Here is a 72,089-nt window from a genome sequence, read left to right as displayed (position 1 = left end):
CTTGTTAGAGATATAATCGGTATTGCATATTAGATTTTTAGACTGGATGTAAGAAATGGGCCGTGAGCCCATAAGGATGTGAAAGTGTAGAAATTTTCAATCATTGCACTCCAGGCCCCTTAATTTCAAAAGCCTGACAAAAGCCCGACAGAATGAGTTTTCTTTTCCTTCCCTTCCCCAGCTACTAGCTGGTTAGCGCGCTGTTGTTGGGGTCTAAAGCTAGATAGTATGCTTTAGAATTTAGATTTTCATTCTGTTTCACAACAATCAAAATCTTGTTATCTCTTTTTTGAAGAAAAGGCAAAATGATATACATCAAAGAAGATAATAAAGTTCTTGAGAAGTTAAGACGCGTCACTGAAACATAGAATTTTTCCTCTCGTCCTATTTACCCAATGAACGCCAGCTATATGTAATTTTAAACATACTCCTCCGGTCCTAATTATAAGACCCAATTGACTTATTTGAGGAGATTAAGGAAGTAAGTTAGTTGGTTATTTATAATAAATAAGTGTTGTCATTCCTAAATATCATTGCTAATAAGTATATTGGCTAAAACTATCATTATTAGAAGGATTGTCTTGGAAAAAAATGCATAAATATAAGAGACAAAATGGATTGGGTCTTATAATTAGGACCAAATAAAAAGTCAAATTGGGTCTTATAATAAGGACCGGAGGAGTACTTCGAAGCAGTGTTACTAATAAAAGTTGATACAGTTAGTAAGAAGTCGGTTCATAATCTATAATATTATGAATTCAGATCCCTATGCTAACGTGAGAATTTTATTGATGAACGTTTTTAAAATACCTCCACAAATACTGAGTGTGGAGATAGATCCTGACCTGGATAAGCTCCAATATCCAGTTCACTTAAATTTTTTTGTACCACAAAAAATAAAGCAATATGATGAGGATGGGTCTGTAGTAAAATTATTTCAGACTTCAACAGAGTACGGATAACGTGTTGACTCAGTCCCTCCCGGAGTCGTGCGGAAACCGCTCTGCGTCTAATATCATCGTTATCATACACTACATGTATCTATCACGAGATGGAGACTGTTCATGATCTAGAGTTCATTCTTATACTACTTTCAATCTTTAAATACTCCTCCTGTCTTTATTATAAGACCCCATTGACTTTTTATTTGGTCCTAATTATAAGACCCCAATCCATTTTGTCTCTTATATTTATGCATTTTTTTCCAAGATAATCCTTCTAATAATGATAGTTTTACCAATATACTTATTAGCAAGGATATTTTAGGAATGACAACACTTATTTATTAAAATAACCAACTTAACTTACTTTCTTAATCTCCTCAAATAAGTCAATTGGTCTTATAATTAGGACCGGAGGAGTACCAATCTATTTTATTTCTTATATTTGTATTTTTTATGTAATATTTCTAATAGTGATAGTTCTAACTAATACAATTGATTAGTAAAGATATCTCAGAAAAATGATATTTATTTATTACAAATAACTAATTTAACTTATTTCTTAATATCTTCAATTAATCAACTAGCTCTTACCATTAGAATAAGAGGTTAATATATATTTTTTGGCGAACATTCATTCTAATATTCTAAGTGAACATTAATAACGAGTTGTATTGATTGTGATCGCACGGCATTACGACACTGAGAAATGCCCAAAAGCTAGTTATTTTAATTATCACAATATATTATATTATAGTTACGTAAAATATCCTCTCTTTTCTTCTTCCTTTTTTGTGAGTAGAGGAATGGAAATTAACATTTTTTCCTGATAATTTTTAAATTTTTTGTGGATAATTATTCAAGAATAGACGTGGTGAGATTTAGAAATTATTAAAGTCAATTTTTATGAATGAGCCCTATAATCACGATAATTTTTAAATTATCATCAAAATAAACATTAATTATTCATAATAAATATATATAAGCAGAATATTCAAATTTCGAGGATATCAATGATACTTACTTGATAATTTGAGGACGAAGACAAGTGGAATCCGCATGGCGTGCTCATAACCCCCCCTCTCAAATTTTATAATATCTATTAATTTTTTTATTTGGGTTAACTTTTATTTACCATTCTAAAATATTTTTTCTAGTAGCACTCAATATTTTAAATTAATTAATTTTTAATAAATTTTGCATTCTAAAATATTTTTTCAGTAACACTTAGTATTCTAAATTATTTTTAATGAATCTGTCTTCCTAAAATACTTTTTTAGCAGCAGTCACCTATTATCGTAAATTAGTTAATTTTTAGTACATTCAGTATTTTAAAATATTTTTGTAGTAACATCTAGTATCCTAAATTAATTTTTTTAGTGACTCAAGCATTCAAAAATAATTTTTTAGTAGGAATTAATTAATTTTAGAGCATTCAGTATCCTGAAATATTTGCCAATAACACTGAGTATCTGAAGAAAAAAAAATACTAAGTGATAGTAGAAAAATATTTTAAAATAATGGATATAAGTTAACATAAATAAATAAAAAATTAATAAAAAATTATTTATAAAAAGGAAAAAGAAAGGCTATCTCATCTCCGAATGACAACGCTTGGGGGATGTGAGCATGCCATATTCATAGATTCTCTGAACACGGCATGCGGACCCAAGACAAGTGACAACCCGAGGGAAAAAAAAAACAATAAATCTGAACCCAGCAGAAAAACTGGAAATTGAAAAAGACCGTACCAAGTGAAGTGAAAAAGACAAAATTAACGATCGAAGTTACATCACATCCATTTGGAGCCCGGCATAAATACTAACCACACTTATTTAGTGACAAAGTATTACTGAAACGCATTTATAATCCATTTTTAACATGTTTTTATGAAATTTAAAAAAAGGTTTTATTTTACTTTACTCCAGTTGCATATGAAAAAACTGATAATAAAATGCTAATTTTTTCCTTTTTGCATGACGAAATGGGGCAGAGTACAATTAACGAGGCTCACACACAATAATTCAGCATATCAAACCAAAGGCTCTCCAAGCACCACGGCGTAGGAGAGCTGTGAATACCAGACTAAGGGTCCCGTCCCTTCTGTCTACAATCTATTGGCTTTGTCCTGAACTAGCAAACAGTCATTTTCAAGACCAAGCAATGCAGATTGGATTCAGTGGACTGGTGCGATTGAATTTATGAACCGTCGATGCGTATCGATTATGACCCATATAATAACACCCGTGCATTATTTCACAAAAAATTGCCAAATTTTTATTTTTTGTTATAAAATAATATAGTCTGTATCCCTTCCATACGCACATGCATTCCTCGTCACTGGATCATCATCATATCCTTTCCGAGTTATTAACTTGAGATATCTAATCTAAGCAAAGCAGAGCGATCTCCATGGAGCTTGTTTGTGCACAAGTGACTATTGCAGCTTTTGTGGGACTTATCTTCTTCCTGTTTTATTATCATCATAGACGATGTTGCAGAGATCCTCTCTTAACCAATTGGCCTCTTTTGGGGATGCTACCGCCGCTTGTCACTAATTATGGCAGATTCATGATTTTGCAACTCAGGTTCTCCAAAGACAAGCAGGCACTGGGAGCTTCATCGGACCTTGGTTTACTGGAATGAACTACCTCGTCACCTGTGACCCCATGAATGTGCATCACATGATGAGCAAGAACTTCGTCAACTACGTAAAGGGGCCTGAGTTTCGTGAAATCTTTGAAGCTTTCGGGGAGGGGATTTTCACTGTTGATTCTGACACGTGGAAATACCATAGGACGCTTCTCCATTCACTGTTTAAGAATAAGAGCTTTGAAATGTTTCTTGACAAGATTGTGCGAAAGAAGGTGGAAAGTTGTCTCCTTCCTCTTTTGGCTCATGTAGAAAGGAAAGGGATTGAACTGGACTTGCAAGATGTGTTTAATCGCTTCAACTTCGACACTATTTGCTCCACAGTCTTAGGAGCAGACCCCAAATGCCTGGCCGTTGACTTCCCAGACGTTGCATGTGAGAGAGCTTTCAATGAAGCAGAGGAGTTTATATTCTACAGACACACGGTGCCCAAAAGCATCTGGAAGCTTCAGAGATGGCTAGGAATTGGACCAGAGAAGAAGATGGCCAAAGCTTGTGAAGTTTTTGACAGGTTCCTCCATGAAAGTATAAAATCAAAAAGGGAAGAGCTGAGCAAAAACAACGAAAAGGAGAAAGAAAACGATGACTTGCTAACATGTTTGATGAGGGAGGAAGAAGGAAAAGATCACGTGGACGACAAATTTCTGAGAGACACAGCTTTTAATCTTTTTGTTGCAGGCAGAGACGCCATTACTTCAGCTCTCACATGGTTCTTTTGGCTTGTTGCTAAACACCCTTCTGTAGAAGCCAAGATTCTGGAAGAGATCAAAGAAGAAAAGGAATCCAAAAATCAAGTATATCTCCATGGTGCTCTCTGTGAAGCTCTGAGACTGTACCCTCCCATACCTTTGAGCGCAAGGAGCAGCATCAAACCCGACATGCTTCCAAGCGGACATGAGGTTGGTCCTCGTACTTACATATTGTTATCTTTGTATGCAATGGGAAGATCTGTAGAGACATGGGGAAAAGATTGCTTGGAATTCAAGCCTGAGAGATGGGTCTCTGAAAGAGGGGGAATCGTTCACATACCATCGTACAAGTTCATTAGTTTCAATGCGGGACCAAGAACTTGCTTGGGTAAGGACTTGTCCTTCATTCAAATGAAGATAATGGCTACTGCTATCTTAAAGAACTATCATATCCAAACGGTGGAAGATTATCCTATTTTTCCCACACTTTCAATAGTGCTTCTAATGAAGTATGGTCTAAAAGTCCGAGTCTCGAAAAGAGAGTGACTGTTAAATTTGTTGGACGAATAATTAAATAATTTCTAATGTTGAATGTTTGAAGTCGCGGAAACTATTATATTTGCCTTAGATGTGTCTGATGTCGTGGAAACTATCATGCTTGTATTACATGGATGAATAAAGTGTAATTTGGAGGAAAGGAAGCTCTAGCAAAATTCATAAGATGTAAAATTTTGTGGGATCTCAATTGTTGAATCTGTGTGTGTGTGTGTGTGTGTGGTATAGGTTTTGCCACTATGAAAAGTTTGAAAGGAAAATTTCGAAGCCTCCCTAAAAGGTGATCTGAGTTTTTTTGGCTAAATATTATTCCATTCTGCTGTGAAATATTTTTTTTATGTACATGTACTATCCTACTCCTCCGGTCCTTGAATAGCACCCAATTATTGAGTTGGTTTTGGTCCTAAATATAAGACCCATTTCTTATATTTATCATTTTTCTCTAATTACCCCTATGGATACTCCCTCAACCATAATCAAGTAAAAGAAGGAGAGAGGGGTATTAAGAAAGATGATTATGGTATTTTAAGGAAAAATGTGTCACTTTTCTTATAATTAACTAACTTACCTAACTTCCTTAATCTAATCAAATTAGTTAAATGGATCTTATATTAAGGACCGGAGGAGTAAATTATTTTGTGATTTATTTAACACTTTAAAATATTTTTTTAACTTGTTTAGCATCTTAAATTATTACGGTCCAATTGGTCCTTAAAGTAATAATTTTTGTTTCAAGATCAATTTTGCTCTGCAAGTGTTCTTTCAGGAACAATTTTAACCTCAACGTTGTCTAGTCAGAAAGTCCACTGATTGAAGGTGTGTCAACAATTTTAATATTTTTTATCAGTTTTTTTAGGGTACTTGATACACTTAAAAAAATAGTTAAAAGTGCTTGATGAATGAGCAATATACTTTAGGATATTACCTTAATAAATACTTCCTCCAATCCTATTTATAAATTTTAAGTTTGAAGAGGGGTGTACTCTATTTTATAAGCTTTAATTTAGAGTTTATCTAAACATTTAATGTAATTTTTTTAATTTTACCCTTACTTATTTATTCTTCTTCTTTACCATACTCTCTCATCACATTTTCTCATATATTCTTTTTCACTATTTTTTTTTCATTTATTATAAGGGCATATTTGAAAACAAAACTATATTGCTAACTTATTTATTACTTTTAACTAATTTCAACTAATTATTTATTATTCGTAAATTAGTTATCTGCAAAGTAATCAACATATACCTTATAAAAAGATATTTCGCATGGTAGGGGATCAACTTTAAGCCAAGCTTGTTTTCCTCTATATATGTATGTAGCTTTGGTTTTATGAAATGAAATTCACATTGTCATTAAAAAAAAAAAAACGTTGTACCCAAAAAGGCGAATGATGTGCACCCACCTAGAATTGGACGACAATCCACATGGTACGGTTAATTGGACGCCTGCTTGTCATAAAAGTTATTTGCAAGGTGCGGGACCGAGGAAAGGGAGGTGCCAATTGCAATTTTTTCATAATTGTAAATTCATTTGACATTTCTTTTTAGGTCCTCCCCCAAAAAAAAAAAGAGAAGAACAAGATATTTCTCTTAAAATTTAAAAAGTATTTTGTTTTTATCATGTATATCAAAGAAAATTTGTAAAATTTACTACTACCTCCGGTCCTAATTATAAGACCCAGTTGACTAATTTGAGGAGATTAAGGAAGTAAGTTAAGTTAGTTATTTGTAACAAATAAGTGTTGTCATTCCTAAAATATCCTTACTAATTAAGTGTGTTGATTAGAACTATCATTATTAGAAGAACTATCTTGGAAAAAAATGCATAAATATGAAAGACAAAATGGATTGGGGTCTTATAATTAGGACTAAACTAAAAGTCAAACGGGGTTTTATATTAAGGACCGGAGGTAGTATATGCTTATCATTAAGAAAGAAGACTTAGCTACTTAAATACAAGCAGAAGTTTGTTATTTCATTTATCACAATAAATTATAATTAGGGTACAGTAACCTTAATTTCCAGTAGATTGTTTGTATATGAGTCATAAACATTATAGCTATTTTGTATGCAATTCCATATACTCTTCTGGTCCTATTTATAGAGTAGAGAGAGAAGGTAATTTTTAATCATATTTATAGGATACTGAGAGAAATTTGTTGTATAGATGTACAATTTTACCTCTCATTTATTATTGTGTTGATTTTGTTTATATGAAGTATAATATATATTAAATAGGGATAAAGTTCAAAAATCTTTAAATTTTAAATGAGAGTTAATTAATGAAGTTTAATGTTTTTCTTTATTTGTGTGAAACATGCTGGAAGTGTCTTATAAATAGGATTATGGGAGTAATATACAAACTCCACTGTCTGATCTTGTTATTATAAAACTTTTAAGTACCCCTCATTTAAAACTGACCCCTCGATCACACTTTCTCTCTTAGTTAAATTATAAAGGATATTTTGAGATATGGTTCATTTATATATTATCATTTTTTTTTTGGAAAAAAAACTTATAAGAAATAAAATTACTCCATAAAACCACCTTATAAAACGTAACAAGGGAAGTAATGTATATATACGCACAAGTACGGCGAGGCTGGCAATAATTGAGCCGAGCTAACCAAAAGGTACTTAGAATATTAAAGGGAAAATGACATTAAGGTCCCACACAAGCAAATATACAGCAAAAAAGTCCCCTGAAATGTGATAATTCTTCTGAAGTCCCAAAGGAACTTGGCTGCCATTTTCAGAAAGTTAAAATGACTTCCTTGCCCTAGCATATGAGAGACAAAAGGAGCTGAGGTGAGCTTCCCGCATAGTGTGGCTCTGTTACAACTGGAAGAGAGGATATAGAGAAAGAAGAAAGGAGCCATTGATAATAAAGCATCTTCCCCATTACTATTAGTGAAATCCAAAGAGGTTCCATTTGAATCTTCACAAATCTTCAGTCTGGAAATTTATTTCCTCTCCTCTCCTCTCCTCTCCTCTCCTAGAATATTTTTCTTGATAGATTGATTGTGTTATGAATGAGAAATCAGAAATCATTTTTACCTTTGGCACTGTAAAGTTTTTGTTTTTGGTCTAAGATGAACAAATAAATCAATGGAAAAACTATTTTTAATTGGTGTGTGTTGGTGATTTAAATTGGATGTGTAAGATGACCATGGATGCGTAAGATGACCATGGATGCTCTGTTTTTGGATTGTTTGTGGGTGGTTTTGCTCTGTTCTGATGTTGGTTTAGGGGCAAAGGAAGAAAAATATGAAGGTTAGTCTAGGTAGAAACCCTTAGCATGAAATGGGATATTGTGTTGTCAATCAGGCTGCGATAGTTGTCAATGTGTGCCACGATAGTTGTCAACGTAGCTCCTTGACTTATCAATGACAGTTGCGTGATTCTTGATGCAGGTTTAAATTACTGATGGCGAGTACATCTGGAAAGCATCTATTTTGCTTTGTTCACATAGGGGAAAAGTTTATAAATGATGGAGAAGATGATATAAGATGTGTAGGAGGTAGTGTAAGAACAACAAATATAAAGGAGGGCACAAGTTATGAAGAATTGAAGAAAATTATATCATCAATTGCTGGAAAAGAAAGTAACTCATTTCTTTTCAAATTCTCAGTTGTGTATAGCTCAACAGCACTCAGTGTAGAAATTAACAACCTGAGTTATCCAAAATAACAATTAATATAACAGGAGTTAATGACAAGTGATATAACAATTTCATAACAAATGAATGTGTGGATATTAACAATTGATATTCAAAATTTTTACAATAGAGTGTCATTTATTTATAATGTTAAGTAATATTTGCATTAAAATATAATTATTAAGAAGAAGGTGTTACTCAAATTTATGTTCAATTGATAAGGGACAGTGCCTTCATTAACAAGTCACAGTGTTCCATTGGCAAGTCACAGTGCCACCATTGACATGTCCTTATGCCACCATTGACAAGTCAGTGTGTCACTATTGACAAACTAATAATTCGCTGCAGCGTCTGACCATATCAGCCGCGGCTCCCCCATTTGTCCCAAGGAGCTGTCATTCTGTGTAAGGCGTCGCGGCTCCTGATCATATCCACTGCAGCACCCAACTCTTTTAAGAAGTTATTCGGCGAACAACAAGTCACAGTGCTACCATTGAAAAGTCAGTGTGCCACTATTGATAAGTTGTAGTGTCACCATTGATAAGTCATAGTGTTACCATTAACACATCAGTGTGTCACCATTGACAAGTCATAGTGCCACTATTGACAAGTCATAGTGCCACCATTGACAAGTCAGTGTGTCACTATTGACAACTGATAATTCATCGCGGCATATCCGCCACGGCTCCCCCATTTGTCCCAAGAATTGTCATTCTGTGTAAGGTGCCGCGGCCCTTGATCATATCCGCCACGACACCCAACCCTTTTAAGAAGTTATTCAGTGAACAACAAGTCATAGTGCTACCATTGACAAGTCAGTGTGCCACCATTGATAAGTCATAGTGCCACCATTGACAAGTCATAGTGCTATCATTAACAAGTCACAATGTGACCATTGACAAGTCATAGTGTCACCATTGACACTTCATTAATAATGATTACACATGACAATATAATCAAAATATAATATAATAAAGTGATTGAAAATATTATATGATACTAAAACAGGTTAAATAACTTGAATTTATATTGTGTTAAACTTATATCAGCAAATTAATTGACAAGTTACAATGCTCCATTGACAAGTCATAACAGGTCTAATGACAATACAGGGTGCAGGTAATAACAACTGAAATGATAGCAGAATCTAACATGCCAATTCATAGCCAACTTTCATCTACACCTTCATATACATGAAACTACACCTATTTCACAACCCATCCCAAAAAAAATAGGGGTTGCATATAATTACGAAACTAACTATTGGTGGGTATCCATTTACAAAAAATTCCCTTCACACTCATTTACAAAATATTCCCTTCATATCTGTATAATGTTTTTCGGAGGGCAGTGGCATTTGGAAATATTTGTCCTTCTCCAATAATCAAATCCTTCCATTTTGTGGAATTCATTTGTGGTGTAGGTGTTGGGATCATTTCAACAGCACAAAGAATTGATGGTGGCTCTCCAATCTTATCAAATGAGGTGGGTAGAGACATAGACAATCCATTGATACCTCTAAATGATTGATCAATCCTGCAAGAAATGACAAGTCAGGGTGCATGCATTGACAAGTTGGTAGCAAGACAGTAACAACTGATATTGATAATAACAATTTTGTTAAACTAAACTTACACATCTTGCTTCTCCATTACATTATCCCTTGTTGCTTCTATGTGATCCTTATTTCCATTCTCTTCTATATATACATGACCACTTTCTTCATTGAATTTTGTCAAATTTTCTACCCTATCATCATCTACCAACTCCATAAATATTTTTTTATCAAACACAACTGAGAATTTCAAGAGAAATGAGTTACTTTTTTTTCCTAACAATTGATGATATAATTTCCTTCAATTCTTCATAACTTGTTCCCTCCTTTATAGTTGTCGTTCTTACACTACCTCCCACATATATCATCTTCTCCATCATTTATAAACTTTCCTCCTATATGAACAAAGCACAATAGATGCTTTCCAGGCATACTCACCATCAGTAATTTAAACATACATCAAGAATCACGCAGCTGTCATTGACAAGTCAAGGAGCTATGTTGACAACTGTCACGGCATACATTGACAACTATCGCGGCCTGATTGACAACATAATATTCCATTTCATGCTAAGGGTTTCTACCCAGACTAACCTTTATCTTTTTCTTACTTTGCCCCTAAACTAACATCAAAACAGAGCAAAACCACCTACAAGCAACCCAAAAATAGAGCACCATGGTCATCCTACACACCGAACTTAAATTACCAACACACACCAACCAAAAACACAGTTTTTCCATTGATTTACTTGTTCATCTTAGACCAAAAACAAAAGCTTTACAGTACCAAAGGCAAAAATGATTTTCTGATTTCTCATTCCCAAACACAATCAATTTGTTAAGAAAAATATTCCTGGAGAGGAGAGGAAAGAAATTTCCAGACTTGAAGATTTGTGAAGATTCAAATAGAACCTCTTTGGACTTTACTAATTGTAATGGGGAAGATGCTTCATTATCAATGGCTCCTTTCTTCTTTCTCTATGTCCTCTCTCCCAGCCGTAACAGAGCCACACTATGTGGGAAACTCACCTCAATGCCTCCTGTCTCTGATATGCTAGGGCAAAGAAGTCATTTTAACTTTTTGAAAATGGCAGCCAAGTCCCTTTAGGACTTCAGAAGAATTATCACATTTCAAGGGACTTTTTTGCTATATATTTGCTTGTGTGAGACCTTAATGTCATTTTCCCAATATTAAACCCTGTCCTTTCTAAGGACAACTGGATGAGAGTTGTGAGAGTAGCTTTGAGGGCCCATCCCCTTCGTCTGCAACTCTATTGGCTCGACTAGGAACAGAAGAAAGCAACTTCTCCAGAAATAGCAAATAATTGAACTTCAGGTTTAATCGATTTTAGCCCATAGCCCCCATACTGATTCTAATTTATTTATCTTTGATGAATCAAACTCACTTGCAATAAAAGTCACCAAATTTTTATTTGAGGTTTTCTTTTTCTGCGGATTACAAGAGTTAGCATGCGAAATCAAAGCCACAATAATCTAGCACACTACTAAATTAGCGTTAACTACAATGATCGATATGCTGTTAGGTTACAAAGTGATTGGCTTTTTTAAAATTAAAGTTTCTTGGATGCAGAATATATATATATATATATATATATATATGCATGTCTCTTTCTTGTTACATCGTGCTCATCACATGCTGCTTATCCTTGTTTTCTTTCTTTGGGAGTTAAGTGAAGGTACCTAATCTGCAATTATATCAGGCACCTAATTTATTGACTTAGGAACACAACTTGAACTTCCTATTCGCCATATAAAGTGAACATATCACAAGAGATTGAGTTCATCATTCACATCTCCAACAGTACATAGTACGACCATGATGCTTGTTTGTGCACAAGTAGTGGCAGCTTTGGTGGGACTTATCTTGTTCCTTTTTTATTATCATCAGAGACGATGTTGCAGAGACCCTCTGTTAACAAATTGGCCCGTGTTGGGGATGTTACCGCCACTTCTCACTAATCTATGGCAGATTCATGATTATATAACTCAGGCTCTCCAAAGACAAGCTGGCACTGGGAGCTTCATGGGACCTTGGTTTACTGGAATGAACTACCTGATCACCTGTGACCCCATGGATGTCCACCACATGATGAGCAAGAACTTCGTCAACTACGTAAAGGGGCCTGAGTTTCGTGAAATCTTTGAAGCTTTCGGAGATGGGATTTTCACTGTTGATTCAGACACGTGGAAATACCATAGGGCTCTTCTCCATTCATTGTTTAAGAACAAGAGCTTTGAAAAGTTTCTAGAGAAGATCGTTCGAAACAAGGTGGAGAGTTGTCTCCTTCCTCTTCTGGATCATGTAGAAAGGGAAGGGATTGAAGTTGATTTCCAAGACGTGTTTAATCGCTTCAACTTCGACACTATTTGCTCCACGGTCTTAGGATCCGATCCTAAATGCCTCGCCCTTGACTTCCCAGAAATTGCATCTGAGAGAGCTTTTAATGAAGCAGAGGAGTTTATATTCTACAGACACACGGTGCCTCAAAGCTTCTGGAAGCTTCAGAGATGGCTAGAAATTGGACCAGAGAAGAAGATGGCCAAAGCTTGTGAAGTTTTTGACTGGTTCCTCCATGAAAGTATAAAATCGAAAAGGGAGGAGCTTAGCAAAAACAACGGAAAGGAGAAAGAAAACGATGACTTGCTAACATGTTTGATGAGGGAGGAAGAAGGAAAAGATCACGTGGACGACAAGTTTCTGAGAGACACAGCTTTCAATCTTTTTGTTGCAGGCAGAGACACCTTAACTTCAGCTCTCGCATGGTTCTTTTGGCTTGTTTCTCGACACCCTTCAGTAGAAGCGAAGATTCTGGAAGAGATCAAAGAAGAAAAGGAAGCAAAATGTCAAGTATATCTCCATGGTGCTCTCTGTGAAGCTCTGAGACTGTATCCTCCCATACCTTTTGAGCGCAAGCAAGCAATCAAAGCCGACATACTTCCAAGCGGACATGAGGTTGATCCTCGTACTGCGATACTGTTATCTTTATATGCCATGGGAAGATCCGAAGAGATATGGGGAAAAGATTGCTTGGAATTCAAGCCAGAAAGATGGATCTCAGAGAGAGGAGGTATCGTTCATGTGCCGTCATACAAGTTCATTAGTTTCAACGCAGGACCAAGAACTTGCTTGGGTAAGGACCTCTCCTTCATTCAAATGAAGATTATGACTACTGCTATCTTAAAGAATTATCATATTCAAGTAGTGGAAGAGCATCCTATTTCTCCCACACTTTCAATAGTGCTTCTAATGAAGTATGGTCTCAAAGTTCGGGTCACAAAAAGAGAGTGATTCTTGATTCGTTGGAAGAATAAATTAAATTATCTCTGATGTATGTGTGAAGTTGTGGAAACTATTATATATGCATGTATTGCATAAGTTTGAGGTGGTGGGGAAGTATTATGCATATATTATATTACATGGATGAATAAAAGTATCATAACTTGGTGTAAAGAAAGCTCAAAAAAGTTGCTGTGCTTATAAAGTTTGATGAGGAATTTCTTGATCTGGACGACCAATAGCTTGAATATACATACAGAGAATAGTTAGATTAGCTAGAGAATTAATTTGGCTAATCTTGGGACTGAATGGGTCAAAAGCGTCTAACTAGTATGATTGACTGATTGGTCTAACTACTAACAAATTCCTCTTATAAAATTAAGTGGTACTTAATTTTATCAGTTGGGGCTAACCTAGCACTGACGTTGAATTGCAAGTATAATGAATATAAGAAATAGAGCAGCCAATTTTGTGTTGGAACTTCCATTTTTCTCGGTTCCTTTTCTCTTTTCTTTGTTTTTTCCCCCTTTCTCTTGATTCTCTAAGTTATTCTTCTTAGTTGCGGACTGTTGCATCGCTCCAAATTAAACGTGTTCACTTAGATCGGTCATGAACATTCAATGGCTGAAAACCATTCAAAGCACGTGGCCGAATTGGCTTCCCTCAACTCTAAATCTAGACCACACACACCCGCACCCCCTTACGCCTTTAATTAGTTCCCATGTACTCCTTTGGTCCTATTTATAGGGCAAAGAGAGAATATATTTTTTTTGTCCTATTTATATGGTATTGAGATAAATTTTTTGTATGGATGTATAATTTTATCCTTCATTTATTATTGTGTTGACTTTGTTTACATGAGATATAATATATACTAAATAGGGATAAAGTTGAAAACTTGTTGAATTTTAAATAAGAGTTAATAAAGTTTAAAGTTTTTCTTAGTCTATGTGAAATATATTTGAAGTGACTTATAAATAGGACCAGAAAAGTATATCCTACTGCATTTTATCGGATGCAGATTCTGTAAAAAGAGTACTTTTCATATTGGACTTGAATTTTTGTCTTGAGAATTGAGATTCACCAAAATTGAGAATTCTTCAATTCAAGTGGAAGCAAATTAATCACCAAATCCCTGTTGACCCTCAACGTGATTGGGCAGTGTTGAATACTGCTTCCATATGTATTTCCTCTTTTCTTTTGGGTGAAATCTGGACAAGGTTGAAGGATCACTACTAAAAAAAAAAACTTTAGACGACGACTTTTGGAGGTGACAAAAAAAGTCACTACTGAAAGTTGTCGCTAAAAGCACTTTTTGGCAGGGATGAAAACGTTGTTGCTGAAACTTATAAAAGTCACCACCGAGAGACACCTTTAGTGGCAATTTTTTTTATCGCTGCTGAAAGCTTTCAGCCACGGTTACTACGGCAACGAATTTTTAGCGACGACTTTTATATTTTCAGGGGCGATTTTTTGTTGTTGTTGAAAATCAATTTTTTTTGGTAGTGGATCCATTAAACCATAATCCTACAAGTGATACTCATGTTCTTAGCATCCTCTTAAAAAATACTATAAAAATCCCTTACAACATGACAAACTAATATTGGAATCTTTGTTGAAAGTATACTCACGTTTAGTGTCCAACAGTATCTTGAATAAATTACCTCTAATAAAAGATACATGTATATAACAATTACATGTATACCATCAATTAAGTTGATGGTATACATGTAATTAAGTTGTTGACCCCATCAATTAAGTTGCGAATTAATTTCGTTTAAGAAACTTTCTCCTGGATCCATTACACTTGTATGCCACAATAATAAGTGGTGAGAAATTAAAGGAAAGGAAGTTTTCATGAAGAGGACGATTAGTATCAGATTGTAAACTGTGTATGATAATTTGAAGCAAACACAAGCACACCCCACAATAGATGGATCACCTACCCATATTGCGTGTACTATGAGATGGTCCCCATTCAAGTGCACAGCGGGAATCTTCTAGCAGTTACTGTCTATTTATATTTGCATAGCCACATCATATATCTATAGAAGCAAGGGAAAATTTCATTTAAGGACCGCAGAAGAGAATTTATATCAGTCAACCCCCAAAACATTCTGAAATATCATTACAGGACTAAGGGACCAAACTGAAATTAAAACTAAGAGTAAGATTACAATAATACCCCTCACTTTTATTTTTTTAAAAAAATAAATATTAATGGACGTAACTGTTCCGACCACCGGCGCTCAGGTGGTCACTGCCAGAGGTTGGACCTTCGGTGGCTGTTACTGTAGCTCCAGTGGCCAAAATTTTTTTTTCTTAAAACAAGGTGGCCAAGGGAAAGTTTGAACCCATGACCCTTTGGCACACCAAAAGTGATATAACTACCAAACCAAACAAGCCATTCAATCATGTGATGCAAATAAAAATATATATAACAAAACAAATGCAACTCTCCAAGTATAAGTGAACAAGTGAAATTAGAGGATTTACAAGTGAAATTCAGCAATTTACAATAAAAATTAGGTAATTTACAAATAACATAATAAAATTCACGACCCTCGATGCAAGTGTTTAAGTGCAAATGAGCAAGTGAAATTTGAAGATTTACAACAAAAGTTTATGAATTTACATCCCAAATCTAGCTATTCACGACAAACACGAGAATTCACAACCCAAAATGTAAGTGTTTAAGTGAAAGTGAACAAGTAAAATTCGACAATTTACAAGTAAAATTCAGTAATTTACAACAAAAATTTGACAATTTACAAATAACATAATGTAATTCACAACCCTAAATGTAAGTATTTAAATGTAAATGAGCAAGTGAAATTTGAAGATTTGCAACAAAAGTTTATGGATTTACAAGTGAAATTTATTTTACTTGCTCATTTACATCTAAACACTTGCATTTGGGGTTGTGAATTCCATTATGTTATTTGTAAATTGCCTAATTTTTGTTATAAATTGCTAAATTTCACTTGTAAATCATCGAATTTCACTTGTAAATTCATAAACTTTTGTTGTAAATCTTCAAATTTCACTTGCTTATTTACACTTAAACACTCATTTAGGGTTGTGAATTCCATTATGTTATTTGTAAATTGTCAAATTTTTGTTGTAAATTGCTAAATTTCACTTGTTCACTTATACTCAAATACGTACATTTTGGGCTATGAATTCTCTTGTATTTCTTGTGGATAGTCAAATTTGGGTTATAAATCCATAAACTTTTGTTATAAATCTTTAAATTTCACTTGCTCATTTGCACTTAAACACTTACATCTGGGGTTGTGAATTTTGTTATATTATTTGTAAATTGCCTAATTTTTGTTGTAAATTGCTGAATTTCACTTGTAAATCGTCTAATTTCACTTGTTCACTTATACTTGGATAGTTGCGTTTGTTTTGTTTTATATATTTTTATTTGCATTAAATGATTGAATGGCTTGTTTGGCTTAGTGGCTACATCACTTTTGGTGTGCTAGGGGGTCATGGGTTCAAACCTTCCCTTGGCCGTCTTGTTTAAAAAAAAAAAAAAATTCTGGCCACCGGAGGTCCAACCTTTGACGGAGGCTACCTGAGCGTCGATGGCCGAACCTCCAACCTTCAATGGCCGGAACAGTTACGTCCATTAATATTTATTTTTAAAAAAATAAAAGTGAGGGGTATTATTGTAATCTTACTTTTAGTTTTAATTTCAGTTTGGTCCCTTGATCCTGTAGTGATATTTCAGAATGTTTTGGGGGTTGACTGATATAAATTCTCTTCTGTGGTCCTTAAATGAAATTTTCCCTAGAAGCAAAGCCCTCCGTTTGAGTCCGTACCAGAAATGCTGGGTTGTGTGCAAGTAATTGCTGGTTTTGCAGCATTTATCTTCCTCCCTTTTCATTTCCATCGAAGCCGATGTTGCAAATCCCCTCTTAGTAGATTGGCCTCTATGAGGGATGTTGCCGCCAGTTCTCATAAATTCGTGGCAGATTCATGACTACGCAACTCAAGTTCTGCAAAGAAATGGAGGTACTGGTAATTTCCTCGGATCTTGGTTTACATCCCAAGAACGTACATCACATGATGAGCAAGAATTTCGCCAACTACATTAAACGGCCCGAGCTTCGTGAGGATTTTGAAGCTTTTGGAGATGGGATTCTCACTACGGATTCAGATGCATGGAAATACCACAGGACACTCCTTCATTCGCTGCTTAAAACCAAGAGTTTTGGGATGCTTCTGGAGAAGAATGCTCGAAAGAAGGTGGAAATAGGTCTTTTTCCTCTTCTGGATCATGTAGAAAGGAAAGGGATTGAATTAGATTTGCAAGATGCGTTCAGTCGCTTCAACTTTGACATTGTTTGCTCCAATGTCTTCGGATATGACCCAGAAAGCCTTGCCATTGGTTTCCCGCTAGTTGCATGCGAGAGAGCTTTTACCGAAGTAGAGGAGCTTATAATCTACAGACACACAGTGCCTAAAAGCATTTGGAAGCTTCAGAGATGGCTTAAAATTGGACCAGAGAAGAAAATGGCCCGAGCATGTGAAGTGCTTGACCGGTTCCTCTATGAAAGCATAGCATCAAAGAGAGAAAAGATCAACAAAGACAAGGAAAAAAGTTAAAGAAAATGATGGCTTGCTAACATGTATGATGAGGAAGGAAGAAGGAAAAGAACATGCAAATGACAAGTTTCTGAGAGACGTGGCTTTTAATCTTTTTGTTGCAGGTAGAAATGCCAAAACTTCAGCTCTCACTTGGTTCTTTTGGTTTGTTGGTAAACACCCTTCAGTAGAAGCTAAGATTCTTGAAGATATCAAAGAAGAAAAGGAAGAACAATATCAAGTATATCTCCATGGTGCTTTGTGCGAAGCTCTGAGATTGTACCCTCCCGTACCTTTTGAGCGCAATGAAGCAATAAAACACGACGTACTTCCCAGTGGGCATGAGGTTGGTCCTGGTACCAAGATAATGTCATTTTTGTATGCAATGGGAAGAAGTGAAGAGGCATGGGGAAAAGATTGCTTGGAATTCAGACCAGAGAGGTGGATCTCTGAGAGAGGAAGCATCGTTCATATACCGTCATTCAAGTTCGTTAGGTTCAACGCAGGAGCAAGGACTTGTTTGGGTAAGGACTTGTCCTTCATGCAAATGAAGATAGTGGCGAGTTCTATTTTGAGGAATTATCAAGCCCATGTATGTGGTGGAAGATCATCCTATTTCTCCTCCACTTTCTATAATACTCCTAATGAAGTACGGTCTCAAAGTTCGAATCACAGAAAGAGAGATATATTGTTAATTTGATGGAACAACGAAGTAAACAATGTCCTGTGTGTGTGAAGTAGTAGAAACTATTACACATGTATCAGATATATGTTTGAGGCCGTGGAAATTAAACTGTCTTGCTTTTATTACATGCATGGATGAATAAAGTATAATTTGGTAGAAAGGAAGCTCGCAAAATTAGCCTCTAAAAGCGCTTAGCTTAAAAATAGTAACGAGGCTAAGAAAGAATCCCAACTTTAGTTCTCTTGGACATTTTGTTTGGAAAAAGCATTATTCTTTTCATGCTTAACAAGGACGGAAATATAGATAAGAAGTTTTTAGTGAATATCACAGTTCACACGTTCCACTGCATCTTTCTTTCTCTTTTCACCAATACCGGACTCCTAGTAATTAATTTAGAGAGAAACTGTGTCAATTTTTTTGTCAATTTTTTTAGGGGTCATATGTTTAACAATATGTAACGGTAGATTTAAGCGCAAGTAAATTTTGCATGTAACTGATCTAGAAAGTAATTATATGATGTTATTGATTGGATTGATGCAAATTTGTAAGCAAAAGGCCCAGAAGCTGGAGGAGAAGTCCTAAAAAAGCATTCTTACTGGCAGAATAAGGTTAAGGTTAAAAATGGAGATATTTATCTTTTAACGTATCACAACAGATTGATTCCATTCTGCAGAAGCCAAGATTGTTGAATAGATCAAAGAAAATTATCAAATGTATCCTTGTATGGGAAGTTATGAAGAGATATGGGGCAAAGACAGCTTGGAATTTAAGCCTGCACATTTTAGTGGACTCTATTTATTTTTTTATATAAAAAAATCTAGCTTCATGCAAAATAATTTGTGAAGCTTGTACATTTTAGTGGACTCTGTTTCAACTTCCAAGCAAATGTCGAGCAACTATTGATCGATTAATGAATATTAAATAGGAAACGGTGGGGGAGGCAATTGGAAACGATGAGCGAGAAAATAAGCATAAGAAACGGCTGTGACAAAAGATTGAAAGTGAAGCAAGGAAGCAAAAGGCAATAATTGGAGATTGGGTATGCAAGAAGACGATGAAGAAAGGGCCAAGTTTTTAGGTTTAATAGAGGGTAATTTAGTAACTATCAATTTACATTTTAGGTTTTGGTCTGTTAAAATAAATTAGAGTTTTTAAGATCCTTTGTAATAAATTTAAATGTTTTTACGTCCTTCTCCCTAATTTTTCCTTAAAAATAAATTAAATATACTTTTTTATTTAAAAAAATCAGTTTGCAAGTACTTATTATATTTTCTGTCAATTTGATAGCTATACTTTTTTAAATTGGGATTCTCCCATTTTTTTAATTTGATGCCTATAATTTTTTCCTCTTAATTAGATTCTTTAGTTTTGCTATATTAGTATCGTTATCTCCTGTAGTTTTATTCTGTTAGCATATTAACAGAGTTTGGCACCCAAAAAAAAAAAGTGCTAACGGAGAAAAATTAAAAAGCCTAATAAAAATGTATAAGTATTACTGGAATAAAAATTGAAAGAAAATATAAATTTCTATAAAATAATTTTTTATTACTATCTCATATCTTTAATATGAAAGTTAGTTGACTAATTTGAGTATATTAAGGAAGTTTGTTTAAGTTACTTATTTGTAATAAATATGTTGTCTTCTCTAGAATACTCTTGCTAATAATATGTATTAGCTAAAATTACCATTTGATGAAATATTTAACATGTACAACTACTATAAGGATTACTTTAAAAAAATGAATAAGTATGAGAGATAAGGTGGATTGGAGTCTTATATTTAATTTTAAATTAAAAGTCGAACTAACTCTTATACTACCTCCTGTCTTTAATATAAGAACTTACTTAACTTTTATTTTGATCCTAAATATAAGACATTAATTCACTTCGTCTTTCATATTTATTCATTTTTCCACAAGATAGTTCTTATATAATATAGTAGTTCTAATCAAATATTTGATTAGCAATGATATTTAAAAAAAGACAATACTTATTTATTATAAATAATTCAATTAACTAATTTTTTTAAATTATTTAAATTATTTAACTAGTTCTTATATTAAGTACTCGACCGTAATATTAACAAGAAAAAATGACAATAAAATACCTTTTGAATTTCAAAATAACAAATAAGGAATCCAAATAAATAAAATAACAAAGAAGGTATCAGGTACCAATATGAAATTTTGATTTTGAATTTTACAAAATACATAGTGGGATTTACAGCTTTCATAGTGAGAGTTACTACTTCGTCAATGGGTTTTGCAACCTGTTTTGAAGGGCTAAGCAAGTTTTCTGTAATTTTACAAACACATAGTGGGATTTACAACTTTCATAGTAAGATTTACTACTTGGTTAATGGGTTTTGCAACCTATTTTAAGGGGTTGGACAACTTTTCTGAAAAAACAATACAGTTTCACGCTGAATTTTACAAAACATATAGTGGTATTTACAACTTTCATGGTGAGAGTTACTACTTTGTCAATGGGTTTTGCAACATGTTTTGAGACCAAAAATTAAAATTCCAGATTGGTACCTGATGCCTTATTTGTCATTTTGTTTATTTGGATACCTTATTTATCATTTTGAAATTCAGAAGGTATTTTATTGTCATTTTTCTTATTAACAATTGGAGATAGTAATTTAAACACGCGTAATTAAGATTTAACAGTGCGGAACAAATTCAGGCCCATCCACATGATATTGGACCCAGGTCCCAAACTGATGGCGTTGTCATAAAACTTATTAGGACGAACCAACAGGGGTTGGTCCAAGTGGTAAGCGGCTTGGTATCGTTTAAACGAGGTCTCGAGTTCGAACCTCAGCGTATGCAGAAATCCCCGTTGGGAGACTCACTCACCACAGCTAGGTGCGGGACGCGAGTCAGATCCAGATGTAGTAGAAGCAAAGCTTCGGTGAATTGGGTGGGCAACAAAAAAAAAAACTTATTAGGACGGTGTGGCTGTGCAGGACAGCTGATGATTATGGATGGACCTAATTAGTAGTAATTACCAATTATTATTATCATTATTTTGGTAAAGTAATAAATAATTATTGATGGTAAATTAATTTGACATTTCCATTTAGGTCCCTAAGAGAAGATATTTATCTTAAAATCATTTTTTATCGCACACAGATATCTATAAATTTAAAAAATTGAATAAGATTCACTATTATGCTTATCATGAAGAAAAATTTAGGTATTTAAACTCAAAAACCCAGTGAATTCATTTCTATTCCAAAATAAAATATTAAATTTTAAAAATAGGTTAAAGATTTATTAACAACAACTATAAGAGAGAAGAATAGTTAATGTGTAATAAAATTCATTTGTTGATTAAAAAATTACGTTATTTTTAATTTTATTTATTTCAATAAACTATAATTAAGGTTAGAATATATTTAACCTTACCAAGAATATTTCTTCTAGAAGTCACAGATATTATAGCTTTTGGGTGGAGTTTAGTCTAAAATGTACAAACTTCACAGTCTAGCTATTATTAATTATATCATCCGCATGCCTCTTTAATCAGTTCCCAATTCCCAACCACTTGCTTATATATATATATAATATAATCCGGGTACTAACTATACTACATATAATTTTCCTGCCTCACATTCAATACTTCTATCAGTGCAGATTATACAAAAGAGCAATTTTTATAAGGGTTAAAATTAAACCAATGTCTTAAAGTATTTTAAATATTTTTTCCCAAGTCTCTCACATTTTAAAATATTTGATGATTCATCCTATACTCTAAAATGTCTTGTAATTTATTTAGTATCTTAAAATATTTTCGCATGTATATTCAATATCTTAAAAAATACTGAAAAATGATACTTATACACATTTATTTAATACATTTTTTAAGGGACGTTAAAATTGACTCTAAAAAAAAAAATACGTTGACCGTCATCACACTTGAATTCAAAATTCAAAATTTTTAACCCTGAACACCTAGATCAATTGGTCAGAGTTGTTCTAGTTTAACCACGAGTCTCGAGTTTGAGACGTGGGAACACAGTAGCGCAAGGGGTTAGGGTCTCCCCCATATAGGGCCAACAGAACTCGAATCCGGATTAGTTTGGGCCCGTTAAACTCTCCATGGATAGGGGCTGACCTAAGATACCGGTGCAGAAGGGGAAAAAAAAAGAAGAAGCAAAATATCAGCAACTTGCATGTACATACAGTTGTCTCTTAATTGATTATGGGCTTTCATAACATCTTTTTAATAAACAAAAAGAAGCAAAATATCAGCAGCTTGCATTGACTTGGGAGCACCGCCTGAATCCTTTATTTTCAATTATATTATAGTCTATATATATATAATTTGTAAAGCACACCATATATCATATATACAGAAAGAAAAGCTCTCCCTGTCTGTGTCCAAACCAAAAAATGCTGGGGTGTGTGCAAGTAATTGCTGGTTTTGCAGCACTTATCTTTCTCCTTTATCATTTTCATAGAAGCCGGTGTTGCAGAGACCCTCTCGTACCAGATTGGCCTCTATTGGGGATGTTGCCACATCTTCTCATAAATTTGCGGCAGATTCATGACTACGCAACACAAATTCTGCAAAGAAATGGTGGTACCGGTAGTTTCCTCGGACCTTGGTTTACTGGTATGAACTATTTGGCGACCTGCGACCCCATGAACGTACATCACATTTTGAGCAAGAATTTCAACAACTACATTAGAGGCCCCGAGTTTCGTGAGGATTTTGAAGCTTTTGGGGTTGGCGTTGTCACTGCAGATTCAGATACATGGAAATACCACAGGACACTCTCCCAGTCGTTGTTTAAAACCAGGAGTTTTCAGATGCTTATGGAGAAGAATGTTCGAAAGAAGGTGGAAACAAGTCTCCTTCCTCTTCTTGATCATGTTTTAAGGGAAGGGATTGAAGTGGACCTGCAAGACGTGTTCAATCGCTTCAACTTTGACGTTGTTTGCTCCAATATCTTAGGATATGAGCCAGAGAGCCTTGCCATTGATTTCCCCAAAGTTGCATGTGAGAGGGCTTTTACCGAAGCGGAGGAGTTTATATTCTATAGGCACACAGTACCTAAAAGCATTTGGAAGCTTCAGAGATGGCTTAAAATTGGATCAGAGAAGAAACTGGCCCTAGCATGTGAAGTTCTTGACCGATTCCTCTACGGAAGTATAGCATCAAAGAGAGAAAAGATCAGCAAAGAGAACGAAAAAGATAAAGAAAACGATGATGACTTGTTGACATGTATGATGAGGAAGGAAGAAGGAAAAGAACATGCGAATGACAAGTTTCTGAGAGACGCCACTTTTAATCTTTTTCTTGCAGGAAGAGACACTATATCCGCAGCTCTGAGCTGGTTCTTTTGGCTTCTTGCTAAACACCCTTCAGTAGAAGCGAAGATCCTTGAAGAGATCAAAGAAGAAAAGGAAGCACAGTATCAAGTATATCTCCACGCTGCTTTAAGCGAAGCTATGAGACTGTACCCTCCCGTACCTTTTGAGCGCAAGCAAGCAATCAAACACGACATACTTCCTAGTGGACACGAGGTTGGTCCTGGTTCTGTGATAATATTATCTTTATATGCAATGGGAAGATGTGAAGATGTATGGGGAAAAGATTGCTTGGAATTCAAACCAGAGAGGTGGATCTCAGAGAGAGGAAGCATTGTTCCTATACCGTCATATAAATTTATCAGCTTCAACTCAGGGCCAAGGAGTTGTCTGGGTAAGGACCTGTCCTTCATTCAAATGAAGATTATGGCTACTGATATCTTAAAGAATTATCATTTCCAAGTGGTGGGAGATCATCCTGTTTATCCCACACTTTCAATAATGCTTCTAATGAAGTATGGTCTCAAAGTTCGGGTCACTAAGAGAGATGGTCATATGATGGAAGAAGATGGAAATTAAGTGATTTGTGATGCGTTTGAACTATTGAAACTATCATGCATATGTATTGCGTATGGATGAATAAAATTAATGAAGCATAATGGGTCTAGCTAGTCTGAGTATACTACTATCATTTAGCACGTTAGACGTAAGCCTAATCCGGTAATAACCCAACAAAATCCCTACTACTTATAATCCACTGCTGACAAATCCCTCTCATGAAATTGAGGATAGCATATAACTGTATCAGACTGGCATTAAATTGCCTCAAACTGGCATTGAATTGTGTGTATTTAATAAATACAAGCAGAGCAGCCTATTTTAATTTGTGCTGGAGGTTGAGAAATTAAGACTCTGGTGGGTCTCAGTGTCTCACCTGTACGCGTTCTTCCCAAGAATCCCAAGAACGGAAAATACAGAGTACATGTTATTATCTGTAATATGAAGTGACAAGTAGGGAATGGATTTTTAATATCAATCAAACCACCCTCTTAGGATCTGCAACATCAAACAACTTACGAAAATGTTGCAGATTTCTCACTGCATATTCCTTTTAGTTGGAGTCCAATGTAATGGAGCCAGTCATTGGTCCATACTCTCTCTATTCTCCAAGAGTAGCCACATCAATCTTAAGAACTCCCTTTCCCTTTTAGACTGTGCAACCAATCAATCATACCGGAACAGTACTGAATTCGTTTTGTAAATTTCTCTCCTTAATTAATTGGGAGCAAATTGCTTTTAATAATTTGGAAGTTAATTTATCATACCATCCCTAGTCGTGATATTCTACCGAATCATCATGTCAATGTCACACACACACGCACACATCTTTAATTGGTTCCCATTTCCCATTAACGTCTAACTCTTTTTTTTAAAAAAAAAAAAATTGGAGAGCTATATATGTTCTACGTACTTTTGGTTAAAGTGTTACTCCCTCCGTTCCTTATTATAAGAGACATTTGATGTTTATGGCATGTTCCTATATATAAGAGACACTTACAAGTTGTCTCTACTTTTTTGTGTTGATTTACTATTTTACCCATATTTATTATTTCCAACTCACACTCTCTCTCCCGCCCATTTCTCTTTCTTTTAATAATTTAATTGTTCTCTCTCATGCTCTCTCTCCTTATTAATGAGAGCATTTTTGGAAAAAAAATTATACTTTTTACACATTAATTGTTCTTAACTCATTTTAACTATTTTTTTGATCAACGTACTTCGGTTATTTGTCTCTTATAATAAAGAACGGAGGGAGTATTATTTTAGGTATAAATGTAAGATAAGTAAACATTGCGTGGCCAACGAAGTCATCACTGTGTTGGTTTACCCAATTAATGGACTAACTGTACTACATATAATTTTCCTGTTTCATATGTTCATTACTTAAATCGGATGCAGATTATATCAGAGAGTCATTTTTTTATATTGGAATTAAATTTTTGTCTTGAGATTCATGAAAACGGAGAATTCTTCAATTCAAGTGGTGGCAAGTTAATTACGAAATTCCTATATATGTAAGTGATAAGAGCTGTGTGTTTATTAATCAAGTGGTTGGAAAGTTTCAGTTTAAAAATTTTATTGGCTAAAAAAAATGTTTTTATATACAGAAAGGCAACACGTAAAATTTATCAATTTATTTGATTTAAGTTAGTTTAATTTGGAAAAATGGTGTTTTTACAATATAGGAATTGACAACTTTTTCACGTCAATGACACCTAATCGGTTTACCTCCCGCACATCTCTTTGTCCGCAACTGATCTGGAAGGTAATTATATGATGTTATTGATTGGGCTGATGCAAAATTTGTGAGCAAAAGGCCCAGAAGTTGGAGGAAAAGTCCTCATGAAGCATTCTTACGGGCAGGATAAGGTTAAAAAATGGGGATATTTATCTTTTAACGTATCACAACAGATTGATTCCATTCTGTAGAAGCCAAGATTGTTGAAGAGATCACAGAAAAATATCAAGACTATCCTTGTAAGGGAAGTTATGAAGAGATATGGCGCAAAGATAGCTTGGAATTTAAGTCTGAGGGATGGATTTTTGAATTTTGAGAAGAGGGATGGTTCGTATGAATACATGTTGACCAAAAACTTGATTGGATAAGAACTGGCCTTTCATTATTTAAAGGATCCAAGATATAAATTAAAAATAAATAAAATATACTTTTTTATTTTTTAAAAAATCAGTCTGCAAGTACTTATTATATTTTCTATCAATTTGATAGCTATAATTTTTTTTAATTGGGATTCTCCCTTTTTTTAATTTAATACCTATACCTTTTTTCCTCTTTATTAAATTCTTTAATTTTGCTACATTAGTATCACTATTTCCTGTACCTGTAATTTTATTCTGTTACCATCATCAGGCTCTATATAGGAGCTCATAGTGCTAACAGAGCAAAATTAAAAAGTCTAATAAAAATTGTATAAGTATTGGAATAAAAATATAAATTCTTATAAAATAAATTTTTTTTTATTATCTCTGATCCTTAATATAAGAGCTAGTTAATTAATTTAAGTATATTTAAAAATTTTGTTAAATTAGTTATTTATAGATGAATTACAAAATACTTTAGAATATAGGATGAATCCCAAAATATTTTACAATGTTACATCAAGATGCTGAATTAACTAATACCCATAAAAAAATTACTCTTTGATATAATCTGTATTGATAGAAGTATTGAATGTGAGGCAGGAAAATTATATGTAGTATAGTTAGTCCACTAATTATTTAGACCTACAAAAATCTATACAGAAGCAGTGATTGGGAAATGGGAGTAATATAATGATAAGAACTAGACTTTGCGTATAATATCCGTGACTCATAAATGAAATATTCTTGGTAAGGTTAAATATGTTATAACCTTAATTATAATTTATTGAAATAAATAAAATTAAAATAACTTCATTTTTTAATCAACAAATGAATTTTATTACACATTAACTATTCTTATCTGTTGTTGTTGTTAACAAATCTTCAACTTATTTTAAAATTTAAGATTTTTATTTTGGGATGGAAAAAATAATACATATGTATTATAAATAATTAAATTAACTAATTTTTATCAATTCACTGAGTTTTTCTTCATGATAAGCATAATAGTGAATCTCATTCAATTTTGTTTTAATTTATATATATATCTGTGTGTGATGAAAAATATTTATAAGAGAAATATCTTCTCTTCGGAGCTAAAGGAAAATGTCAAATTAATTTACCATCAATAATTATTTATTACTTTACCAAGATGATGCTGATGATGGTGATAATAATACGAGTAATAATTAGTAATTACTAATTAGGCCCATCCATTATCATCAGCTGTCCTGCTGTACATCCACATCGTCCTAATAGTAATATCACCTCTGGTCCTTGACATGGGAATTTAACTGGATTTAAAAAATTATTTAATTTAATTATTTATAATAAATATGAATTATCTTTTTTAAAATATTCTTACTAATTAAGTGTATTGGCCAGAACTACTATTATTATAAAGACTACCTTGAAAAAAAATAGATAAATGTGAGAGATAAAATGAATTAGGATCTTATATTTAAAATCAAAATAAAAATCAAATGAATTCTTATATTACCTATTAGAAGTGGTACTTTTTATTAAAACACGAAAAAGTGGACTCCCAATGAATACCAACGCCTGCTTGGCATGAAGTTTTGGAGGAAAAAAATAACTTATAAGTGTGATAAGTCAGTTTATAAATTTAGGAGCTGTTTGTTATAATTTTTTATCAATTTGACTTATGAGTCAAAAACTACTTTTTTAAACCGATTGCAAAAGTATTTAAAGCTTACTTATGATTTATGTAAAAGTAATTTTTTAGAATTAAAAGACATTTTTATCCTTATATCTATGTTCTTTTTATGTTTCTCTTTGTATATTCTTTGTACTTTCCAATTAGTTTTTAGTTATTTGTTTTAATATTCTAAAACAATTTTTAACAACTGTTATAATATTTTTAATTTTTAATATTATTTTCATTCTATATTTACATAAATTATACAAAGTACATTATCCAACTAATTATGTATTATTATTTGGTTAAAAAATTTTCACATTAATATGATTTCTAATTTAAATATATTATATTAATTAAACGTAACATAGTTTAATAAAAGTTATATTTATTTAGTAAAAGTTATTTCCATTTTGGTCATTCTATAAACTAAACTTATTTAATCATAATCTAAACAACTTTTTCACTTCACAAACTAATTTTTATAAAAGTCAATCCTAGCGCAAAGACGCCACTCAATCTAACTTTTATCCAAACTCACTGCTCTAAAAGTCAGATTAAAAATAAGTTACTTTTTTTTACTATTAATCTAAAAGGACCCAATATCATGTGGATGGGCCTGATTTTGTTCCACATTGTTAAATTTCAATTATGAGTGCCTGGAGACATGTCCCGATCCTAGTGAATTTTTAAGACCCAACTCACCTAAAAATTTATTGTATTGAAAAAAATCTCAATTACGGGTGTTTAAATTACTATATCCGATCACCAACAAAGGTTGGATCTAACGAAAATGACTAGTTTCTCATAACGTGACGAACTAAAATTTGAACATCCATTGATAGAGGCATTCACATTTAGTACCTAACAATAACTCAAATAGAATTGCTTTTAATAAAAGACACCTATACATAGCAAAAATTGACTAATAAAAAGACACATATACATAGCAAAAATTGACTAACTCTGGTCTTTAATATAAAAACTAGTTTTATTTTTAATTTGGTCACAAATATAAAAATCAATTCACTTTGTCTTTTATATTTATTTATTTTTTTAAAATAGTCTTTATAATAATTGTACATGTTAAAAAATTTTATTAAATAATATACATTCAATTAATAGATCTTTTAGGGAGGTTAGAATTGATTCTAAAAAGTACAATACATTAACCGTCATCACATAGTATGAATTCAAAAATCCAAATCGATTCGCCTCCAGCGCACGTCTTGTTCACTTTAGTGCGTCTTCCAAGGAGAAGCCCATCACCATTGAGGACCTCACTGACAAATGATATCTTCAACCACGTGGGTTATGTTTCCCAGATCCCACTGATAGATACTCCCTCCGTTTCTTATTATAAGAGACATTTGATGCTTATAGCATGTTTCTATATATAAGAGACACTTAAAAATTGTCTCTACTTTTTTGTGTTGATTTTCTATTTTATCCATATTTATTTTGTCTCCAATTCACATACACTCTCCCTCCCACTTCTCTTTCTTTTAATAATTTAATTGTTCTCTTTCATGTTCTCTCCTTATTAATGAGGACATTTTTGGGAGAAAAATTATACTTTTTACACATTGATTGTTCTTAACTAATTTTAACTGCTTTTTTGATCAACGTAATTCGATTATTCATCTCTTATAATAATAAACGAAGGGAGTAAAGAAGACATCTGCATGTACTTAAAAAGTTAAATAGGCATTCAAACTAACATTTGTAAAACGCAGTTCTGATAAAAAGTCACTTCTATACTTTCACAGACGTTAATATGTAAACAAGCATTTCATTCCCGCTGGTCAAAAAAAAAAAAAAAGCATTTCATTCCCAACATTTTCAGATTATTGAAGTGACTTCATTTGCAAGACACATGTTAAACTAAATTTACTACTAGTACAATGTTTCTTTGAACTTTGAAAAAAAAAAAATAGTGTAACATGCACTATATTAAATAATGACTGACCCACCAATAACTGTTAGTACAAGTGAAAAAGCTTTAGACATCTTAAACATTATGTTTTAGGTTTGATTTTTGAGACGGTATGTATGGAAAAAATACTGTTGGGAGAAGTTTTTACTACGGTGCATAATAATATCCTGAAAGATTAATCTCTTACCGTTTGGATAGGAGGATGTTCTGGGAAATCGGAAAAAGTTAATGACTAACCCCACCGCATGTACATACAGTTGGTTCTTAATTAATTATGGGCTTTCATAACACCTTTTTAATAAATAAACAAAAGCAAAATATCAGCAACTAGCATTGACTCAGGGAACCGCCTGAATATTTTATTTCCAAGCACGTTACAGCTAGTCTTTATACTCTTTTTATTCTTAATATAAGACTCATTTAACTAATTTGATTAGATTAAGAAAGTTAGGTAAATTAGTTAATTATAAGAAATATGACACGTTTTTCTTAAAATATCATAATCATCTTTCTTAATATTCCCTCTTTCTCTTCTACTTGATTATGGTTGAGGGAATATCTATAAAGGTAATTTAGAAAAAATTGATAAATATGAGAAATAGGTCTTATATTTAGGACTAAAATTAACTCAACAATTAGGTCTTATATTGAGAACCGAAACAGTATATATATATAATTTGTAAAGCACATCATATATCACACACACACGTATATATATAGAAAGCAAAGCTCTCCGTCTGTGTCCAAACCAAAAGATGTTATGCCTTTGTGCAGTTGTGGTTGCGGTGAGTCGGATTGAATTTTGCAATTTCTAAAAATATAAATGAATTCATATTTTAATATAAAATTTGATCCGAATGGTACATGAATGGCGATGGAAGCCCATAGTCATCGAAGAGAGATGCCCCGCGGAACCAGTTTCAGTAATTTCAATCATTCAAATTTAGAACGGATGGCTGAGATAATATTTTTGTTTTTTAAAAAATATTTTCTTTTTAATAAGTACATTATCCAAAATGAATACAATCCCTCAAGTGTAAGTGTTTTAAAAAATAAATTTTTTATTTAAAAAGCACTAGTTGAAAATTTTAAATCTAGACTATTAAAATTGATTTTGAATAGTTTAGATTTCATCATAATTATGAGCATTATGATGCTCATCATTGTAATGAACACTAACTGGTTCCATGGCCGGAGCTTACGATTTCATTTAAACCTAAATATTGTTATTAGGATGCCACAGATAAATTATTTATGCTGCAACGTTAACTGGATTTACTGGACAAACCACCATCTGGAGAGGATTATTTGGTTCGGATGTGAGGACACTAAATTAAATTACTCCTTTATATTCTTGATATAAGTTTCAAATAACTAATTTCTATATAATAAATAGATTAGAAATATATTTTTGTTTCCAAATATGCTCTTATAATAAATGAAAAAAAAAAGAATGAAAGAGAATATGTAGGGAAGTGTGATAAAAAAAATTATGACAAAGGAGAGGGAACAAATAATTAAAAGCAAAATTGAAAAAAATGAATTAAATGTCTAGATAAGACAAATCTAAATTGAAGCTTATAAAATGTACCCTACCTCTTTCCAAATTTAAAACTTTTAAATAGGATCAGAGGGAGCATTTTCTTTTATTTTCATATTTTCACTTTGATTTCACTTTCTAATTATCACAACATCCTATAAATTGCATGGGGATATAACTCTAGTTATTTTTTTTACAAACATAGTTATCTTTCTATTTTTTTTTTTTGTATGCACCAGGGTATCCATTAAAGTGAGCACGATGACTAATCCCTCGGGTACTGTCAACCCATGATGGGAGTGACTCTCTCAGGCACGCTTGCTCCATTCCCATCCCTCCAGGAATCGAACTCCAGAGGCGATGGTTAAGGGAAAACGACTCCTTTACTAGTCGTGCCAACATGCGTTGGTAGTTATCTTTTTATTAATGTTGATAAAAAGAATTAGCTTTTTTCACTGCACTTAACCCGGTGGGTAACTCTAGTTAATGTTGACACTGATACTGTAATTGGTGGTTGTCGAAATGACCTTGAGGATCGGAGCCCATATCTGCTATATGGTAGTAAATTAAACATTAACTTCCAATAAACCATTCTGCTTCGTCCGGACTATAGGTTATACATATAGATGATTGTAAAAATTAACCAAGTAAAGCAAAAATACAAAGTTTGACATAATATTTTCATTCGTTCTTCTTCTTATTTTATTTAAATCTGCAAATAATTTACTGTCTTATTGTATCTTTCTCCCCAAAAAAGCAGAGCTTATAGTTGTATTTGACGCTGAAAATCTGATCGCTTAGACATGCATTACACATAATCAGTTTCGGTGAGCTGATTGCAACAATAAATATCATAATACTCATCAAATTTCAATGATTCAAATTTAATAGATGCCAAGATTTAAGCTTTTTATTTTTGTCAAAAGATATTTTTTAATAGGTAGATAATTCAAAATAAATATAATTTTTTAATTGTAGGTTTTTAAAAATAAATTTTTATTAAAAAATTGTTAAATTTTAAATATAGACCATTGAAATTATATTTAAATAGCATAAAATTCATTACGACGACAAATACCGAAGCTAGCTGCTGTATTGCACGCAACTCTTTCTTATTGCCAAATCAAATGCATCGCGTATTGTCAGATTGAGCTAAAAGACAAACCTGATCATTGGTCCACCGTAATAAATACAAGTAACAAAATATCAGCAACTTGCATTGAATTGGGAGCACAACGTGAATTTTCTAGTTCCAATTATTTTGTCTATATAGAGTTCTTATAGCCACATCGTACATCTATCGAAGCAAAAAGCTCCGGATCCGTTTGTGGCCAAACCAAAAATGCTGGGTTGTGTGCAAGTAATTGCTGGTTTTGCAGCATTTATCACTCTCTTTTATCATCTTCATCGAAGCCGATGTTGCAGAGACCCCCTCTTACCGGATTGGCCTCTATTAGGAATGTTGCCGCCAGTTCTCATAAATCTGTGGCAGATTCATGACTACGCAACTCAAGTTCTGCGAAGAAACGGAGGTACTGGTAATTTCCTCGGACCTTGGTTTACTGGAATGAACTATTTGGTGACGTGCGACCCAATGAACGTGCATCACATGATGAGCAAGAATTTCGCCAACTACATTAAAGGGCCCGAGTTTCGTGAGATTTTTGAAGCTTTTGGCGATGGGATTTTCACTGCGGATTCAGATGCATGGAAATACCACAGGACGCTCCTCCATTCGTTGTTTAAAAACCTTTGATTATTGTGTGACTACTATAATTTTTTTTTTGGGGTAAATAAGAGAAAGGATATGATAACAAAGGGGGTTCTTTTAAAGCGCTGGATAAAGCGGCATAGAATTCAGTACTCCTTTTGAGTTTTGAGTACGGTGGCTAAGGTGGAAACAGGCCAGGCTTTGTTCTTAACAGGCCAGGCCTGTTTTGGAGTTTATTGGCCAGAGCCTGGCCTGTGGCCTGTTACAGGCTTATTTTTCAGCCTGAGTCTGGCCTGTGTAAAGGCCTGGCCTGGCCTGAAACCTGTTAAAAGGCCTGTATTTTTAAAAAATTTAAATTATAATTATTATTTTTTTAAAAAGTTAAGATTAAAAAAACGTACATAATAATTAAATTTTTAGTCTTGTCTTTTATTTAAATTTTAGTATCATAAGTACTATTTTAAATCTTAATTATAATTTATAAGAATGTTATTAAAAACTAATTGTAATTATATGTTAAAATTTGGAATAAGACTACGTTTAAGTACACAAAAAATTAAAATTAAGACAAATAAATAAAGAGGAAAAAAAATACTAATTTTATAATGAATAAAGAGGATATCATACTTAAATTAACATAATACATAAGTTAGTTAATTTATCATTCTTGGAATAAAATTTTTCTTTCCTATTTTTTTTTATATTTTTAAGATTTAAAAATCACATTATTTATTAATATTATTATTTTAAATTATATTTTTATCTTCACTTGTCATTTAAACTTCAAAATCTAAGAAAAGATTAAGCTATTAACTATATATTAAAATTAAAAAATAAATTAAAAAAGCACATTAACAATAATAGCATTAATTAATTTTTTTATATATTATAATTATAAATTCCTAATAGGCCCAGGCTGGCCTAACAGGCTTTTTAAAAAGCCTAAGCCTGGCCTGTTTAACTAAACAGGCCTTCAAACAGGCCTGAGCCTGTCTTTTTTAGGAAACAGGCCAGGCCAGGCCAGGCCATAAGCCTCTGACAGGCCGCCTGGCCTGTTTCCACCTCTAATGGTGGCCAAAAAAGGTAGAGTTTCAATTTTCAAGTTTTGAAACAGCAATGTAATAATTAGAGTTTGTCCCCATTGCTGGATCAATTACAATAATAATAATAATAAGTGGTGAGAAATTAAAGGGAATTTGTTTTCATGAAGAGGACGATTAATATCGGATTCTAAACTGTGCAGCAACAAAACAAATGACACAAGTACGCCCCACAAGAGATCAGAACAAAAGAGTCAATTATGACATTCAGACAAATAAACGACGACAAGCCAGCCTAGCTATCTAGATCTTACGGTGTACTTGAAGACCTCCCCACAGCGCCATCAATAATACAATAGCAGCATGCTGGATGATGACAACTACAACAGAACCAATTCATTATCACGAAGAGCCTGGTGGGACATCATTTGGCACGACAAACATGATGGCTACTTGTGAGAGGGATAATCTCTAACATCATTTTGTATGTGTTTAGTTTGATCATAACAAAACAAAACTTCTTTTATACTACCATATGTTTATTTCAAAAACTGTTTACAAGTCAATCAACACCGGGTGGGGCCCACTTCAGCTTGATCACATCTAATTAATAAGCTCGCTTCCCTGTTGTTTGGGAATTTAACTTGATAATATGTAATAAAAAATATATAATTGTCTAAACTTAAAAGAAAAAAACAAAGAAAAGGTGGGGACTCGCGCGCGGAGAAAAATCTAACCGAAACAAATGAAAATTATTTAATTACAAAGTATATCGTCAAAATATTAATTAATAAGAACCAGTCGTCTAGGTCCATTATCCAGATACTTATGAGGTGATGGGTGTTGGAAATAAAAGCACCCTATGTCCCTTGAGCCTGTCTCTGCCTAGCTTCAAGGGGGAAAAAAATCAATAGATTCGTTGGACGAATTTGTGGACCGTGCTGATGATGAAAAAGACACAGGGCAATTTTTTATTTTGCGTTTCTACTTTATATGTTTATTAATACTTATTTTACTTTAAATTCATTCATATTTATAAATTAGATCCATGTAAAGAATATTTTTCTGGGAATGAGACCGATATGAAGTCAGATCTTTCAAAGAATTGGCCATCGGAATATTTCAATGGCGATTTACAGTGTACAAAATAAATAAGTAAAAAAATTTTTGTTTTGAGTTATATAAACATACTTATGATAAATAACCCTGATCGAGCACTCAAGCATCAGCTTCTAGGCAAAAGTGTTGATCCACAGTCCTCAGGATCACGTTACGAAGAAGTTGGTGGGAAATTGAGAAAGCAAACGAGAACAAAACATTTCATGCAAAACGAACAAAAGTAGTGGCAGGTATAAATTTAGTATAGTCTGCAACTGCTGCCAAAAAACTTGCCACTACAACCCTCAATGTATATAAATCATACATGCTTTCTTAGGCCTCTTGTTCATTATTCCTCAGCAGAATCTGAAAGGAGGCATGTTCCATCAAAGAATCAGAAAGTTCGCTCAACCAAATCCTCTCAGGTCTTCACAAGCTTCATCCCTCGGATGAGACCTTGTGCTCATATTTCTGCAAGGAGGAGCAGAGAAAGCAGAAACTAGCGGCTAAATCTCAATCTTCAAGCCCGGAACTTGTATGTGAGCAAGGCTCCAAACCCCAGTTCACTTGCTTCTAGTTATGCTCTTGTTCTAGACCTAAAAAAGAGTTGACAGGCTCTCTCAACTGAATTGTAACCTATGCTTACTCTCTGCCTCTCTACCTACAAGTTTTTTTTTTTGGGGGGGTTCCTAATGTGACAATGGTACGATCTAAACTGGTCTCCCATTATTTTATATCACAACCTAGAACTGTTTCAAAGTAACAAGAAAGACTGCTGAACAGTTTAATTTATCTGGGAAAGCTGAAATGTAAGGCTTTTTGACCAAAATACTATGCACAGTAAATAATATTACTCAGATGTTACCGAATGAAAATTATTTACATAAATACTACATCCAAGCTCGTTCTTTGAAAGATCAAGTTTGGAAAAATGAAGAACTTGTTCTTTGCAAGAACGAGTTCTTCGTCGTTTTTAAAATTTTTTTATTTTTATGAAAAAGGTGCCAGGCTACTCCTGCCACCTATTTAAATAGCTTACCATTTATCTCTCTCTCTCCATTCTTCTTTAAAAGCCTCCCCTCACTCCCTGTACTTTTCTTCCCAATTGAGATCCACATGCATAATATCATATTGCTATTTTTAATACTTATACACAGTATCCCTCTAGTCCTATTGAGATTTAATTAACTAATTTAAACAGGTTAAAAATATTAATTAAATTAATTAATAAGATATATTTTTATTTAAAATACTCTGAGCATGTTTTTTAATTTTCTCCTATTTAATTATTGTTGAGAAAATATTAATAAGATTAATTTGAGAAAAAAATTGATAAACATGTAAAATAGGTTTTATATATATTGCTAATATTGATTCTCTAATTAGCTCATATATTAAGGACCGGAAGAATATAATTTATGCAAAAACTAAATTTAAACAAAACAATTTATGCAAAAACTAAAATTAAATAAAACAATTTATGCAAAAAATAAAATTAAATAAAATAATAATAATTTATTATCAGACAGTTGATATTGGGTTTATATATAAAACTTATTTTATATGTTTATCAATTTTTTTTAAATTAATCCTATTAATATATCCCCAACAATAATTAGGTAGGAGAAGGAAGGAGAAAATTAAGAAATATGCTTAGAGTATTTTAAATAAAAATATATCATATTAATTAATTTAATTAATATTCTTAATCTATTTAAATTTGTTAATTAAATCTCAATAAGACGGGAGGAGTACTGTGTATAAGTATTAAAAATGGTAATATGATATTATGCACGTGGATCTCCACGGATTAGGAAAAAAAGTGCAGGGAGTGGGGGAGGCTTTTAAAGAAAAATGGAGAGAGAGATAAATGGTAGGCTATTTAAATAGGTGGCAGGAGTAGCCTGGCACCATTTTTTATGAAAAAAAAATTTTAAAAAAATGATGAGGAAGTTTTTTATTTTTCCAAACTTCATCTCTCAAGGAACGAGTTTGGATGTAGTATTTCTGTATTTATATAAATAATTTTCATTCTGTAACATCTGAGTAATATTATTTGCTGTGCGTAGTGTTTTGGTCAAAAAGCCGAGAAAGTAATCACCCTCGGCTAGCCCTGGGCTTTTAAACGGATGGAGGGAGACTGAAAACTCAATAACTAAGAAGTCAGATTCAGTACTTATTATTTATGAATACTCTAAACTCATCAAATCTGGACTATTTATATTTGATTTAACTATCCATATTTAAAATTCTTAAAGATTATTTTTAAATAAAAAACTATTTTTTTTAAAAATGATAGTTCAAAGATTATTTTTATTTTAAATTCTATATATACTAAAATAATTATTTTGAACAAATAAAAATAAAAAAGAAATCAAATTCAAACCATCCATATGAGATATAAAGGGTCCAGATTTGATGAGTTTAGAATGTTCATCATTGCAATGAGCACCGAAATTGGATCCAACAACTAACGTCCGCTTCTTTTGTGACGTGAGTTAAACCAAAAAAAGAAAAATAGGGAAAAAAATATACAAGGAAATAAAGTAATGGGCGTGCCTAACGGAGATCAACACCCATAAGCATATCTTCATTCAGCATTTAGAAGCAATCATAAAGGAACGCCAAACTCCAGGCATCAGTTTCATTTTACAGAAGTGCAATCCATGAGATGAAAGCCAATGACTTCGTGAAGGGCATGGAAAGAAGAATGAGAGAGACAATTCATCCCCAAAATCAATACATGTTTTCCGGGGCAATACATGCAACTCATTCGGCTACGAGAACTGCATTAGACATCAACTAATCTTCAAACGTTACAATGTACTCTTTCGATCCTTAATATAAGACTTATTTAACTAATTTAATTAGATTAAGGAAGTTAGGTAAATTAGTTAATTATAAGATATGTGACACATTTTTCCTAAAACACCATAATCATCTTTCTTAATACCTCCTCTTCCTCTTTTACTTGATTATAATTGATAGAGTATCTATGGGCTAATTTAAAGAAAATTGATAAATATGAAAAATAGGTCTTAAATTTAGAACCTAAACTAACTTAACAATTGGGTTCTATATTAAAGATAGAAAAAACATTTGAGATTTCATTAATGCCCCGCTTGGTGAGTTGGAACTGAGGCTGGAGAAATGGAAGTGGAAGTGGAATCAATGTTTTGAGATGTTTGGTACGTGGGAACCGGGTTCCCCATGGAACTCAGTTCCATCAAAATCGATGGAACCGGGTTCCATGCCTTACCCTATGGAAAGAACCGTTATACTTTTCTGCCCCTCCTTTCTTCTCCTTTCATTCTCACCGACCCTTCACCAGCAACCACGGTCCTCCACTAGTTGCGGGTGGCGACACTCCTCCACCATGATGGCCGACAACGGTGACGCTCCTCCGTCTCAGATCTGATGATGGCACTGACGCTGCTCCACCTCCTCCTCCATATCAGCTTCTTCTCCACCAATGAGGTTGTCTTCATCGTCCTTCTCATGTTTCACCGCACTGTTCCCTCAAATCCTTCCACTGATCTGTCAACCACAGTCGGTGATGATGCCTACTCAAAGACGACAATGCAAAACTCGCCGATGCTGTAATTTCAGAACCTAGAAAAATTTGAAGCAGACATTCAGAGGAAGAACGGCAAGCCCTTTTGGGCTGCAAATGGTCGACTGTTCTTTGGCATTTTTTATGATTTCTATTAACTAGTTGACTAGTTGATGATTTTGGGAATTCTGTTGCCTGGGGTGATTGTTCTTGGTTCGATAGATGGTACCGGGAAGGGGAGAATTCCCCCCCCCCCCAAGGGCATTTGAGTATTATTAGTACATATTTTAATTAAAGTTTATATCCCACTTTCATGTTCATACTAAACAAATTTTTAACCCTAATTCTACTTCCAGTTCTACTTCCAATTCTACTAAAAACTCTTCCATCATGCCAAACGGCCATAAAAGAATCCAATCTTACCAACACATTCTGAAAAAACTTACGACGTAGTTGTTCTCATTGTAGACATTAACATCTTGACAGGCTTATCTCACAAGTTACATTCTTCATTTTACAAATCATTAGAGATTAGAGGTATGCATTGAGAATCAGGTCCACATTCTTTAATTTATACAAGGGAACTACAGAAAGCTTCACAAAGACAAGCTCAGAAGTCAAAAGAAAGGAGTAAATAAAGAATCGAAACAAAGAGAATAAATGAATTATTCATGTAAGACTATTACATAATGCACAGTTAACGTTCACACTATCGAGCTGCTTCTGCCGCCGTGAGATTTATTGATCCAACAGCAAACAGCTACATCCACAACACAACATACAGGAAAGTCAAAATAAGAGATTCCACGTAACATGGCTTTAACAACAAATTAGGAATAATTAGAGTTTAATTAAATCAGTCAAAGCTCTCTCTAAAAGCCTAAAGCAGTCCCCAAATATAAACAACCACACCAAAGCAGTTAGAACCCCAAAATAGGGAAGGAGATAAAAAAAAAAAAAAAAAAAAAAAAGTAATGTAGGAGGAAATCAAGTGCGCGCTTATGCGCTATCATGTCACAAAATTTTTTTAAGGTTACCAGAGAGTTCAACAAAATCTCAAAATTAAGTTATAAGATGACTTCCAACCTGATTTTATCTGTTGGAGCCCAGCGCTTCCAACAAACCACGGCAATTCAACCAGGAGGTCTTTAGCACTGGGGGACCGGACGCCACTAGGGGCTGCATATCAGTTCATTAAAGAAAAACAGGTATGAGTATAACTTACCTTAAAATTTTTGCAAGGGTCAAACTAAAATTGCAATCACGAATGTAATATCTGATCTTCAGCGCATTCTGGAATCTCAGAATCTTTGGTATGTTCTATAGCATTAGTAGATTCAGGGATAGGACTACCATATGATGAACGATTTGGTAACTTACTATCATATTCCTTTTGTTTAGGTTCAACCAAACTTGATACTCGAGCATTCTCATCAGAGAAGGAACACACGTTATCATCACTTCTTTTCACAACAAGATCTGCTGCTCCTACTTTAGCAAGTGCTGACTTCTCTAGCAAGGAATTTTCAGCATCACCGCTTTTCTCCTCAGACCCAAAACTCTCTGCCTTAACTGATTTATTGGTCTCCTTGCATGTTCTATAGTATTTTCAGTAATCAAGTTTTCAGATGCTTATGGAGAAGAATGTTCGAAAGAAGGTGGAGAGTCTCTTTCTTCTTCTTGATCATGTAGAAAGGAAAGGGATTGAAGTGGACCTGCAAGACGTGTTCAATCGATTCAATTTTGCGTTGTTTGCTCCAATATCTTAGGATATGACCCAGAAAGCCTTGCCATTGATTTCCCCAGAGTTATGTGTGAGAGGACTTGCTTTTACTGAAGCGGAGGAGTTTATATTCTACAGGCGCACAGTACCTAAAAGCCTTTGGAAGCTTCAGAGATGGCTTAAAATTGGATCAGAGAAGGAAATGGCCCTAGCATGTGAGGTTCTTGACCGATTCCTCTACGGAAGTAGAGCATCAAAGAGAGAAAAGATCAGCAAAGAGAACGAAAAAGATAAAGAAAACGATGATGACTTGTTGACATGTATGATGAGGAAGGAAGAAGGAAAAGAACAAGCGAATGACAAGTTTCTGAGAATTGTTTCAGATTTCACTATAGTGATTAGCACCATGATGCTCATCATCGGTATGAACACTGAAACTGGTTTTAGAAACTAGAGCTTAAAACTTCATTCAAATATACACTTCTAGTCTTATTTATATATAAGTCATTTTTTGTATGTTTCGTAAAAATCAATAAAAATCTTAAATTTTATTAACTCTCATTTAAAATTTAACAATTGTTCAACTTTATTCATATTTAATATACATTATATCTCATATAAAACAAAGTCAGCATAGTACAATAACAAATGAATGGTAAAATTGTGCATTTATATAAAAAATTTATCTTAATACGCTATAAATATGATTAAAAAATATCTTCTCTCTCTACTCTATAAATATATAGTACAAGAGGAGTAATAGTTAACGTTGTCATTAGGATAATTTGCCATTGATAAATTACGTTTGTTGCAACATTAACTGGATTTACTAAACAAATTACCATCTGGAGGATTATTTGGTTCGGATGTGGGTACATTAAATTCAGTTACTCCCTTCCATTCTTATTATAAGCTTCATATAACTAATTCACCAATAATGAACAATTAGTTAAAATTAATAAATAGGTTAGAAATATATTTTTGTTTTCAAATATGCCCCTATAATAAATGAGAAAACGAATAAAAGAGAATATGTGAAAAAATGTGATAAGAGAGGTTATGACGAAAGAGAGAGAATAAATAATTAAAGGCAAAATTAAAAAATATATATTAAATGTTAAGATAAATCCAAATTAAAACTTATAAAATGAATCATATCCCTTTCCAAATTTGAAGCTTATATATAGGATTATAAGGAGTATTTTCTTTAATTTTTTATATTTTTACTTTGATTTCACTTCCTAATTACCACAACATCCTATAAATTGCATGGGGATTTAACTCTAATCCAGTTCGAGACATCAACACGAGGGATTGGCTTTTTTCGCTGGACTTAGGGTGTGTTTGGATGAAACCAAACCGTGGTTTGAAAAAGTGATTCTGGATAATAGATTCTAGAGAGAATAGATTTTGTAAAAAAGTGATTCTGAGAAGTGAGAGTATTTGGATAATTGTTACCAGAAGCACTTTTTACATGTGCAAATTACTAAAAAGGGCATAAGTTAATATGACAATTATATAAGGAATAGATTTTATAATATATTTTGATTTGAAGGAATAAAATTTTAATAAAATAATTTTTACCAACATAATTAATAATATATAAGATAATATAATTAATAAATAATTAATATGTATATATATATTTTTAAATTATAAGATTAAACATGTTTATAGAAAAATAATTATTTTTTCTAATAAAAAAATATTAATTTTCTTTAAAGATTTTAAACATGAAATTCTATAATATTTTTTCCAAAAGCATGACACTCTCCAATTTTTTTCAAAAGCAAATTCAATATGTTTTTTCCAAAACCATAGTTTTGAGGTCAAAACATGGGTGTTTGGGTTATTTTTTTCCCAAACCGTGGTTTGGGGAGACACCCAAACACACCCTTAACCCCGCTGGTTAACTCTTGAGTTAATATTGATACTGATATTTTAATTGGTTGTCCAGATGACATTGAGGAGCCCATATTCTTGAAAGTCTATGGGCAAAAGCAGTTGGATTTTACTTCAGTTTTAATTAAACTAAACAAAGTTAGGTTCTCATCACCTCTGTTTCGTTCACACTAAATGCAGATAATACAAAGGAAAGGACAGGCTGATTGGATGGGTGAGATCAGAGAAATGCCACGTTGCAGATTTTTCGAGGACATAATCTTCTATATAGTAGTAAATTAAACATCAACTTCTAATAAACCATTCTGCTTCGTCTAGACTATAGGTTACACAGATAGATGATTATATTGTATTTGACTGAAAATATATACACACACATATATACCGATGATTGTAAAAATTAACTAAGTAAAGCAAAAATACAAAGTTTAACATAATATTTTCATTCGTTCTCCTTCTTTTTTTTTTTTAAAAAAATACAAACAGTTTACTGTCTTATTTTATTTTGAGTTAAGATTTATTGAGCACTCTGAAATGTTTTTTTTTAAATGCATACAAAGCTGTAAAATATTTTTAGGTGTAATTCTACCCTTTATATGTTAAAAATAGATCAATTTTACTCTCACGCCTCCCTTTGGCGGCCCTCCCTCCTATCTCCATAGCCACTAGATCCCTCAAGGTCGTCGTCATCTGATAAGAACAGTGAAAAGAGGAGCGCGAAGGCAACAAGCTCCTAGGAGCCAATATGACCAACAAAAGCTTGGCTCGTGACATTGATGCCGAAGGTGGAGGCTCGAGTGAATATCTAGAGCCGCAACGACCCGCGTCATCTTCTTCACTCAGCAGCTTTCTTGCAGATTCTTCCATCTTTGCAAGCTAAAGCAAGCTTTTGTTGTGTTCCCCTTTAAAACACATTGATGTGTGTGTGTGTGTATTTTAAATATAGTGAGTTTTTATCTTTGATGGGAATTGAAAGAGAAATTGTTTACGGTCACTTTATTTGAAAAAAATAGAGAATAAAGTTCCCCATTCCGCTTCTGTAAGTAAATACAAAACCGTCTTGACAGCCATCTGAGTTTAATGCCAACACTGGTTAATATTTGAGTAAGTTAACCAGGAAGGTATTACTCCTTTTTTCACTCCCTAAATCCTTGAGTTAATTCCCAGATTAGAGCTGTTTTACTTGGATTAATCTGGTCATAGACTAATAGAGGTTGGGTTTCGCAGAATATGCTAGTTTCTCAAATAAAATGTCCAGGTGTCCAACAATATTCTAAATAGAATTGATTCTAACAGTAGGATACCCATGCCTAGGCCAAAAAAACTGATTATGGTGAGTGAGGACTATGGAGGCCGTGTAGGAGGGAGAAGAGAGAGGATGGAAGCTTTTTGCTTGGAAAAAGAAAACCGACGTTTGAGCTGTTAGCTTAGAAGGGTAAAATTGATCTATTTTTAATACTCTTTTACTCTTTAATATAGAACCTAATTGTTAAGTTAATTTTAGTACTAAATATAAGAGCTATTTCTCATATTTATCAATTTTTTTAAAATTATTCTTTTAGATATTCTTTCAACCATAATCAAGTAAGCGAGGAAAGAAGAATATTAAAAAAAATGATTATAATGTTTTAGGAAAAACATATCATATTTCTTATAATTAATTAACTTACATAATTTTCTTAATATGATCAAATTAGTGAAATAGGTTTTATATTAAGGATCGGAGGAGCATATTTGAGTCATAATTACATCCTAAAATAATTTAAATGCTAAATGCACCTTAAAAGAACATCTTAGGGTGTCCAATGCCTTACTCAAAAAAGGCGGAGATTACAGTTATGTTTGACGCTAAAAATCTTATCCGTCCATGGAAGACATGCATTGCACATGTACAGCTCTTTCTCATTGCCAAATCAAATGCATCGCGTATTGTCAGATTTAACTAAAATTAAACCTGTTCATTGGTGCACCTTAATAAATACAAGTAACAAAATATCTGCAACTTGCATTGACTTGGGAGCACAACGTGAATCTTCTAGTTCCAATTATTGTCTATATATAATTTCTATCGCCACATCATATATCTACAGAAGCAAAAAGCTCTCGATCCGTTTGTGGCCAAACCAAAAATGCTGGGTTGTGTGCAAGTAATGGCTGGTTTTGCAGCATTTATCTTTCTCCTTTATCATCTTCATCGAAGCCGATGTGGCAGAGACCCCCTCTTACCAGATTGGCCTCTATTAGGAATGTTGCCGCCAGTTCTCGTAAATTTGTGGCAGATTCATGACTACGCAACTCAAGTTCTGCGAAGAAATGGAGGTACTGGTAATTTCCTCGGACCTTGGTTTACTGGAATGAACTATGTGGTGACCTGCGACCCCATGAACATCCATTACATGATGAGCAAGAATTTCGCCAACTACATCAAGGGGTCCGAGTTTCGTGAGATTTTTGAAGCTTTTGGGGATGGGATTTTCACTGCGGATTCAGATGCATGGAAATACCACAGGACGCTCCTCCATTCGTTGTTTAAAACCAAGAGTTTTGAGATGCTTCTGGAGAAGAATGTTCGAAAGAAGGTGGAAACAAGTCTCTTTCCTCTTCTTGATCACGTGGAAAGAAAAGGGATTGAAGTGGACCTGCAAGACGTGTTCAATCGCTTCAACTTTCAATGACTATGTGGTGATCGACCCAGAACTTCCGTTACAGAGTTGCATTTTCGTCCCAACTACATCAAGGGGTCCGAGTTTCGTGAGATTTTTGAAGCTTTTGGGGATGGGATTTTCACTGCGGATTCAGATGCATGGAAATACCACAGGACGCTCCTCCATTCGTTTGTTTAAAACCAAGAGTTTTGAGATGCTTCTGGAGAAGAATGTTCGAAAGAAGGTGGAAACAAGTCTCTTTCCTCTTCTTGATCACGTGAAAGAAAAGGGATTGAAGTGGACCTGCAAGACGTGTTCAATCGCTTCAACTTTGACGTTATTTGCTCCGTTGTTTTGGGATGAAAAGGTCATGTGGGCGACAAGTTTCTGAGAGACACTGCTTTTAACCTTTTTGTTGCAGGCAGAGATACCATAACTTCTGCTCTCACTTGGTTCTTTTGGCTTGTTGGTAACACCCCTTCTGCAGAAGCCAAGATTCTGGAAGAGATCAGAGAAGAAAAGAAGAACAACATCAAGTATATCTCCATGGAGCTCTATGTGAAGCTCTGAGACTGTACCCTCCCATACCTTTTGAGCGCAAGCAAGCAATCAAACACGACATGCTTCCTAGCGGACATGAGGTTGGTCCTGGCACAAAGATAATGTTATCTTTGTATGCAACGGGAAGATGTGAAGAAGCATGGGGAAAAGATTGCTCGGAATTCAAACCAGAGAGGTGGATCTCAGAAAAAGGAAACATAGTTCATATACCGTCATACAAGTTCATCAGCTTCAACGCAGGACCAAGGACTTGTTTGGGTAAGGACTTTATTTCATTCAAATGAAGATAGTGGCGGGTTCTATTTGAGGAATTATCAAGTTCAGGTGGTGAAGATCATCCTATTGCCCCTTCATTTTCAATAGTGCTCCTAATGAAGTACGGTCTCAAAGTTCGGATCATTAAAGGACCTGATTAATCGATTAATATATCAGGGAAGAATAAAAATAGTCAGATTAGTTTTGATGTACGTGTGCCAGTATGTGTGGAACTATTCTATGTTGCTAAGCATGTATCGGATGATGAATGAATAAGTTAATTAAGTAATGATAAAGTATAATTAAGTTGTGGAACATAGCCCAGAGATAAACTTAGAATGTTACATTTCCTTCCTTGTCTGCTACATATGATCCATTCGATCCTTCAGGTACGTGGGAGGAACCTCTTATATATTGTGTAACTACTATAATTTTTTTTTTAATTCTGATTTCTTTTGGGTAAATAAGAGAAAGTGAGAAACGATATGATAGCAAAGGGGGTTCTTTTAAAGTGCTGGATCAAGTCGCATGGAATTCAATACTCCTTTTTAGGTATAGCGCGCCCAAAAAGGTGAAGTTTCAATTTTGAAAATTGAAACATGTCTGCTACATATGATCCATTCGATCCTTCAGGTACGTGGGAGGAACCTCTTATATATTGTGTAACTACTATAATTTTTTTTTTTTAATTCTGATCTCTTTTGGGTAAATAAGAGAAAGTGAGAAACGATATGATAGCAAAGGGGGTTCTTTTAAAGTGCTGGATCAAGTCGCATGGAATTCAATACTCCTTTTTAGGTATAGCGGCCCAAAAAAGGTGAAGTTTCAATTTTGAAAATTGAAACAGCAATGTTATAATAAGAGTTTTGCCCCGTTACTGGTCAGTTACACTTGTCCACCCCAATAATAATAGTAATAATAATAATAGTGGTGAGAAATCAAAGGAGGTTTGTTTTCATGAAGAGGACGATTGATATCAGATTCTAAACCGTACTGTACCGCGACAAAACAGATGACACAAGCACGCCCCACAAAAGATCAGACCAAAAGAGTCAATTATAACATTCATCAGACAAATAAAGGACGATGACGACGACAAGGCAGCCTTGCTAGCTAGATCTTACAGTGTCCGTGAAGACCTTTCCCCCTACAAAAATAACATAATAGCAGCATTGCATGCAGGATGATGACGATTGCAACACATCCAATTCATAATTGTGAAGAGCCTGGCGGGACATCACTTGGGCTGGCGTAGCAAACTCACAAAATCACATACATGCATAAAAGACAAATCACACACACACACACAGAGGGCTATTTGTGAGAGGGATAATATCTAACATCATTTTGTATGCGTTTAGTTTAATTCTAAGCAAATCAAAACTTCTTTTATATATATTTATTTCAAAAACGGTTTATAAGTCAATCAACACCAGGTGGGGCCCACTTCAACTTGATAATATCTAATTAATAAGCCCGCTTCTCTAATGTTTGGGAATTTAACTTGATAATATCTAATAAAAAATATATAATTGTCTAAACTCAAGAAAAAAGCAAAGAAAACGTGGGGACCCACACGTGGCGAAAGATACAAATTAAAATTAGTAAAAATGGGGTTAGTTGAATGCTCAACGGGAGCCTAGCAGTCAATCAAACCCCGGGTCTACTGTCAGTTTTATTTTTTATTTTTTTTGGGGAAATGAAAGCAAATATATAACAAAACATCTGGTTAGGGCACACTAAGATATGAGAGAGAGATGACGAAGCTGTCCAACCTACAAGATTGATCCCCGTTTTGGAATTATTTATAAGTATGTTTGATGAAAATTAAAATAAATTTTTTTTAACATATTTACTTCATATTCTATAAATTATAATTGAAAAGCTATTTATCAGTTATTTCAAATGGGTTTTGAGGAATGTCTGTAAATAGTCCTACTCTTTTAGTCTTTACATTATCCTGCACCATCCACAGTCATGTAAAATACTACCTCCTGTACTTAATATTGCTCTTAATATAAGTATTTCAAAGATAATGTACCATATGTAATGATTAAATAATCTATTTAGTTTTCTTAATATTTTCGTATTAGTTAATTAGGTTTTATGTTAAGAATGTACAAAATTTAAATTTTTATGGTACGAACGTACAAAATTTAAATTAAGTCAATTTATTTTAAAATTGATTTTGTTTCCAAATATTTGTCTACTACTACTACCTCTAGTCTTAATTATAAAACCCCGTTTCTAATCTATAAATAATGTCTTATAACTGGAGGTAGTATTTATTTATTTACTTATTTTTGTAAATTTTATTTAAATTTAGTAAGATAAGTATCATCAAAATATTAATTAATAAGAACCAACCGTCTACGTCTATTATCTAGATACTTACGAGGTGATGGGTGTTGGAGATAAAAGCACCCTATCTCCCTTGAGCCTCTCTGTGCAGCTCTATTAGCGTAGCTCAGAGGGAAAATAAATTCAATGGATTAGTTGGACGAATTTATGGATTGAATTGATGATGAAAACGACATAGGGCAATTTTTTCTTTTGCGTTTCTACTTTATATGTTTATTAATAATTATTTTACTTTAAATTCAGTCATATTTATAAATTGGATCTATGTAAAGAATATTTTTCTGGAAATGAGACCCATATGAAATCAGATCTTTCAAGAATTAGCTATTGAAACCTTTCAATCGTAATTTATAGTATATAAATAAATATGTAAAAAAAAATTTTTGTTTCGACTCAAGATAAATGTACTCTGATGAAAACTCCTCAACCAAATCCTCGGATGAACCAGCTCAATATTATGAAGAAGTTGGGGGAATTGAAAAAAAACGAGGCAATTTCATGAAAATGAACAAAAATAGTTCAGTTCAGTATATATATAGTTGACTGCTGCCAAAAAATTTGCCACTCAACCACTCAGTGTATATATTATATGCTTTATTAGCTCTTTTCATTTTTTCAGGGGGTCTTCCGTCAAGATCGAAAATTGCTCCAAATCCTCATGAACCTGTCTCTTCTGCGAGCAGAAGGGGAAATTGCAAAAAACTCAATTTCAAGTAATAAGAAAGACTGCTGTATGCTATTTATACTATCGTTAAGAGCTTGTTCTAGACCCAAAAAGAGTTGACAGGCTCTCTCAACTGAATTGTAACCTATACTTACTCCCTGCCTCTCTACCTAAGCTTCTTTTTTTTTTTTGGGGGGGGGGGGGTTCCCCTAATGTGACAATGATACGATCTAAACTGGTCTTCCATTATTTTATATCACAACCTACTTCTCTCTGGCCCCCGTTTGCCGAAAAAACCGTTTCAAAAGTAAGAAAGACGCTGAACAGTTTAATTTATCTGGGAAAGCTGAAAAGTAATCATCCTCTGCTAGCCCTGGACTTTTAAATGGATGGAGAGAGACTGAAAACTCAATAACTAACGTCCGCTTCTTTTGTGATGAGTTAAATCAAAAAAAGAAAAACAGGGAAAAAAATATACAAGGACATCAAGTAATGGGCGTGCCTAGCGGAGATCAACACCCATAGGTATCTTCATTCAGCAATTAGAAACAATCATAAAGGAATGCCAAACTCCAGGCATCAGTTTCATTTCACAGAAATGCAATCCATGAGATGAAAGCAAATGACTTCACGAAGGGCATGGAAAGAAGAATGACAGAACCAATTCATTCCAAAATCAATCCTGTTTTTCTGGGTAATACATGCAACTCATTCAGTTAAAAGAACTGCATTAAACATCAACTAATCTTCTGATGTTACAATATATTTGAGATTTCATTAAAAGAATCCAATCTTACCAACACATTCTGAAAAAACTTACGACGTAGTTGTTCTCATTGTAGACATTAACATCTTGACAGGTTTATCTCACAAGTTACATTCTTCATTTTCCAAATCATTAGAGATTAGAGGTATGCATTGAGAATCAGGTCCACATTCTTTAATTTATACAAGGGAACTACAGAAAGCATCACAAAGACAAGCTCAGAAGTCAAAAGAAAGGAGTAAATAGAGAATGGAAACAAAGAAATAAATGAATTATTCATTTAAGACTATTACATAATGCACAGTTAATGTTCACACTATCGAGCTGCTTCTGCCGCCGTGAGATTTATTGATCCAACAGCAAACAGCTACATCCACAAAGCAACATACAGGAAAGTCAAAATAAGAGATTCCACGTAAGATGACTTTAACAATCAAATTAGGAATAATTAGAGTTTAATAAAATCAGTCAAACCTCTCTCTAAAAGCCTAAAGCGGTCACAAAACATAAACAACCTGATTTTTTTAAGGCAACCAGAGAGTTCAACAAAAGCTCAAAATTAAGTTATAAGATGACTTCCAACCTGATTTTATCTGCTGGAGCCCAGCGCTTCAAACAAACCACAGCAATTCAACCAGGAGGTCTTTTGCACTGGGGGACCGGACGCTACTAAGGGCTGCATATCAGTTTATTAAAGAAAAACAGGTATGAGTATAACTTGCCTTAAAATATTTGCAAGGGTCAAATTAAAATTGCAATCACGAATGTAATACCTGATCTTCAGCACATTCTGGAATCTCAGAATCTTTGGTGTGTTCTATAGCATTAGTAGATTCAGGGATAAGACTACCATATGATGAACAATTTGGTAACTTACTATCATATTCCTTCTGTTTAGGTTCCACCAAACTTGATACTCGAGCATTCTCATCAGAGAAGGAACATACTTTATCATCACTTCTTTTTATAACAAGATCTGCTGCTCCTACTTTAGCAAGTGCTGCCTTCTCTAGCACGGAACTTTCAGTATCACCGCTTTTCTCCTCAGACCCAAAACTCTCTGCCTGAACTGATTTATTGGTCTCCTTGTATGTTCTATTTTCGGTAATCAAAGTCATTTGGGCTGGTGCAGGTTCAGAGGATTTACCCAAATACTCAGATGTTGTTGCCTCTAGTATTGAATTACAGGATTTAAAATCCGAGTCCTTCTCAGATGGGGACCCGGGGGTTTGAAGTAGCATTGGCATTTTCTTCCTGTGATTTGATTCTCCAGCAGACTCAGCGTACTCAATGTTATCATGTTTGCTACCATAACTCTCCTCAGATTTCAACTCCCTGTCGATTTTAACGACAGTATATCCTCCTGTGTTTTAATCAACCCAACGCTCTCAAAATCACTAACCTCACCAGCATCGCTTCGCTCATCTTGGGACTTCAAATCATCACTTCCTGACATTTTAATCGAATCAAACAGGCCAATATGAAGAAAAACAGCCACGTTAACAGATACTTAGCACACCAATTTGCCAAAATACAATCAATCATTAAGTTCAAGGGTATATGTGTCTGCTAGCTAAAGGGTAAATGCTAAAGTGGTAAACAGGGCATATACATGGCAAAACAGAAGAAATGACAGATACACAAATACCTAATTAACCAAACAGGCGAGTTAAAAAAAAGGCAAAAAACACAAATAATCAATAATTGAAAAGCATGAATGCATGATTGCTTGCCAGTTGTGCATGCATTGATAAAGGCTAACACTACATCGGATGGAGGGTAAAGTACCTTGTTGGCCGTCACTTGAGGGGTTGATATTAGCCTCCTTTACCTTCTTTTTCCTGGCAGCTTTTCTTCTCTTTGAAGCTGATGGCATGATTGGGGTTTGTAGCTGAAAAATGAGACACCGCAGATCGTGGGGTGTTTCCCTTCCGTCTCAATACTTGGAACCCTGAGTATCTCTCTCACTTTTCGTGTCGGAGAAAATAAGATTAAGAATGAGAATTTTTGTGCTAATATTTCAAAAGGACATGGATCCACATAAAGATGCTTTCTGAGAATTGCAAGAGCCACACCAGTGTATCAATGAGTGAATGCAATTCCTATCATCGTCGCGCTCGTTGGAGAAGTAATAAATGGAGCGAGAAGAGGACGTAGTGGGTTTGCGTTAAAGTTTCATACTTTCATAATATACTCGCCAGAGGGGGAATGGCCGAATGGGAAAGAATGATGATAGGAAGGAGATGAAGGCAATGGCGGAGGGAATATTTGTTTGTTTGTTAGTTTGTTTGTTTTTTATTTTTTTGTGTTTTCTGGTTTTGATTAATTGTTTATTGATTTTCCAGAAGCTATGGTGTAGCAGAAGAAGAAAGTGAGAGGGCTGTAACGCGCCAACTCAGGATTCTTGTCATGATTTATGTGGTTCCCACTTCCTAGTTTTTATTTTATCCGCACCACCACAAGGAAGAGACAAATTCGTTTTCTAAAAAAAGAAATTGTATGAAATATTTCTCAATTCATTCTTCAGACAAAAATAGAAGGAAATCTCTTCAATTTATTTTACATTTCAGTTTCTATAGATAAATTTCATCCTAAATAATTAGCTGATTACAGTTTAGAAATATTTACTTTTTTGTGTTAACACATTAACACTTGTATTAATATTAGTGTTCGGCATAAAATTTTGATGGGTCCAAGTGTCCAACCCAATTATTCAGTGAGTTCAAACTTTTGAAGGTCCAATTAGTCTTTGTCAAGCCAATCAGAAATATTTAGGCCCAGAATAATTAAAATAATTATATTTTACTCTTTTTCTCGCGAAATTCTATATTTGGCAATAGTTTTTTCTAGAATTTCGAGTGGAGAATATAATTGGGCCATATGGACGGGGACGTCCAGAGTAGTTCCCAAGGTGCAAAAGCATTTTCGATTTGAGAACATATAAACTAATTTAATTTCAGTAGCATGTCCCTGCACAGTCATTTCATTTTAAACTCCACATTGCTCCTCTGTGTGAATATTCTTGGCATGTCAATATTCAATGGTACTTTCTCGCATGAAAATTCACTTGCAACTTTCACGAACTACAAAAGTTCTTTAAAAAATAAAAGAGAAAACCTAATGACTTGCTTAGCAAAAAGGAACGAAAAATAAAGAACGGGTATTAAGTCTTTCCTGCCATTATTTAACAGCACTCACCATCCTTTATTATCTTTCAAACCTAACGTAATGTATACCAGGCAACCAATTTAGACTTTCGTTTTCCTCTTATGATGCACTCATATGGAGAGCTACCAACGAAGCATAAACCCCATCTTCAATCTTCATCAAGGCCTCATGACTTCCCCTCTCAGCAATCACTCCATTCTTCACTACTGCTATAACATCAGCGCCTTTAATTGTTGAGAGACGATGGGCTACCACCACAGTGGTTCTGTTCACCATGACATTGTCTAAAGCTTCTTGAACCACTCGCTCTGATTCCGCATCTAATGCACTGGTTGCCTCATCAAGCAATAGGATTTTTGGGTTTTTCAATATGGCTCTTGCAATGGCAATCCTCTGCTTTTGGCCTCCTGACAATTGTGTGCCTCTTTCCCCAACTAAAGTGTCAAAACCACTTGGAAGTGAGCTTATGAACTCGTATGCATTGGCTGCTTTAGCAGCTGCAACTATCTCTTCTTCATTAGCTCCTCCTATTTTGCCATAAGCTATGTTTTCACGGATGGTTTCATTGAAAAGAATTGGCTCTTGACTGACCAAACCCATTTGCTGCCTCAACCAGCTTAACCTCAACTTCTTGATTTCGATTCCATCTAACAGTACGAGTCCAGAATCAGGGTCGTAAAATCTCTGTAGGAGACTTATAACTGTAGATTTTCCACTGCCGCTTTCTCCAACCAAAGCAACAGTCTAGGAAAAAGGCATTAATAATGCAATTAAATCATTGTAGGCTTATCAAGAAAGTGATTTATTCATCTGAAAGCTTAAGAGTCGTGTTGAATACCTTGCCAGAAGGTATGGTTAGGATCAAATCTCTGAAAATCTGAACATCAGGCCTTGTAGGGTATTTGAAGCTGACATTTCTGAATTCAATATCACCGTTTACAGAACCTAATGTCATGCCCTCGCCTCTACTAGGGTCAATGTTGGGTTTACTGTCCAGAATTTCAAATATTGAAGCTGTGGAGTCCTTGGCTTTATTGGTGTCTGGTGCCAAGGCACTGGTCTGGGAAACCCCAATTGCTGTAATTGTTAAAGCAAAGAAAACCTACAAGTAACCTACTGTAAGAATCATACCAAAAGCAGCAGAAAATATATATTTACAGACAGTCCATAAGTGATGTACCTTGAAAACCTGTCCAAAATTTGCTAATCCTTGCTTTACAAAGATGGATCCTACGTAGAAACACAGAGCATTTGCGCAGTATAAAGCAAAGAAAGAGAAGCCATAACCAGCACCACTAACAAGACCTAGTCGAATGCCTTGTTTTTCTGGCCCTTCACATTTGTTCCTATACATTTCCATGACCTTTGGCTCAGCACAGAATGATGCAACAGTTCTAATGCTACCAACTGCATCATTTGCCACCTGACTGGCCTCTTCATACATCAGCTACAACAGAAAAATAAAATAATAAATTTCCGAAATAAAATACTTAAGATTTGATTGGCAACATAGGAAGTAAGAAGGCTAACCTTAGCATCTGCACTAAACCCTTTCAGAAACCTCATTTGAAATACTCCTTGCAAGAGAATCAAAGGTGACACAGCAAGAATCACTAACGATAGCCTCCAATTAGCTATAAATGCTATTAGGAGGCCTGTTGTTATTGTTGCTATGTTCTGCACAATGAGGGCCAAGGTGTCACCAACAAGACTTCTCACTGTTGAAGCATCTGTAGATAACCTTGCACCAACTGCGCCACTAGAAGATGACACACATTTGAATTTAATGAATGATAGAAATTAAGGCATAGTAATTCCTTTAATTTGTTGTTAATTTACCTTGAATTTGCAGGATCATCAAACCAACTGATTTCTTGGTGCACGACCTTCTCAAATGTCAAGGAACGAATTCGTTCTATTAATTTTCCACCAGCAACTCCAAAGAAGTAATTTTGTAATGGCAGAGTAACCAAAGAAACCAAACCCAAAACCACATAAAGAATCGCCCAAAACTTGGATTCTTTCCTCATTTGCTCTGGTGTTTTATATAACATTCTAATAGCTGATGAAAGTAAGAGGCCAAATATAGGAAAAACTAGGCCATGTATTGCGGCAGCAACAGATCCAAGCAATAACACGGGAGTCTCAGGTTTGTTCAGATAGGCCAAACGCATAATGGAAACCTCTTGCCGCTCGAGATTAGCAGGTTTGGTTTTTCCAAGATCATCACCTCCTTCTCCAGAAGGGTAAATGTTAGTTCCATTAGAAATAGCAAGATTGAGTGAGTGAGAAGATAGCCTTCCTGACGACCCTCTGCTAATTGATCTCAGCGATGATTTTTGGTTCTCAAAGGAAGACATGTTTTTGTCTATATAACCGGTAGTGGCCTTATCTGTTTCAGATTTTTCTCCACTTTCAGCTTCATCAGCGCCTTCTTGGAGACGAACAAGCTGAGAATAAGCACCATCAGGATTCTGGATTAACTCATCATGAGATCCTGCAAATAAAAGAAAAAAGACAAGTGGACATATAGTTATTTATGAGTTCAAGTATTTTAACAATGAAATTAGTAGCGGTGTTATATTCATATGCAAACGAAATGCATAAGAATTGGTAATATAACCTTTTTCCACTATTTTCCCTTGATACACCACTGCTATGGCGTCAGCATTTCTAATAGTTGTCAAACGATGAGCGACAACCACGGTGGTCCTGTTTAACATGACATTTACCAATGCATCTTGAACAATGCGTTCAGACTCAGCATCTAGTGCGCTTGTTGCTTCATCAAGGAGAAGGATTTTAGGGTTCTTCAAAATTGCCCTTGCAATGGCAATCCGTTGCTTTTGTCCCCCAGAAAGTTGAGTTCCATGCTCCCCTACCATGGTATCAAGGCCCTGCAAACAGAATGAAACAAATATCAACTAATTAGTACGATTATGCTCCTAGATTCCAAGATTGTGCATTTATCATTAAAAGATAAAACTAGAGAATTTGATATACCATTGGCATTTTGTCAATAAATTTTGCAGCATTGGCAAGCTTTGTTGCTGTAATTATTTCCCCGTCGGTTGCATTATCCTTACCATATGCTATATTTTCTTTGATGGTGCCTGTAAATAACATCGGCTCCTGACTAACAAGCCCAATCTTTTCTCTTATCCATCGAAGTTTAAAGTCCCTCAAATTAACACCGTCTATAAGTACTTCACCAGCATCAGGGTCATAGAATCTTTCTAACAAACTAACTACAGTTGACTTTCCGCTTCCACTTTGACCCACTAAAGCAGTAGTCGTGCCGCTTGGAATATACAGTGAGAATCCAGCAAAAACCTGTACGTCTGGCCTTGCAGGGTATCTGAAGTAAACATCTTTAAGTTCAATATCTCCCTTGATGTCCTCCAAGACAACCCCATTAGTGTCATAAGCATCAATTTTGGGTGTTCTTTTAATAGTCTCAAACATCTTGTATGCAGCAGCTTGACCTGCTGCAAATGCATTAAGACTTGGCGATGTCTGTCCCAATGCCCTAGTTCAACAAGATATCAGAGATGTAAGAAATGTACCCAAGGTTGTGTCGCATGACAGAAGATTGACGAGTACAATACATAAAGCATACTGAATATTTACTGTAAACTTCATTCAGATTTAGGAAGAGCCTGTGGTGAGCACCTAAATAATTTCATTCAAATTTTGTTTATATAATAAAAAATTTACCATATATCAAGCTTTTTATGGCCTGTCAAGACCTTATATCCCAATGGCACTAAGCTCCTCTCTTAAATTTTTCTTAAACGTGATGTTGTGAATTTAAACCCTCGATGACTATAATGAGTGCGAGTTATTGGGGGGGGGGGGGAGTCTTCAGCGGCTTGGGTATTTCAACCCGAAGGGCCATGCAAAAGAAGATTAAAATTAATCAAAAGATGGTCTCACATTCCACCCGTCATAAGCGCGATAATTATAGTGATGACAGCTCCTCCATTGTACCCCCTCTCACGGACCAGTTTGGCTCCGTACCACATTGCAAGTCCATAGGTGCTGAAGATTATGAACAGAACAACTCCAAATCCTAGTCCAGTGGCCATCCCTTGTTGAACCACTGTTTTATAGGCAACTTTCAACTTGCTATTATACTTTTCTACTGCTTTCTTCTCCCCAGTGAAAGACGCAACCTGTTCAATTTCGCGAACAAATCAAGCACCAAAACATTTTCAAACATCTCAGACAGTTCAACGAGTTTTTTTTTCTTTTCTCTGGCTTACTGTTCTAATGGCTCCAACAGTTTGTTCAACCACATTTCCTGCTTCTGCATAAGCAAGTTGTCCACGACTTGACATTTTTGCCACAAACATTGACGCGATCCCACCAGCAATGACAACAAATGGAACACATGAAAGCAAAACCAGAGCAAGTAGCCATCCTCTTGTAAAGGCAACCACAAAACCACCAACAAAAGTAGAAGCAAGTTGCATAAACTTCCCAACCTGTTGTAAATTACCTTTTTATGAGTTTTATTTGAATCAAACCACTAATCCATATTTTAAAATCGATCTAGAGAAAGGAATGATACGGATTATGGTGTTTTCCATACAAGAAAAGAAAGGAGCTAGGTTTACCTTTTCTCCCATGGCATCTTGAATGAGAATGGTATCACCAGACATCCTACCAATGACCTCCCCTGTGGTTGTTTCAGTGTCGAAGAAGGCAATGTCCTGTCTTAATATTGTTTTCAAGTACAATCCACGGATCCTTGCGGCTTGTCTTTCTCCTGTCACCATCCAACTAGCTACCTCTGAGGCACATGTAACAAAATGACTCTCAGAATGCCGTAGTTATCTTTATAAAAGTGGCACTGACTTTAATTAAGAGGAGACATTTATTCATGTATTTGTGCACAAATTATATGAATAAGACGGAATAATGGAAATGTAGGCGGTGTTTACTTCCCATCTTTGCATTAGGATTGACTTTTTATCCATCTTACTCAAAATATATTACAACCTCCTATACTTACTATAAAAGCCAATTAACTAATTTAAGTATATTAAGAAAACTAGTTAAATTAGTTATTTATAATAAATATGTGTTGTCCTTCCTAAATAATCCTTGCTAATTAAGTATATTGGCTAGAACTACCATTGTTATAAGAATTACTTTGGGAATAAATAAATAAATATGAGAGACAAAGTGAATTGAGATCTTATATTTAGGACCAAAATAAAAGTCAAACGAGCTCTTATATTAAAGAACGGAGGTAGTATATCATTTCACCTTTGTAAATATATAATTGAAGATGAGGGAGTAATTTCAACAAAACGCATTTTGTTTATAAAGTGACTGCCACTTGTTCATTCCCAAAGTGGAAAGCTAAACAATGCCTACGTATCGTCCTCAGCATGCTTTCGTTTATGAGATAAACAAATTTCCATGACTTGCAACAACTAGCGAAATATCAACGCATCAGAAATAAAAGAACGAGGAATCTTACGGAGACATGAAGCAACGCCAGAACCAATAGCCAGGTATACGAAAAGTAATGCAACCTGTTCTAAAGTAACAGACATCAGTTAGTTTTCTTTTCACATAAAATATCTGTAATCCAGATGGTAGTAATTATGCAAGAAGGGAAATCATATCATTAAAGAAAACAAAAGACTCTGAGTCTTTGAGTCTAGTAACAGAAAACCTTTCCCCTCTAAAAGTGACGGAGCAAAGTAAAACTGGCTTTTCATCATAAACCTTAGAAGCTACGTGCTTATCTGGGAGGGTTAAATTAATCCAGAAATAGAAAAGCAATGTTGATTACAGCAATCTAGTAGAATGCATATGTACCTTAGAAACTTCATGCACAATGCGTGATTGATCAGTCGAACCAAAAGTGTTGATGAGCTTCCCAAAAATCAGTGTCATGAGAGGCTGTGATAACCCATTGGCCACCGCACAGATCGTACCGATGGTCATCAAGATCACGTCGCGACGGTCCGCGAAGGTAAAGAGCTTGTGAAAGGGAACCTTCTGCTTGCCCGATGAATCTGTTGTTGATCCTTCCGGCATGGCTGCTGCGTTCGGCCACTAATTCAAAACTTTCTGTGTTAATAAACTTCTCTTTCTTTTTCCGCTTTTAGCCACCGACTTTTGCGAAACGAACAACGAAAAAGAAAACAAGAATTTCGCTAAGCTTAGGGAGACATGTTACGCAACAGTGATTGGGAAGAGAAGAAACGGAGCATGATGCATGTCACGTAGGAAAAAGAAGATAACAGTAAAATGAGAGAACAGTGGCGAAGAGAAGGGATGAATGGCACAGAACCTTCTAGTTTGGTTTTGTTACGAACTCAATCTGATTTGGGTACATACTAGAGATCGATTATTTTTTCTTTAAATATGTATATTTAAAACTAAAATTCTTCTGAATGTAACAAGAAAAATAACTAAAGTCCTTCTATATGCTTTTTGTTTGTTTGGTAGAACAATCAATACTCCTGATCTTAAATGCCATCTAAGCTAAACAAATCATGGTCCAATTTCTTTAAAATAAATATTTTTGTACAAACATTAAATTATATATCAATTTATAAGTTAAGTAAATTAGTTCTAAAAAAATAATAAATATGGGAATAAAATAGATTAAAATTTATATAGTTAGCATTTTCTCCAACCTCTCACCTAGCTCCTGTATTAAAAACCAGAAAGAATATTTATGACGCTTCTTCAATAATAATCTTACCAATTAGTGAGTATTAAAATTTAATGCACAAAAATAAAAATTAATTGTGTTACATGAAAGAAAGATGTAGTATATAAAATGAAATGAAATTCTATATTTAAGATTAAAATATAATTTCTTGAATAAGCTAGCCTTTTGTTACGTTTAGAATAGAAGGGAGTATGCGTTAAAATGATGAGAAGAATCAGTTAGGTACATTGATTTTATCAATTATTTACCAGAAATACTGACACGAGGCAATAAAGAGGGGGAAATATCAAACTTATTTTTCAATTCCTTCCCCTCGACTCAACAACAAACCATACTCCTTAACTTTTTTTTATCCCCAATCTGTCTTTTTAATGTCTTTTAATTTTAAAATACATAAATATATATATTTAATGCTTGAATATGTAGAAAAAATCTATACATTCATTAGTTAGGTATATGTAAGATTTCATCAACAGAAGCTTCTGCTGCATCAGTCTTCTTAACTTACCTAAACCCAAAACCCACTATTTTTGGCAAGAACCCAATTTATTAATCCCCAAATCCCAAGTCTGCTAACTGATTTTTTAATCAACAGAAAAAATTGCTGAAGTGTTGAAGTAGAATTTAATTTGACGTAATTCCTTGTTTGCATGTAGTTTCAGATTAGTACTGATGTTACTGCTCCCTCCCAGCAAAGTTGCGCTAGAAAAGTTGAGAATATGAGGAAATCAGGAAAATAAATACTCCTTACATCCTATATAAGGGTCTCATATTTAGGATCAGAAGAGTAGTGGCTACTATACCTCTAGCTAGTGTTTCATATAAAAACTATATAATTAATTTATGAATATTTAAAAAATCAGTTAAGTTAGTTATTTGTAATACTATCTTCAGTTCTAATTATAAGACCTAGTTGACTAATTTGAGAAGATTAAAGAAACAATTTAAGTTACTTATTTATAATAAATAGATGTTGTTTTTCCTAAAATATCTTTATTAATCAACTATATTGGCTAGAACTACTATTATTAGAAGGACAATCTTGGAAAAAAAAAGTATAAATGTGAGAGACAAAGTAGATTGGGATCTTATATTTAGAACCAAAATAAAAGTTAAACAAAGTCTTATATTAAGGACCGGAGGTAGTAATTAAATATTATCTTTCTCAAATATTCTTATTAATTATATACATCAGAACTAAATTTGATAAAAGCCTCTTAATATATGTAATTATCACATGAACTAATTTATATATTAAGTACTAGAGATAGATAGTAAGGCAAATTTATATTCTAAAGTTGAAGATACGTAACTAAACTGATTTTCCTTTTCTTTTTAAAAATTATAAAAAACAAAAAACAAAAGGACAGGGAGAAATTAAAAGAACTTCGGCCACTTATCATGAAACGAGTATGAGAATTTTGCTTGGAAAGTGCAATCTGGGAATTCAGCTGGCCAAAATGGGGGCCTACGGCAAGCCCAAAAACTGATGGACCAAGTTGGACGAGCAACAAGATTATTGGGCCTTAAATAAACATTGGGCTGGACAATAATGGAAAAAAGAAGCAAGTGAAGAGAGTACGCGCGAGGAGGGGGGTGTTTTGAAATAGAAGAGCAAAAACCGGGACAGGGACAGAGGCAAACAAAACAAACGGAGAAACAAGTTGGCGCTGGTTGGGAGGCACAGGGCGGGTTTTCATTTTCAAACCAAGTAAAATTACTACCTCGGATACGAAATCTGTAACAAACCCTCTTTCTCTCTCTCTATTCCCCTCGCTTCCCTCGTGATTCGTGTAATCCTAGCCCTCCCTCCTCTCTCTCTCTCTAAAAGTAGTGTTCTAGCTGCTGCACAAGGCTTAAAGCCTCGTCTTGCTCTCCTCCTCCAATTGTCGAATCAGTCTCTGTACTACAACTCCGTGTTGGAACTGCTCTCTCTCTCTCTCTCTCTCTCTCTCACCCCTTCTTCCTCTATATGCGAATTTAGGGTTTTTGTAGATGTACACTGAAACTCTTTCCCAACCCCACCACCCTGCCCACGGTGTTTTTCATCTGTTGCTGATTCACCTCCTTAAAATATGGTTTCTTCTAAAAAGGTATCCTTTTCTTCTCAACTTGTCCACCGACTTTCAATTTTTTTTATATTGGGTATTTGTAGGGATTTAGTTGTAAGCTAGTGCTTGGAATATTCTCTTCGTTTATGTCCAGTAGGGTTTTTCCCCTTCTGTTGGTTAAATTAGTTCCCCTTTGGCATTTTTAATTCTATCGTGCATCTCATTTGTTTCTGTTTCGTTGTTTCTCGTCTTTTGCTGCCTTGAACGTGTCTCATTGTGTTTTTGACCGGCATTTCTGACGTGGTTCTCCAGTTAATTTCTAGACTGAGTTTAATATGATTGTTCGCTTATGATTGACTATGTCTTCTTTATCAACTTTGTGTCTGAATCTGCTCTTTTTTGCGTCCAAGCGTTTATTTTTTTAATAATAGATTTAAACACATGTTTAATCTCGTTACTTTTACTATGAATTGGGGAAATGGGGGGGAGTTGCTTTAGTGTGTGAAGTGAACATGCTGATGTTGCAAGAAAAGAATCTCTCGGGATTTTGAAGACTACTTTTCACAAGCAGAGCATTTTGAATATGTGGCTCAGGGGACAAAATGACGAATTCCCTATCTGATGCAATTGAAATCATTGGTAAATGATAGGCGCAGAGAACAATATTTAGCTATCGACATGTCCCTCACGGGCAACAATCATTAAGACATAAGGAGAGCATGTGGTACTTCCCCCACCCAGTACGCTAGATCCTTGGTATGGGCAGACTCTCTTCGTGGCACATTAATGGGTATCAAAGCATTCCACTGTTTCAGTCATGCCCTGGTTGTGCAATATAAGTTGCAGCCTTTATGTCTGGTGAATGTTATGTGCAACAGAATCCTTCCTGACTTCTTTTATTGGTTTAATATGGCCCAAATGTAGTTCTGTAATGTTATTAAAGGATGTAATGAAACATTAAAAAACAGTATCCTTTCAGAACTTATGGGCTTGTGGAGGGAGCCAGATCCAGAAAGATATATTCTTTGATGTAAGAAAAAGGTTGTAAAAAAATTCATGTTTAGGGGTTACTGTAAAAGTGCTTAATATATAATTCCATTCTAGTCATGTTGTGGCAGATGGGTAATATAACAAATTCAGGTGCTTCTAAAACAAGTCTTGTCTGCATGCTAGCTTTGTGTATTTGTTAAATTAATTTACCATACTAAATTTGTTTAAATCATCATGCTGGGGTACCAAAATAGCAGGGAAAGATGTGAGAAGGGAAACTGCTCTCGTGCCCAAGCTTTCAGTTTATTAGTACAAATTTATACTCAAATATTAGCAAATACATCGTTGAGGCAATAATGTAATTAGTGGTAACTACAGAGTCAAAGAAAGAGGTCCTGGATTCATATCTCTCTTTGTAAATAAGGTCTTTTGGTTATGTGCTATTCTCTTTGTAAGATTTTTTTGGTTCTTATTTTGTTGAAATCACTAATTGTGAAAAGGAAAATAACATAAGGATAATGCTGTGGTGTGTGGTGCTTAAGTATTTTCCTGAGGGGTGCTCACAGACTGACTTTTACCTTAAATTCGGGTACCCAGGTCTCTTGCTGGAGATAAAATACTAGTACCATCACTGTATTTTGTTGACTCGTTATTATCATTATTTTTCCCATATCTGGTTTGTGACTTTGTTGTCTATCTTATGAATTGGGTTGTAGATTTTTCATCATCGACCTGTTACTATTTTTACAATGTCTGCCTGTTTGTTTCTTTTTTTCTTATTGATTTCTAGATAACTTGTTTGCTCCGTTTCTCGCTGCTGAGAATTGGACCATTATATAATTTCAACTAGGAAGTTTTATTCACATCTCTATTTTATTTTGGTTGATCTGTTCTGCCCTGTCACTTGTTGTCTATCTTAAAAGTTTTTTGCTCCGTTTCTTATATAATGCTTATAGCAAGTTGTCGGTCTCAGTGTGGCTGTTGACCAATTGATTTATTAGATTTTGATACCACTATGCCGATTTGAGCACTAATTGCCTCTGCTATGACTACTTGTGTTCCCTTCTCATTTGCATTCTTCTTGCATGAAGAGATTCTTTTGGCCAATTGTTTGAGGACTCTGTTTGTAAAGAATTACTTGCTGCCCACTATAGTTTGTATCATGTTGCCATTACTCTTTCCCCTTTCATTTTGTTTTTCGTTTATCTGCAGGGTGGTGTATAGTTACTGTTAGAATCAAGGCCAACCATTCCAATTTTGCCTCTTTTATTTTTCATCCAATGATTGCCTTGTAAAGTTTGCATGCTGTTTAAAGAACTATGAACAAAACCTGAGCAAGCCAATCCTTCCCAATTTGACCCCTGCAAATGTAGTGCTCTTTACCTAAATTTAATGTTATTGTAACATAGTATTGCCAATATCACCATTAAGAAGTATTTTTGCATGCATAATATCTTGTCTAGCATAATAATAATGCATTACGGCTTTCTCCTCTAATTTCTAGGAATTTCTGAAATGCTATAGCTATTTAAGTGAATGAAAGGTCAAACCACATGCTTATTGAAGCCTGAAATATTGTTTGTCATAAAAAACTTGAGTTCACTGGTCTGTTTAAAGTGTGTTTGTCACTATGTCTCACTATCCCTCACCTTCCTCTAGAGGCCAGGAATGGCATTTATAGATGATGATGCATTTCGTGTAAGATGTTAACATTTTATTGAGTGAAAAGAGCTATAAAATCACAAAAGCACTCTAATAGACGCACATTACTAAGAGAATGCCATCAAGTGATTCTGTTGCTTCCATTGTTATGCATTATTCAGACATACTTGTGCGGTTCGTGCTTGATAAACATGTATCCTGTGTTGAATTAAAGTTAATCAATGGATTATTAAGCTCTAGTTGCTAACTAGATCATCGATGCTTGGTAACTTTCTAATGGATGTAAAGCTTCTCGTTAGGATGTGTTTTCTGTGTTCTATTTTTGTTCAGTATGACTCTACAGCAGCAATGAAGTCGGTTTGCATGACTTTACTGCCCTGATATGCTCGTTTGTTGCCTTGTTTCTTAAAATTTGTTGACCTTTGGCAAATCTTTTCATGTATTAGGTTTGGCAAACATAATGGCGTTGCTGCAAGTATTATGATCTCTGGCACAATTCAAGAAAGACGTGTCACTTGAGGTGCTTGGAGTTATGGATTGATCCACTCAAGGTTGGGATTGGGAATGAAGCCATTTGGTCCGCGAAGTTTAATCAATATGTCTAATATTGAAAATTTTTTCCTGTAAATCATTTAATCAATATGTTTAATCTAGTCTGGATCAATCATTTGTTGTACATCCAGAAGCTCGATAGTGATCCTTTCACTCTTCTGCTATATATGCATTGAGTTTGTTTTGTTTATTCAATCCAAATACAGAATCAACTAAGATAGTGGTAGAACTTCCTTAGCTTTCCATCTTGGCAATGATTAATACTCTACTTAATCTCAGGTCTATTAGATTGACTTCATATGAAATGCTTATCCTGATGAGTTTGAATCAATAGCAGAGTTCTGAATTGACTTGCTTCCAAACACCCATTGTCTTTGTGCATCAACATGGATCATCTTTACATGTGGGAATTGTTTATAAACATCAAACTGAAAGTCGGTTTATTAAGCAGACATGAATAGCCACAACATGAACAAACTAGATATCGGAGCACAAGTGCATTACATTGTTGATTGTTCGTGAAGGAGCCTAGAATCTGGGAAGCTTGCACTCAAGGGGTCGACCTTGAGGAAACCTCTTGAGATCTTTGCAATAGTTATAAACCATGTGATACCTCTGTACCCATCTGAGTAATTTTCTGCCGTAAGCATTTAGACTTTGAAGCTGCTTAGCATTATTATTATTGTTAGTGGAGACACAGGAAGATGAGTCATTAGGCTTCGAGCATGGCTTAACACTTAAGTCCCTGAAGGAGGCAGTGAAAGGAGCACAGGTCCAGTTAGTTTTGTCGAGGCCTCCTCTGGTTGCCCACTGGTCTGCACTCCATAGACTGGAGTATAGCTTCATTGGCTGTCTGTTGGGGAAGGGAACACCTTTGGCTTCATAGTTGTTGAACACTCTAATAGGGACGCCATCCACTAAGAAGCTGCCCAGTGCCCACAGAATTGAAAATATAACAATAACACATTCAGCCAAGTAAATTACTGGGAAAATTGTGTCGTTTTTATTTGATTTTGTTGTTTAAATGCCTAACTAAAAAGGATTACTTCTTGACTAGTGACTGAATTTCGATATTTGTTTCCCCAAAAGAAAAAATAATTGTTGCTATTCCGACTCAGGCAAAAGTCCGTTTACTTTGGCAAGCGAAAGATCGTTTTGCAAACTGTAAACCGAGCATGTTCGAAGTCTACATAAGTTTATTTGGTAATAAAAAGGTTCAAAATGTATACATTGGAAACAGAGAGGTGTATGTTTAATGATTCTTACATGATGTTTTGGGGGTTCCATACTATGGAATAGGTGTGAAATTTCTTGGTTGGATCAAACCAAAGATAAAACTGTTGCTCTCTTGAACCTCCGCCCTGTGTGTAAACATTGGTATGAACTATGTATGGCTGTCCGCTGACGTTTCCCAGGAACTCAAAATCTACCTCGCCATGGTTTGGCCCTTCTGAAGATAACTGAACCCAAAAATGAACAAAGAAACAACCTCAATGGCTCAGTCTACAAAAAGACACTGAAAATACCCGAACACAGACAAAAGATGTTTTTTTCTTGCGCTTACATAGTATGCTGTAACAGTGCCAGCTGAGTTGCCAGAGACAAGTTTAATCTTCATGTCAAATCTTCCAAACAGATATTCTCTCTTGGATTGGAATCCAGAGCCAGAAGCCTCATCAAGAGAGAGTGTCAAAAGCTTTCCTCCTTCAAGTGTCTTTGCCCGATGGTCACCCCAAGTGATGTCTGTACCATCGTAGAAATTACCAGCTTCAACGGCTGAACACATACTCGCAATGAAACAGAACAGAAACAAAGCTGAAACTCTCATTTCAAATATTTCCATATTCACTTTGGCATCTTTTTCTCTTGATCTAATGGCCTTTATATAGTCTTAAATTGCAAAGTTGGCTGATAGCTTCACAAGGTAAAGTACAGAAGGAAATAGCTGGCAAAGAGATGCATTGAGCTAACAGTTTCAGCACCTTTGAGTATTTGATACCCTGCTACAAAGACTCCATTAGAGGCAGAGGTATGTGATCGACGCAGGTTTTATAGCTGTCAGAGAGAACTAATGGATTGAGAATTATTCAAAGGAACGCAGGATTACACGTGAGGTTGCACCAGATTTACTCGTTTATAACTGAAGTAATCATCTCTATTTCCATATCGGCATATTCTTCTCAAATAAGAAACGGAAAAGAAGGAAGAAAATGTTAATTTTGAAGCACGATTGGTCACTTTTTTGCCTTTCGGTATTTCAATTCGATCAAAACACTCCTGGTTCTTGATTTTGAGTTAGCATGGTTATGTGGAAGTATTTAAAAGTCGTCTCTGTTTTGTAGAGTATTTAGGAGACATTCCTTGAAATTTCAGAATTCATACGAAGTTTATTTCTATATTAAAAATCCGCAAGTATCTGTCTCCCCATGCAGATATTACGTAACCAACCTAGAAACCGCCATTAGGAGATTTGCATACAAGTGATATACCTTCCTTAGTCTCACCTTCAAAAGTCAAAGGTGGAATAATCTTATAGGGTAGGTCTTTACCAGTCAAGGTTGGAAAGCCATGTTCCCAGGGACAGCCACGTGGAATATATGATATCATCTCTCTCTCCAGCTCTCTTGAATTTTTTTTGTATGATAATACAAATAATCACATGCAATTTTATTTTAAACTATTCAGGAATACAGCATATATAACAACACATTTTATTCACAACATAGGACCTGCATGATGGACTACATAAACAGGACTCTAATACATACGCTTTATATCACATGCCACTTTTATTCAAGATGATAGATATACAGAGAATCACACATTATGCTATAATAATTAACAGTATATGATTAATTAGACGGTGCTGGTGGCATGTTCTTTTTTAATCCTCAGGTGCTCTAAGAATGACTTCCCTTGTTGCTTGCGAGAGAAGAAATCATGCACAAATTTTTCCATCCCAATACTTTTGAACAGTGGAGGATTCTCTGGGCTCATCAGACTCTTCGCAGGTCCAATTTCAGAGTCAAGTTTGGCGAGGAAGAACAAAGCCAGGGAGATTCTTTCCTTGTTTGAATTCACTGTTGCCCTGTGCTCCGCACTTCTGTACACGCCATTGCTCATAATCTGCAAAACCACATGTAGACATCTTAATTACACTTAGCATGCATAAATTTGAGCATATGGAAAAATAAACAAGATGATAATGAGAAGTTAACCTCTAGAATGTCTCCAGCGTTGACAACAAGGGCATTAGGGAGGATGTTCACAGGAAGCCAGACGCCATTTTTCTTAACCTGAAGGCCACTCACTCCATTGATCTGGTTCAGGATAGTGATTACCGTGGCATCTGAATGAGCACCAAACCCCATAACCAGCTCTGGTTTTGGGCATGGAGGATAGTATGTCATTCTCAGTGATTGCATCCCATCCTCAAACACCTCTCTCATCTCTCTCCCCTCCATTTTCAGAGCCTTCTCCAGCAAACCCACCACTGTCATTCCTAGATTTTGCACTTTCTGTATGTATAAATCCAAGATAGTCCTGCACATGGTAAGTAAGATACAGTAATCAGAATCACAGGCTGGTTTGGTATACTGCTGTGGGTTGGTCTACTTCTAACGTTGACTTCTTAAATACTTCTTGATATATTTAAGATTGAGAGTTAATTTGGGGCGAATTAAACATTTGAATATTTGCTGTGAGAGAGAGAGAGAGAACCTGAGGGATGAAGGGAGCTCTGGGAAGAGATATGGCTTTCGTTGGTGAATGGGGTTGATAGTCATATAGAACCTATCACACCAATCTTGTTTCTGATCTTGTGATCTAATTACAGTTCCATATCCTTCAACATCACCTGGCCTTATCTTATACTTCATCTTCTCTTGCAGTGGCAGCCTGAAGAATTCTTCAATCTCAGTTCTGAGCTTCTCTAGCTCCTCCTCACTGACTCCATGGTTCACCACCTGCTCACATAGAACATAATGAAAACAAGAAACACGAACTAAAAAGAGTAGCTAGTCATCGTGCTCCTTTCCACTCTGTAAGAGAATTACCAGGTTGGGATGAAACAAGAAAAAGAGCAGAAGGCGGATTCTAACCTGAAAGATGCCCCAGTCTGTACAAGATGAGTGCAATTTCTGGAGCTCAGCCTCTGTGTGTTCCCCAGAGAGCAAGAGGTTCATGTCAAGAATGGGTATTGGGGCTGCATCAGTAAGGATTTCAGTTTCAGAGAACTGATAATGATCTTCGCGAATGTAGCGTTGAGGAAGAGAGGGAAGAGGGTTCTTCACGAGCTCTTGGACACTCAATGAAGATGGATCACAGACTATCAGGTTTGCTGGCCAAGAGGATGCCATGGTTCTTCTCCTCCCACTGTATACCAAGGCACTATTTTGGGGGGGGGGGGGGGAGATATATACACCAAACATGCATAATATATAGCGTTTTTTTTTTTTAAACCTTGACTATGTGTATAGTTGTTTACTGTTCGGTTTTATCTTCGATTATGTACATTCCTTATTTTATTTTTTTTCTTATGTATGTATATTGCATAACATAAGTATTTTAGATGATGCATTTTGTATAATGCATATAGGACCCACGTTAATCCCTTTAAAAATAAAAAACTAATAAAATTTAGACGGTAGAGTTTATCTCAATGATCAAACTTCTATTTAAATGATAATTATTTGTCTGAATAAAATAAAAGAATTCATTCTCTTCTTTTTGCTAATTTTATAAGAAAATGCCTTCATGTTCAATTTCTTGGAGCCTAACTTTAGAAAAAAACAAAGCAATGTTCATTTTCTTCATGTTTGAATTAAATATTACTTTTAAATATTAAAAAACCTCAAAAAAATATTTGAAAGATTATACTCCTCCTACTCTAAATATAAAACTATTATACTAGTGTGTATAAGGGTTTTATATTTAGAACTGGAAGAGTAATATATTCTCTCTAGTCCTTGTTATGGAACGAAGTTTAAACTTTAAGGCACTATTTATCCCTAAATCTTAGACAACACTTTATTTTGATTATATATTTCAATAAAGGGTAAAATTAGTAAGTCACGCATTGTTTTTTATAAATTTAAAGATACCAACTATCACTCCTTGAAAATTATGAAATCAGTGGGCTTTATTCAATAATTATAATCAGAAGAAGTATAGTACTACTATTTATTATGCATGCATTTAAGTTGCGTCTAGTCGTGCATACATGCCACTGGGGCATAACATCCACGTTTTTTTTTTTGGACTGAATAACATCCACGTTTAATAATGAAACAATTACAATCAAATTACAAGAATTTAATTATCCTAAAATTCATTAATAACTATTGATAATTACTCCTTGGTCCTATTTATAAGGTAGAAAGAAAAATATTTTTTGGTCCTATTTATAGGACACTAAAAGAAATTTTTTATATAAATGTATAATTTCACTCTTCATTTATTATTATATTAACTTTGTTTATATGAGATATAATATATATTAAATAGATATAAAATTGAAAAGTTGTTGAATTTTAAATGAGTGTTAATAAAATTTAAGGTTTTTCTTGATCTGTGTAAAATATGTTGGAAGTAACTTATAAATAGAAGAGAAGTAATTTTTTGGAAAAATTACATACAGGTCCCATAGAAGAGATTTTATTCCTCTAAGGTCCCACGAAATGTCAAAATTACTGACAGTCCCAAGGGAACTTAGAGTAATATATTCTATTTGTAAAATGACATTACTACCCCTCACATTCCAAATTTACATTTGCCCTGTCATTACGATTTACAACCTTAGAAGCGACTATTAATAACTCAATGAGAACGTGTTAACAACCTAAGCAGTATCCGTTAACAAACTTACTTTATAAAATCACATACCTTCACATAAAAGTAAATTATAACAAATAGTATAATACAACAACTTTAACATTAAATGGGAAGATTTTCGAAGCCATTAAGAACTTTAACCAAAATCGACTAGGATGATAACAAAATTTTAATGCAGGGATCCATTGACAATCTCAACGGTAAGTATTAATAACATAAGGAGAACTATTCACACCTTAGCATTGTCTGTTAACAACTGATTTTATAGAAAATAACCTCTAACAACTATATAAGATTAACTTTAATACTATTTAATTATAATTTAGTTAGTTATAGTTAGAGGTTATATTATCCTATAAAGACAGTTGTCAACAGACACTGCTAAGGTTGTTAACAGTTCTCCTTAGGTTATTAATACTCACTGTTGAGGTTGTCAATGGATCTCCGCATTAAAATTTTACTATAATCCTATTGGGTTTAGTTAAAATTCTTAATGATTTCAAGAAGCTTCCCATTTTAGTGTTAAAGTTGTTGTATTATGCTATTTGGTTATAATTTACTCTTATGTGGAGGTTATGTGATCCTATAAAATGATTTGTTAACGGATACTATTTAGATTGTTAATACCTTCTTATTGGGTTGTTTATAGTTGCTGTTGAGGTTGTAAATCGCAATGATAGAGCAAATATGAATTTGGAATGTGAGGGATAGTAACGTCATTTTACAAATAGAATATATTACTCTAAGATCCCTTGGGACCTGTCAGTAATTTTGACATTTTATGGGACTTTAAATGAATAAAATCTCTTCTGTGGGATTTGTACGTAATTTTCCCTAATTTTTTTCCCTGGAACCTCATGGTCATTCTCCCTTTAATAATAATAGTTAGATGCATAATTAATACTCGCTCCGTCCTTTTTTAATAAACAACAACTATCATCTCTCTCCTGTCCCTGGATATAAATAACATTTGCAAGTTGTCTTAAATTTTGCAGCAAATTTTCTATCTTACCCCATTAATTACTTATTTTAATATTTAATATATTTATTATCTCATTTTTCAAATAATTATCTCTCTCCATTATGCATTCTCTTGCTTTCATAATTCTT

At 34.4% G+C, this 72,089-nt stretch overlaps 3 protein-coding genes, 2 long non-coding RNA genes and 3 pseudogenes across 6 annotated transcripts; 4 read left to right on the top strand and 4 right to left on the bottom strand.

The window, feature by feature from the left end:
- LOC114722887 (alkane hydroxylase MAH1-like) overlaps positions 1-5,023 on the top strand; it is a 9,638-nt pseudogene extending 4,615 nt beyond the window's left edge.
- Positions 5,024-11,615: 6,592 nt separating this feature from the next.
- LOC114722888 (alkane hydroxylase MAH1-like) lies at positions 11,616-13,523 on the top strand. Its single transcript, XM_028909011.1, has one exon. It carries the CDS (start codon positions 11,889-11,891, stop codon positions 13,359-13,361), a length of 1,473 nt encoding a protein of 490 aa, XP_028764844.1. The 5' UTR covers positions 11,616-11,888; the 3' UTR covers positions 13,362-13,523.
- A 19,540-nt stretch (positions 13,524-33,063) lies between these two features.
- LOC114722912 (noroxomaritidine synthase-like) lies at positions 33,064-46,283 on the top strand (annotated as a pseudogene).
- Positions 35,697-39,909, bottom strand: LOC114722890 (uncharacterized). Its single transcript, XR_003738191.1, has 3 exons — positions 39,834-39,909; positions 39,571-39,731; positions 35,697-36,065 (listed from the first exon to the last, which is right to left on the bottom strand). It is a non-coding gene; the product is annotated as an uncharacterized LOC114722890 (long non-coding RNA).
- A 3,836-nt stretch (positions 46,284-50,119) lies between the features above and the next one.
- LOC114722889 (uncharacterized) lies at positions 50,120-52,299 on the bottom strand (annotated as a pseudogene).
- A 992-nt stretch (positions 52,300-53,291) lies between these two features.
- Positions 53,292-59,249, bottom strand: LOC114722911 (ABC transporter B family member 9-like). Its single transcript, XM_028909032.1, has 12 exons — positions 59,028-59,249; positions 58,684-58,738; positions 57,812-57,987; positions 57,458-57,679; positions 57,129-57,367; positions 56,196-56,721; positions 55,816-56,089; positions 55,032-55,689; positions 54,723-54,951; positions 54,373-54,639; positions 54,031-54,294; positions 53,292-53,936 (listed from the first exon to the last, which is right to left on the bottom strand). Exons 1-12 carry the CDS (start codon positions 59,247-59,249, stop codon positions 53,292-53,294), a joined length of 3,777 nt encoding a protein of 1,258 aa, XP_028764865.1.
- Positions 59,250-61,605: 2,356 nt separating this feature from the next.
- LOC114722957 (uncharacterized) lies at positions 61,606-65,503 on the top strand. Its single transcript, XR_003738195.1, has 2 exons — positions 61,606-61,985; positions 65,042-65,503. It is a non-coding gene; the product is annotated as an uncharacterized LOC114722957 (long non-coding RNA).
- A 2,339-nt stretch (positions 65,504-67,842) lies between these two features.
- LOC114722955 (codeine O-demethylase-like) lies at positions 67,843-69,545 on the bottom strand. 2 transcript variants are annotated; one of them, XM_028909076.1, is made up of 5 exons: positions 69,248-69,545; positions 68,868-69,112; positions 68,366-68,690; positions 68,003-68,273; positions 67,843-67,973 (listed from the first exon to the last, which is right to left on the bottom strand). In XM_028909076.1, the coding sequence occupies exons 1-4, from the start codon at positions 69,503-69,505 to the stop codon at positions 68,004-68,006; spliced, it is 1,098 nt and encodes a 365-aa protein (XP_028764909.1). In that variant the 5' UTR covers positions 69,506-69,545; the 3' UTR covers positions 67,843-67,973; position 68,003. The 2 variants fall into 2 exon arrangements, with proteins under 2 accessions (XP_028764909.1, XP_028764908.1); XM_028909075.1 differs by having other exon boundaries at positions 67,843-68,273.
- Positions 69,546-72,089: the final 2,544 nt, after the last annotated feature.

Source organism: Neltuma alba, unplaced genomic scaffold (assembly GCF_004799145.2).
Source record: "Neltuma alba isolate B1F8T4 unplaced genomic scaffold, ASM479914v2 tig00012116_pilon, whole genome shotgun sequence".
NCBI lineage: Eukaryota > Viridiplantae > Streptophyta > Magnoliopsida > Fabales > Fabaceae > Neltuma > Neltuma alba.
This window is presented reverse-complemented; position numbering and strand designations above follow the sequence as displayed.

What these genes read in the sequence shown, in the direction of transcription:
- LOC114722888 (XM_028909011.1), top strand. Translation starts at nt 11,889, where the DNA reads ATGATGCTTGTTTGTGCACAAGTAGTGGCAGCTTTGGTGGGACTTATC.
- LOC114722911 (XM_028909032.1), bottom strand. Translation starts at nt 59,249, where the DNA reads ATGCCGGAAGGATCAACAACAGATTCATCGGGCAAGCAGAAGGTTCCC. An exon ending in TGGCGTTGCTTCATGTCTCC is followed by an intron (nt 57,988 to 58,683) that starts GTAAGATTCCTC and finishes CATGTGCCTCAG; the next exon opens with AGGTAGCTAGTTGGATGGTG. An exon ending in GCGCTTATGACGGGTGGAAT is followed by an intron (nt 56,722 to 57,128) that starts GTGAGACCATCT and finishes TTGTTGAACTAG; the next exon opens with GGCATTGGGACAGACATCGC.
- LOC114722955 (XM_028909075.1), bottom strand. Translation starts at nt 69,505, where the DNA reads ATGGCATCCTCTTGGCCAGCAAACCTGATAGTCTGTGATCCATCTTCA. An exon ending in CAGACTGGGGCATCTTTCAG is followed by an intron (nt 69,113 to 69,247) that starts GTTAGAATCCGC and finishes CTATGTGAGCAG; the next exon opens with GTGGTGAACCATGGAGTCAG. An exon ending in ACGCTGGAGACATTCTAGAG is followed by an intron (nt 68,274 to 68,365) that starts GTTAACTTCTCA and finishes GTGGTTTTGCAG; the next exon opens with ATTATGAGCAATGGCGTGTA.